General features: G+C 36.1%; 3 protein-coding genes across 3 annotated transcripts; 1 reads left to right on the top strand and 2 right to left on the bottom strand.

Annotated features, from left to right (window-relative positions):
* The first annotated feature begins 18,663 nt into the window (after positions 1-18,663).
* On the top strand, positions 18,664-20,667 carry LOC132294809 (pentatricopeptide repeat-containing protein At2g20540-like). Its single transcript, XM_059792811.1, has one exon. It carries the CDS (start codon positions 18,785-18,787, stop codon positions 20,378-20,380), a length of 1,596 nt encoding a protein of 531 aa, XP_059648794.1. The 5' UTR covers positions 18,664-18,784; the 3' UTR covers positions 20,381-20,667.
* A 455-nt stretch (positions 20,668-21,122) lies between these two features.
* On the bottom strand, positions 21,123-27,610 carry LOC132294808 (probable leucine-rich repeat receptor-like protein kinase At1g35710). The gene is made up of 11 exons (XM_059792810.1): positions 27,242-27,610; positions 25,970-26,117; positions 25,562-25,633; positions 25,079-25,150; positions 23,850-23,921; positions 23,601-23,744; positions 23,426-23,506; positions 22,972-23,043; positions 22,789-22,860; positions 21,637-21,708; positions 21,123-21,522 (listed from the first exon to the last, which is right to left on the bottom strand). The coding sequence occupies exons 1-11, from the start codon at positions 27,336-27,338 to the stop codon at positions 21,432-21,434; spliced, it is 993 nt and encodes a 330-aa protein (XP_059648793.1). The 5' UTR covers positions 27,339-27,610; the 3' UTR covers positions 21,123-21,431.
* A 17,788-nt stretch (positions 27,611-45,398) lies between these two features.
* Positions 45,399-50,896, bottom strand: LOC132294810 (putative SNAP25 homologous protein SNAP30). Its single transcript, XM_059792812.1, has 6 exons — positions 50,091-50,896; positions 47,610-48,055; positions 46,866-46,959; positions 46,597-46,715; positions 46,407-46,504; positions 45,399-45,673 (listed from the first exon to the last, which is right to left on the bottom strand). Exons 2-6 carry the CDS (start codon positions 47,985-47,987, stop codon positions 45,574-45,576), a joined length of 789 nt encoding a protein of 262 aa, XP_059648795.1. The 5' UTR covers positions 47,988-48,055; positions 50,091-50,896; the 3' UTR covers positions 45,399-45,573.
* Between the last annotated feature and the right edge of the window lie 21,193 nt (positions 50,897-72,089).

The raw sequence follows: 72,089 nt of genomic DNA, 5'->3' as shown, positions 1-72,089 counted from the left end.
TGCAAGACGCCGAGCTTTCTTCTTCCGAGATATTGTTCGAGGATTCGCTAGTTACAAAAGATGTGATTTAGCCATGGTTATCCGTGAGGAGGAGGCTTGATTCAGGGTGCATAGGAGAACCCATCCTACTGGAGCAGGGCGCCTCCATGACTAATCGAGCAGTGAAGCGAGGAAAGATAGCAACCCCCCCCCCCCCGATTTGTTACAAGTTCTCGCAGTATGAGTTCCACAATTCAGTGATGTCACGTGGTCATGCCATGTGAGGTCTTGACGTGGCTAGGCCACCAGTAGCCATGTGTGCTCATTGATAACGGATCCATAACAAGTGGGCCATGTCACGGATGACTATCAACAAATATAAATAAAGGCAGGCAGAAAAATCTTGTGAATTAAAGTGAATATAAGTGGAGAGATATATATATCCAGCATGTTCGATTAGCCGACCTTAGCTTGGCTTGGGAAAGTCGAACAAGTGGGATATGTTAGGGTGACTTAGCTTGGCTTGGGAAGGTCGGACAAATTAGATATGTATCATATGTTAGGGTGAACTAGAAAATTTTGGGTAGAGTTGTAGACCCCCATGGAGGTGGTGGAGGGCCCCGGTTGGTAGAAGAAAAAAAAAAAAAAGACTCACAACCCCTTGGGTTATACTGCACAAAAAGGAATTTATATTGATAATTTTTTTTTTTTTAAATATTGATAAATGATCACTATGAGTCAGACTCAATAGAATTTGATTAATCCTTTTTTCTGTCGTTAAGGTGGAGAACTAAACCAAGAATTCTCTTTCGATGCTTCTTATATTCTTTTTCCTGGGCAGTTGGGCCATCCTGTAAATTTATAATTGTAATTAAACTCAATAAGTCTGACCATTTAAAATGTATATAATAAGCTTTGTAACTTTGAATTTTTATTTTTTTATTTTTTTGATAAGTAAAAATGTATAGAAAACATTTAAGAGGGGAACGCGTCCCAGAGGCCGAAGCCAAAGCCAAAGCCAAAAGAAGGATACTAAAGACCCACTAATTCCTTTAGGACCCTGCTGTCAATACGCACAATAACATGCACAAGATCACAAGACAAAAATTATACGTGGTTCGCCCAACTTTGCCTACGTCCACGACGCGCACCAAAATTCACTATATTTGTTGAGTAATTACAAGATAGATGAGTTGATCCCACACACACATACATCATGTATCTCTCTCTTACTCCTGAAAAATACACTTTGTTTTCTTGGTCACTCTCTGAAAAATACACACTGTATTTCTGTCCTTTTTTTTCTTTACCTTATCTCTCACTTGCTCTGCTCTGATTTGAGCTACTGAGCTTCACTTGTGCTTTCTCTGCGCTCTCCACACATCTCTTCTCGATGGTGTGTTGTTGTGTCTTCTCCTTCCATTTACCCATCTATTTATTGGCAAGGCAATAGTTAGGTGAGAAACAAACTTTTGGCCTAACTTATTAGGTGAAAAGTTTAGGTAAGAAACAAACTTTTGGCCTAACTAATTAGGTGTAGCTTGATAAAATGAGCCATCAGTAACAATCTCCCACTTGGCAAACTTTGCACAAGTAACTCAACTCTAAGAGGATGAAGAAAAGCTTGTACGGTTTGAAACAAGCCCGAGGCAATGGTACAAGAAATTTGATGGGTTTATGCGAAAACATCGCTACAACAAGTGCAAACGCTGACCATTGCTGCTACTTCAAGAGGTTTGAGATGAGTTACATCATCCTCCTACTTTATGTTGAAGAAGCAATTATCGAGTGAGTTCGAGATGAAAGATCTTGGTGCAGTAAAGCAGATTCTTGCGATAAGATTTAACAGGAACAAGCAAAAAGGTACTTTGCAGTTGTCTCAGGCTGAATACGATGAACGGGTTCTGAAGAGGTTCAACATAAGTAATGCTAAGGTGCTAAGTTCACCCTTAGTTAATCACTTCCGATTGTCCGATGATTATTGTCCGAAGACAGATGATGAAATGAACTTCATGGCTAAGATTCCGCATGCCTCAGCCATTGGAAGTTTAATGTATTCCATGGTTTGCACGAGACCAGACATTGCATATGCAGTGGGAGCTGTAAGCTGATTCATGATGAATCCAGGAAAGCTACACTGGGAAGCAATGAAGTGGATATTGAGATATCTACGGGATACCATAGCCAGATGTCTATGTTTCAGAAAAGGCAAGGTGAAGCTACAGGGTTATGTAGATTCAGACTTTGCTGGTGAAGTGGATCACAGAAGTACTATCGGGTATGTTTTCATGGTAGGTATGATTGCAGTTAGTTGGGTTTCACAGATACAGAAGATTGTAGCATTATCTACTATAAAAGCAGCGTATGTTGCTATGACAGAGGCCAGCAAAGAGATGATCTAGTTGTAGAGTTTGCTGGCGGAGTTGGGATTCAAGAAGGTGAAGAATGTTTTGCACAATGATAGTCAGAGTGCTATACATCTGGGAAAGAATTCAGCATTTTATTCGAGCACCAAGTATATAGAGCTTCGGTATCATGTCATTAGATCTTTGTTGGAAGATGGGGTGTTGATACTTAAGAAGATACTTGGCACCAAGAATCTGGCCTACATGTTAACTAGACACTGATTAAAGAGAAACTGAAGTTATGCTCAACTTCAGCTAGTCTTCTAGCTTGAAGACAAAAATAAGCATACCGTTATCACCAGAGTTGAGTTACTTGTGCAAAGTACGCCAAGTGGGAGATTGTTACTGATGGCTCACTATATTAAGCTACACCTAATTAGTTAGGCCGAAAGTTTGTTTCTTACCTAACTTCTCACCTAATAAGTTAGGCCAAAAGTTTGTTTCTCACCTAAACTTCTCACCTAATAAGTTAGGCCCAAAATTTGTATCTCACCTAACTATTGCCTTGCCTATAAATAGATGGGCAAATGGAAGGAGAAGACACAATAACACATCATCGAGAAAAGGTGTGTGGAGAGCGCAGAGAAAAAGCAAAGCACAAGTGGAGCTACTGCATAACAAATTATCTAAGTTTTAATAACTTACTACTTTTTTAGTGAATGAAGGTCTGAGAAGCATGGACGCGGACATAAGATACGCCCACGATACGTGACGGATACGCTGCTCACATGTCTAATTCTTAAACAGTAGGACACAGAAATGGCACGGACACATCTAATATAAATATTAATTTTCATTTATATATATATTGATTAAAACAATTATAGAGCTTTAATTAATTTATACTTTCTGTAATAAAGTTACAGAAGTTAGATGGAACTTTTCAAATATATATATTTATATATATATTCATTAATATTTATTCGTAATCTTAAAAAAATTTCCTCATGGTAAGTGTTTCATTTTGTGAAATATTTATCTCTATCATTGATCTAAATGCTATGTTACATGGATTCGAGTACGGGTGTCGGACACGGGTATGTATCCATGCGTCGAATGTGTCAAATCTTCAAACAGAATGACACATGGACACGGCTAAATATTCATTTTATTACTTATTTTATTTTATTTTCTAGAGTAAAGTAATATTTTTATCTAATATAATGTTCAATATAGGCATTTAACTCATTTTAAAATTTAAAGTAATAATATAATGAAATTGAATAATTGGATATGCTTTTTTAAGTACATGTCCAACCAAAAGTGTTGGACACATATACCATACCCATGTTCGAGGGATATGTATCTGACATGGGTACTTACTTTTGAAGAGTCCATGTAGAGTCTAAATGACAAGTATATTATGCATTTGAAATATCCCTCATTAGTCTATTTTAAATCACAAGTAAATAAATTTATCACATTTTATTTTAAAATCACAAATATTAGTAATTTTATTAAACCACACTTTAAATTTACTCTCGCGCTCCAGGCTTCTTTTCCTTTCTTTCTTTTTTATTTATTTTTTAAATAGGGGTAATTATGTTATCTCCCAAAATTACTCACACGATACAACCACCTCAACCTTTTTTCCTAAACATTTTTTTAAATAGATAATTATTTTTATTTTTTATTTTTTAAAACAAAAAAATGAATTGGGAGAATACTTTTGTACCATGAAAGAGTAGTTATTTGATTTGCTAATATATCATCCCTTTTGTTTTTTTTTACCTTGACAAGAAACTCACGCTCCTACTAGGGACTAAAACCCTCGACCTTATACTTTGGAAGGCAAGGACGTACCACCAGGCTACAACAACCTCAACCTACTGATAGTTGTATAAAATTATATTGTTGGTTTTGATGCACTTGTACTATAAAATACTCTATGAATGAGCCATTATTGCTCCCGTAAAATCTTAAAATTTGTAGCTATCACCCAATCACACTCTAACCTCTCATGCTTTATGTGCCTTGAGTCATATAAAATCCTCTTTTAGGGGCTCGAACCCTCGACCTTCTACTTTCGAAGGCGAGGATGCAGCACTAAGTTATAACAACCTCGACCTTCTGATAGTTGTACAAATTATACTGTTGATTTTGATGCACTTGTACGATAAAAGTAAGCCATTATTGCTCCCGTAAAATCTTAAAATTTGTAACTATCACACAATCACACTCTGAATTCTCTTACTTTATGTGCCTTGGGTCACATTTGTCATCACTACAAGAAAAATGACTTTTTACCACGGTGGAAAAGCCTTTCTACCACGGTTTTGAACCGTGGTAGAAACAGCCGTGGTAGAAAGTATCGACTTTCTACCACGGTTTTACACCGTGGTAGAAAGTTGGCCTTCTACCACGGTTTTGCACCGTGGTAGAAAGTCTACATTCTACCATGGTTTTGTTGGTAAAATATATGCTTAATGTGACTTTTAAGATATAACAACCTTTATACTAATATGTCATGAGATAATTAACAATATGCTAATAAATCATTAATTAAATATGCAACTCTATATTTAATTAAATATACAAAATAAAGCAATAAAATAATAATAATATGCAAGGAATGAACCTGGACTGAGGCTAGTATTGGATACTATGTCCTTAAGACAGATCCGCCCCGCTATGGTGCTAACGGACTCAGTGGCGTCTATCTCCCAGGATACAACGGTCTACATCCACCAGTAGCAGCACTACAAACTCGTGGATACGGCGAACCTCCTCCGTGTAATACTCTCTCTGACTCAAAAATGCATCTATATACTATATAAATGCTGAATTGGGTGTAATCCGAACCAAATGGTTCGGACCAATCTTAATATAGCTCGATGAAATTGGATTAGGATCGAAGTGGCTCGGACCACTTAACCTAAGGTTTGAACCCACTTGGGTTGGGTTCTAGTCTAGAGAGGGAGATAGAAGAAAATGAAAATGAATAACTTGCAAATGATCCAAAGGGGGGTATTTATAGAAACAGAAATGCCTTTTCTGATTGGGTGCGTCTCTTCATCATTAGACACAACCATTACAATAGGTTGCAATGGTTCACATGGTGTCTATTCACCACTAGACACATCCATTCCAATAGGTTGCAATGGTTCACATGGTGTCTGTTCACCAATAGACACATCCATTCCAATAGGTTGCAATGGTTCACATGGTATCTGTTCACCAATAGACACATCCATTCCAATAGGTTGCAATGTGTCTTTTCGAATGGGTGCAACCATGGGTCATGATGGTTCGAAAAAAGGTGTAACCTTTTGAAAAAACTAAAAAGTGGTTTTTTAATTTAAAAGGTGTAACCCTTTAGAAAAACTAAAATATGGTTTTTTTAATTTAAAAGGTGTAACCTTTTAGAAAAACTAAAAAGTAGTTTTTTTAATTCAAAAAACCAACCACCCAAAAAAACCTACTCATTTGTAAAACCCATTTAAATAAGCCCAGCCCAAAATTAGGCCCAATCTAAAATTCCAAAAAAGAATAATCTGGACTTTACAATTAGGCCCAAGCCCAAGCCCAAATCCTAAACTCAGCTTATTTAAATTTCAATTTGTTTCAACATTTTTTCCATGTGGGACAAACACTTCCCACATTTTGCATACCTATTTAGGCTTATCAAAACACTACACTTTGGAGCTAATTTCTTATTCATCCAGAAACGGATTTCAGAAAGTAAATATACCACGTTCATCTCCTTGCGGAGAGAAACGTGCTTGTCTAGAGATCCGTAAAAAATTAGTAGCGGAATCTATTTCAAATCTCATCCAAAGTTTATGTTTTTAATGCCCCCGTTTCCAACAATCCCCCACATGAATGGAAATTTGCGTAAAATGCAAAAGATGATCATGCAGACACTAGAGAGAGTATAATCGAAAAGTTACTGCATCAGGATAGGTGGCTTTTGGCTTTGAACCTTCCCTAGTGTATTGCTATCGGATTTACTGGCTAACCAGTGAACGCGATGTCTTGAACTGTTCAGCCGTTTGTGTAAACCAAGACAATAACAAACACACAGTAGCTTTCCTCACAAAGTTGGTTCTCATTGTTGTGTTCATTTTGGCCCTGAACAAGTCCTGGTATTCAATGAATGCTCTAGAAAACTTAGCCTTTATAGTTCTCATAGAAGCGGCCTTACTTCATACTCATATAGGTGACTTCTTATTAAGAGTATCCTACCAAACCCCACTTGAATTTTCAAGGTATAAGAGTCATTAAAAGCGTAGCTTATCCTGATCATCGCTGTAGGCAGCACTGTCTCATCATAGAAATGGGTAGAAGATTTATATCTTCCCAGTGCTTCTGGTGAGTCACTCAGAATTTCTGTTGTCCCTTTGAACCTAGATCTTGGGATCTCCAATCAGCTAGGTTGGGTTTCCATTAAGGTGACTCGTTAGCTTTCGGCTTTAAACCCCATTCCCCTCGATGAACTGTATAATTGCTCTCTAGTACAACCTTCAATTTTATATGTGGCCACAAGGTTGTGTTTAGAAATATTACACTCTGCAGAGATTTCTCCAGGTGAGAGCAACTGTATACTTTGTGCCCTAAAATTGCTTATTGTTAGCAATATCATTTTCTTTAGTGGCACAGGTGTAGACTTACTTTGAATTTTCCTCTAAGTGAAGTCTATTGACTTCCCTATTTGATTTATTCAAAGTTTCTAACTTTGAGTTATATTAAGAACATAGAACTACACCTTTAATATAAAAGACATATCCACTATTGGATTTGAAGTCTTTAATATCCCATATCCAGATTGCATCACTGTTACACCTCCAATTTAGTTAGATACCTCGATCTATGCAATATTGGATTTAGGGTGTATCTCAACTACCCAATTTATTGTTTTTTAGTAATCCGATCCTGGATTGAAAATGTGCAATTAAACACAGTTATTAAGTTGCCTTGCAATCTCAACCAATGATATACTTTGGTTAGTATATATATTTGAGATTTACATCTACAAAAGTTAGCTAGGCTTTTGTTATCATAACTAGTATTATCTCAATCTCACTCTATTGAGAATATACTATATTATCAGATGTTAAATCTTTCATATCAAATATACCAATCAGTATATCATTTATATTTTAAGGCATACAATGACTTACGCATCATATTTATGTCATTGTCTCGGTAGTAGCTTTAATCCATTGAAGGACTTATAAGCTTACACACTTGACTTTTCAACTGGAACAAATAACTCAGCACTTCAACTGAAAAAAGAACTCTTTTAGTTGTTCCATAATATTTTCCTCGTAGAAAATAATATGCACGTACTATTGTTATAATAATATAAATGATTTTTGGTTCTATCCTAAAGCTCTTAGGACTTGGAACCCCCCACATTTATAAGTATTTCTGTTAAGATGAGTGACTCGTAACAAATTTCATCTATGGATAATATCTCCCCACAACTTTGGGATAATCCTGAAAATTTATCTCTAATGTATTTATTATGATTTTTCAACTATGAAAGTACCATATATTAAATACTTCACCTCATCTACCTTTTCAAGGTTCCATATTCGCTTCTCAACAAGCATATATAATAGTCTCTAGTGCATATGTACTCACTTTATCTTTAGCATATTCTTATAATAATTCACCGACATTACCGTGAATTAATGCTAAAGATATTAATTACAATGGGTTCTAATTAATATTTGCTTTTACTTCTTTTATATTTGTAAATTGAGTTATTCATGTTTAGGTTCATGTTAAGTCAGTCATATTAACATGTTATAACCTTTCATGTGTCACACATCACATAACTCAATCATTTAAGCAAATAATTATCTTATTATTTAAGCTTTGGATACAATCACCACAGAGTGAGCACTCACTTCTTAGCTATCATTACTAGTCAAAAGTGAGTTCTTAACTATCATTACTAGCTTAGATTAAGTACACTCTTCTCATATTTCACTACTAGGTTATGATGAGCACCCACTTTTTAGCTATTACCGCTAGCTTGAAGTTAAGTTTGTTTAGCTATCAATTCTAGTAGTTCATAGTTTTAGTGCATACTTATCTAAGTAGTCTACCTTGGTAGTAGAGTAATTTGTTTTAAAGAATATTCTTCAAAAACTACTACTTTATAAGTAGTATTATTCCCTCCTACATGAGCAGATATGATGAATAGCTCAAATAGCTTATGGCTAAAATAGCTACTCATCACCCTCGTGTTTTTTACTATCAAGTTGAGAGCTAGAACCAACTAACAGATTTTTCATCTTCCTCTTAGGTTATGTGCACCTCATTAATCATTTTAGCTTATAGCTAAGCTACCTTGTTTGCAACTCAGTAACATTTTAGCTTTTAGCTAAATTGTACATTAGAGTTAACTAGTTTGATTTAGCTTGTCTCAGTGTACTAGCTTAGTATATCCATAACATTAAACTCTTTAGAGTTATCGAAAAATCTTTTCTTATTTAGCCCATTCACAGCTATACGTGTCTTAGACACTAGTATAGATCTTTCTCCCTTGACTATTGGAAGAATTGACATACTTAGACTAATCAATTTTTGTCTGTTGTATTAAATACACAAACCAGTCATGAACTCATACAAAATTAATAATATCACACATTAAATAAGCTATATTGTAAAATTAAATTACTACGCACACTAAGTAATTCAACCACATATCTCAATATTATAATTTTAAATAATAAACTTTTGTAAAAATAATATTGAATTTGCATAACAATATAGTTTCATATTATATCACATGATTAATTATATCACATAATTAATTTAAGAAAAAAAGATTTGTGGCTCATTCTCTAATAAACATACTAGAAAATTAGGACCAAAAGATGTAGACGTTCTAGCCTACAAGAAAATGATATGCACTGATGTTATAACCTATCAAAGGTTTTATGTAACGATCCACTCCATCACATAGTATGATATTGTCCACTTTGGGATCAAGCCCGCACGATTTTATTATTGGATTTTATCTCAAAAAGCCTCGTACCAATTGGAGATAACACCACTACATAAAATCACTTTACCTTTCCCTTACGTAGGTGGTGTGGGACTGTGCACCTGTAACTTGCTCAATGTGATAACATGTCAGTGCCTCTTGCACCCGCCCACGGCACACCCACCCACAAGGTTGCCACATTATATGTCTCACTTTAACTTTCTTAGGAGAAAGTACAACCTTAGTTAGACACCCCCACATTTTTAAGAATTTATAAGAAGGTCTTCGAATTTTTTATAATTCATATGGTGTCACATTTCTAAGGTTTCATCTTTGCTTCGTGGCAAATACACATAACGGTATCTTGTGCAACCAATGATAAAAGTAACGAAGTATCTTTTTTTCACCTCTAGTTGATACATGTTTAAGGTAATGTCATATACTTCATAATATCATATTACAAAAGTAAATAATTCAACCAATATTGAATAATTCAATAATCCACTTATATAACATGCTTCAATTTCACATAATATTGAATGCATTAATATTTAACATATTATCATATAATAATGTATATAACATTATTCTATCATATCTCAACTATTAGTATAATATCTACTTGTTTATATCTTAAATAGAAACATATAATAAAATTTACGCAAGGAAGGAAACTGTCTTAAGATTGTTGGTAAAATATATGCTTAATGTGACTTTTAAGATATAACAACCTTTATACTAATATGTCATGAGATAATTAACAATATGCTAATAAATCATTAATTAAATATGCAACTCTATATTTAATTAAATATACAAAATAAAGCAATAAAATAATAATAATATGCAAGGAATGAACCTGGACCGAGGCTAGTATTGGATACTATGTCCTTAAGACAGATTCGCCCCGCTATGGTGCTAACGGACTCAGTGGCGTCTATCTCCCAGGATACAACGGTCTACATCCACCAGTAGCAGCACTACAAACTCGTGGATACGGCGAACCTCCTCCGTGTAATACTCTCTCTGACTCAAAAATGCATCTATATACAATATAAATGCTGAATTGGGTGTAATCCGAACCAAATGATTCGGACCAATCTTAATATAGCTCGATGAAATTGGATTAGGATCGAAGTGGCTCGGACCACTTAACCTAAGGTTTGAACCCACTTGGGTTGGGTTCTAGTCTAGAGAGGGAGATAGAAGAAAATGAAAATGAATAACTTGCAAATGATCCAAAGGGGGGTATTTATAGAAACAGAAATGCCTTTTCTGATTGGGTGCGTCTTTTCATCATTGGACACAACCAATACAATAGGTTGCAATGGTTCACATGGTGTCTATTCACCACTAGACACATCCATTCCAATAGGTTGCAATGGTTCACATGGTGTCTGTTCACCAATAGACACATCCATTCCAATAGGTTGCAATGGTTCACATGGTGTCTGTTCACCAATAGACACATCCATTCCAATAGGTTGCAATGTGTCTTTTCGAATGGGTGCAACCATGGGTCATGATGGTTCGAAAAAAGGTGTAACTTTTGAAAAAACTAAAAAGTGGTTTTTTAATTTAAAAGGTGTAACCCTTTAGAAAAACTAAAATATGGTTTTTTTAATTTAAAAGGTGTAACCTTTTAGAAAAACTAAAAAGTAGTTTTTTTAATTCAAAAAACCAACCACCCAAAAAAACCTACTCATTTGTAAAACCCATTTAAATAAGCCCAGCCCAAATTAGGCCCAATCTAAAATTCCAAAAAAGAATAATCTGGACTTTACAATTAGGCCCAAGCCCAAGCCCAAATCCTAAACTCAGCTTATTTAAATTTCAATTTGTTTCAACATTTTTTCCATGTGGGACAAACACTTCCCACATTTTGCATACCTATATAGGCTTATCAAAACACTACACTTCGGAGCTAATTTCTCATTCATCCAGAAACGGATTTCAGAAAGTAAATATACCACGTTCATCTCCTTGCGGAGAGAAACGTGCTTGTCTAGAGATCCGTAAAAAATTAGTAGCGGAATCTATTTCAAATCTCATCCAAAGTTTATGTTTTTAATGCCCCCGTTTCCAACAGGTTTTGCACCGTGCTAGAAAGTTCGACTTTCTACCACGGTTTTGCACCGTGCTAGAAAATAGACATTCTACCACGGTGCAAAACCATGGTAGAATGTCGACTTTCTACCACGGTTTTTACACCGTGGTAGAAAGTATTTTTTCTACCACAGTTCTTCACTGTGGTAAAAAGTCTATTCGCAGAAGAAAAATAGATTTTTTACCACGGTGCATAACCGTGGTAGAAAGTATTATATAATTTTTTTTTTTAAATAATACTTTAACCCTTGTGAAGGCTCTTTTAGTATTATTATTATTTTTTTAACTACTACTAACGTTACAGAACCCTAAATAAATAAAAAATAACATTATAACCAAAATAATTTACAATTCATATATATATATAACCAATTCCAAATCATTGTTTTATACAAAAATTAACCATATACAAATATAAAAATTAACCATGTACATGATCCACACCTTACATATTTACTTAACCAAAATAAAACAAAAATTCTTCATATCTTCTTGCAACTTCTTCTTCTTCATCAACCATCCAAAAAATATAGCGGCAACAAAAAAGGTAACTGCAACCCGCAATCCTAGCTTTGACCTACAAAGATAGTTGAAGTAAGAGAATAAATGTAAAGCATTATAAAGGTACTTTGAAAGACTCTTCGTCTTAACTCAAGCAAAGCAAGTATTAATATGGTCTTAACTCAAACAAAGCAAGTTCAGTGTATCATGGAAATAATCCCAAAGCAAGTATTAACATGTACAAGTACTTTTGAATCAAGTCCTATTGTCTTAACTCAAACAAAGCAAGTTCAGTGTATCATGGAAATAATCCCAAAGCAAGTATTAACATGTACAAGTACTTTTGAATCAAGTCCAAATTACGAAAGTTTAGTATGAAATTAGACTCGTACATTATTTGATAAAGCATTCAAAATCACAAGAGAAGATGATAGAATGAATTCCCAAAAGGAAATTGGGAAAGCAGTTGATCAAATACAATGAAAATGACACCTCAGGAAGGGAATTGCCGAAAAGCGTCTAAAACCCTCTTAGTATAATACAGTAGTCTGAAGTTCAAAAGAAAACACTTCAGTTTACTAAAAGGTGTTAGATGCAAAAAATCCATCCACGTAGTTGATGCAGCAAAGACTGGTAGGCTTATCCCATCAATTTTCTAGTAGTTTCAACCTAGCCTTTAATTAACAATTACAAACTAATTGTAATAATCATTTTGTTTATTTGCTTAAGAGAGACAATATCATGATCATAATGGTGATCATTTACCAGCTTGTTGCAATAAACAAATTGAATTTGTCGCCTATGTATTTACTTTAGGGCATGTAATAATTTTCATGCTCTAATCATGTCACTAGCCCTTCTTTTACAGAAAAAAGTAGGATACTAAACAGTTTCTTGACATGAGAGGAAACACAACAGAGACCAACGAGAAAGCAAAGCCAGTAAGTGCAGTATCAAAGTTGACTACGTTATACATATAAAAAAAGCATTCAATTTCAAATGAATATCATTTTGGCACTTAATCAATTGACATAAGGTCTCATTTACATGAGAAATATTATAAAATGAGATTAAAAAATAATAATAATATTTATATATATAAACTATTTTGAGGCATAAATTTGAAAGTGAGGCATGAAGGATATATATATATATATATACACACACACTTAGACATTGAGGTGTAGGATTGAAAAAAAAACTTTTTGACTCATATGCAATCAACTTTAAATCATGCATTTTGGGACTTAATCAATTGATGGACATAAGGTCTCCTTTAGATGATAAATTAAAAATTAGTTGGAAATTGTGTTGATGTATAAATTTGAAAGTGAGAAAGAATTATGAATAAGTAGGTAAGCTTTATTGTCACTATCAAAATTAAGACATTGAAAAAGTCAATTCGGACAGGCTTTGAAACAACAAAATCTAAATGGTGAGACACAAAATAGTGGGATTCTAGGCTTTATTAAATATTCAAACCCACTAAATATTCAAACCCACTAAACTACTAAAGTGTTGATTTTGATAGACACTAATTAAAAAAAATGGTCACTTAAGGCACGTGACCCCCTATACACCGCAAAATTGGTCACTTAAAGGCACGTGACCCCCTATACACCGCAAAATTGGTCACTTAAAGGTACGTGACCCCCTTGAGCATGAGTATAAAAAGCATTAAAAATGTGTAATCATAAAAAAATGCATCACTTACAAATTTTGATGTACTTGATAGGTCATGCAATTGAAAATCCTGTAACAAATGCGTCTTTCAAGTCAAAGCCACTAATTTAAATTTTGTAAGAGAAAAATAGGAAATTGTAAGTGTCACTAAGTTACGTAAAGGATTATTTTAAAAGGTAATCAATTTTCAAAAACTTGATTTTCATCACTTCATGGTTATTGTCCTTTCAATCATCATCATCATCATCATAATCATCTTTATCTTATTCTTCTTTTCCTTTCCGGTGTAATTACCCCTTTCTATTTCATTGCATTTCTGCTAGTTCCCTCGTTCTGCCTAGATTCCTTTCAAATTGAAATGGCTCTTTGGCCTGGATCTGAATCTCAACAGTGTTGTGTTTGAGTCATCTAAAACATTTTGGCCCATGATTGGTACAAAAAGCATCATATTTTGACTAACATGATTTCATAAGGTTAAGGTCAAGGGTGATTTTAAAAGATTTTAATAAACTGAAGGGAAATATAAAAGGAGTACTTACAAAAGCCCCTTGTTCTCCCTGATGGTCTAAATTTTATTTATTTATTTATTTATATTTATATATATATATATATATATATATATATATATATATATATATATATATATATATATTTTCACTCAGGTGCTGCAAATTTGATATACATGGACCCGAAGCAAATTTCTGGGATGACTTGGAATCCAAAATAGTGGAATGCATCAGGAACACACTTGACAGGCGTATTCAGTTTTATGAGGATGAGATTCGTAAGCTCAGTGAACAGCGTTTCATGCTCATTTGGAACTTTTGCAACTTTTTCATTCTAAAGGTAGTTGCAGTGGTAAAACTATCTTTATAGTGACTAAGAGATTGTTATGTACGGGCGCTTGGCTGTAAGGAGATATCTTACTTCAGTATTGTGGATTTTTTTTATTTTTTATTTTTTTTTCGGAAATTCGTATTGTGGATTTTCATGATCCCTACTCATGTAAACTTAGTTGAATTATATAGCACATCTGGAGAAGTTTTCAACAGAAAAGAAAGAATATGCCTCCCATTTAACATAGGTGGTGGCCGGCCAACTAACATTAACTCGTGTCCTCTCAGCCATGTGTTCATAATTACATAACATTCTTATTCAGAGTATTTTCTTTCTAGAATATTCCGAGTTATCTAGTGTTTTTTTCTCTATTTATAGTAAAGCTTGGCTTTCATGTTTGAGATGGCTCATCTTCATAAAGATTCATTACGTGAATATGACGAATTGGAACTCTGCTATTTGGAAACAGGTGCTTAATGTTTATGTTTCATCTCTTTCTGCCGTCAATGTTTATTATGGTTATTCTAATTATGTTTCCAATTCCAGTTGCTTCTGAAATGTAATAGATATCATTTACCTGTCAACTATTAATGGTGTCTCTAGAAATTTGACTGGTCTTAGCCTGTTTGTCTTTTATGCATATGACTTATGGTAGTTCTCTTAAGGGGAAGAAAATCCTTAATGACTAAATATGAAGATAAGAACATATTCATTTCTCTGTCATTTGAAAAGAAGGATAGAAGCTTTGGAAAGTAATTATGTGGGAAAAGGTTCATCTCAACAAATTAAGGACAATAACAATGTCGGGATACATTTGCTAAACAAAAAGACAGAGATAGGTGATTGGCCCAGAACTAAGAGATGCATTGTAAACTAGAATGACAAAAACCAAACCCTCTCTTTAGATTTATTATACAACTGAAGAAAGAGCAGAGATTCACTAAACCACCAATAAAAACCTTAAAGATTGGCTAATCAAACCAATAAAACCCCAAATTCCAAACCACATTCCCCAAAATCAGAGTCAAGAACGAGAATAGAGGTGATTGGGGAGGCTGAAATTAATGATTTGCCCTAAAAAAATTTATATTGAATAATTGAAGAATGACTTACCAGGGCCTTCAGCTTGTTTAAGACTCAAATTCAACCCAAATTTACCAATTAGTCTTTCAAACCCTGCAAAGGGAGATCCTGTTTCACCAAATAGGATTTAGTTTGCAAAACAAGAATTACAGACCTTATTAATTGATTTAGAAAAAAAAATTAATAAAACAAAACCCATTCATACAAGTTCGTAGCTGCAGAGAGATGGCTTGAGAGTTGAGAGACACCGGGACAGAGCCTGAAGCTTGCGAAAGGCGAACCCAATCGAACTGGAACAGCAGGATTTGGAAACTGAAGGATATGGGTTTTGATTTTGAACAATAATATATGATATGTCGATATGGGTTCTGATTCTTGTAGATTTTGTAGTTTACACTTGCAAAGACAGAGAGAGGGTAACTTCAGAGCAGAGAACGAGAATAGAGATGGAGGCGATTTGGGATGCTGAAGTAAGGAGAACGAGAATAGAGATAGAGGCGATTTGGGATGCTGAAGTGAGGAGAACGAGAATAGAGATGAGGCGATTTGGGATGCTGAAGTGAGGAGAACGAGAATAGCGATGGAGGCGATTTGGGAGTGAGGAGAACGAGAATAGAGATGGAGGCGATTTGGGATGCTGATCGAAGTGAGGAGAAGATGAGGCGATTTGGGATGCTGATCGAAGTGAGGAGAAGCTGAAATGATTTGCCCTAAATTATGTGGTCTGTGTACGTGCGAGGCTATATATATTTATGTATATCAAAAAAAAAAAAAAGATTAATTTTTTCTTTAAGAAACTAGCGGGAATAAAACCCGCCTTCTATATTCAATTTCTACCACGGTGCTCCACCGTGGTAGATTGAATTACTACCACGGTTTTCCATTAACCGTGGTAGAAAAAGCGGCACAAAGGACGCGACCTTATCCCGCTAAAATTTAGTGAAATAACCTCACTTTCTACCACGGTTAATGGAAAACCGTGGTGAAATAAATTAACTTTCTACCACGGTGCTTTTATAACCGTGGTAAAAAATATAATTACTACCACGGCTTTAAAATAACCGTGGTAGAATAAACTTTCTACGACGGTTTTGAAATAACCGTGGTAAAATATAAATTTTCTACCACGGTTATTTTATAACCGTGGTAGAAAGTGTTTTTTACCACGGTTATTTTAAAACCGTGGTAGAAAGGGCGTGGTAAAAAACTGTTTTTCTTATAGTGCATGTTGATCATGTAATATCTATTCTTGAACTCTTGTTTACATGCATTTTCATGTGTATAATATGATTTTATCTTTTAAATAGGCTACAGGGTTTTTCATAAATATTTGCAGTTGTAAGGAAATTGGATTTTAGGGTGTAACTGAATGATAGAATACATTTTCAAAGTTATATATACTAAATTTTGTGTCGTGCAACTTTGAAGCTGCAAAACTGAGATTAAAATTTATCTTTATATAAGTTCTATTTCAATTCTTGTTGGAGTTGTTTACTATTGTGTTATTGTATAAAACCTTGAACATTGCATCAAACCTTAATATTAATTACTATTTCGTTGGAGACGTGGTACTATCCTTTTCTTTCGTAGTAGTATTTATTAAATATACAAACTGGCCGGAACGTAATTTATAAAATTTAAAAATAATAATAGTAGTAGTAATAATAATAATCATAATAGTGAATCAAAGCTCAATTTATGATGATGGTATTATTATTATTTGTTACTATTTTAGTAAGACTACTCACTGAAAAAATTCAAAAATAATAATAATAATAATAATAATAATAATAAACTATACATCACTTCAAAATTGAAATTATTTTCAATACACCTTTACCTCGCAAAAAATTTAAAAAATTACAAATTGCTCGATATCAAGTTCAATATTATTAAGCCTGTCAACAGTTGAGTTTTGACTCAATATTATAAGTTTTGCACACATATTCCTGGAGCCTATTATTTGGAATTAAGGGGATCCGAAACAAACCTCCACCCAATACACTTACTCGAGTCTAGTTAACATATATTTATATATAGTTTTTAATAATTAATTAATTCATGTGTCAATCAACATTTCTCTTTTTCCTAATATTTTTTAATTAATATAAATCATGATAGCCTTTTCACTTTACCAGGTGTATTCATCCACATACTAAATATATATATATATATATATATCCTAAGCAATTTATATAGATATTTATAATGATACTTAATAACATATATTCATTTTAACGAGAACTAACCGCATATTTGTTTTATATATGAATCCTCTTCTTGAAGAAAAAAAAAATTACAAAATTCACTCTAGGCAAACAAATGTAAAGTAGCTACAAACGAACCTTTTCAATGGCAAGCTCAAAAATAAAACCGGGGTTCAAGCTTGAGATGTGTTCATATATTAGTATTCTAGCTCGGCTCGTTTATCTCATTTAATCAATTCTTAATAAACGAGTTTTGTTCACGAGCTTATTTTATCGAGTCTTTTCAAAACTACATATTTATAATCATTGCATGCCTAAAGTGGCAAGATAAGGTTTTCGGATTGAACTCGTTCCAATAACAAGTTTGATCTGAGTTTGCGGGCCTAACTAGAAGGGATATGATAGATGTGAAAGGGAGGAGTATTCCTTCTCCATATATTTCTTTTTCTTCTTCTCTACAATTTTTTCATTTATAAAAGTAACCTAATCTGAAATCAACATTATTTTTTTTCCCTAGTTAAATCAACATGATTTTTAGGTTGAAACTTGGCTCTGTTCATTTGCAGCCCTGCCTACAAATGGTTGAATTCTTTATTTATTTATTTTACTGACATGGGTGTCAACCTTGTGAGCTATAATATGTGAGGAAGGAAAGAAAGGGGTAACAGTTAATGAGTTCAATGCGAAAAAAATCTTCCAGTGACCCATAATCTCTCAGTGAACCTCCTGTAACTGGAATACTTGTGCACTAGAGATGATTTTGGTTCATTTAAGCAAGGCACATGTTGATTCAATTATGCGATGCATAAACGCTAAAGTGGCACTGAATCTGGGTTTTTCAACTCATGAGGGTATCTTTGTCTATTTATCGAAAATAAATATTACGTTGGATTAGACCACCTTAGCTTGGCATGGGAAACGAATAAAGAGCCATAATTGTTAAAAACATAAATTAAGCCTTGTAACTTCTAAAATTTGCAGAACGAGTGATCTTAATTTTAAAACTTACTGCTTTTCTAGCAGATGAAGGTGGAGGGGAGTCCATGTCAACAATAACCAAGAGATGCCTCTTATTGTTGGAAAAATGTAAGACCATGAATCAGCTGAAGCAATCTCATGCACAGTTAATCACGTGTGGCCTTGGAACCAATAGCTTTGCCCTCAGCAGGTTATTGGCCTTCTGCTCAGACCCATATCATGGTAGCCTATCCTATGGATGTAAAATCTTTGAACAGATTGAACAGCCCACCATTTGCATATGTAACACAATCATCAAATCTTTCCTCCTCAAGGGGGAACTAATCAAGACCATAGAAGTATATGCCCAAATGTTGAGAAATGAGATGTACCCTGATAATTACACTCTTCCCTATGTGTTGAGGGCTTGTGCAATAATGCGAAATTGTCATCTAGGTGAATCAATTCATGGGCACAGTTTGAAACTTGGCTTTTTGTTTGATGTTTTTGTGGGTAATACTTTGATTGCCATGTACTCTGCATTTGATAATATGGTTGCGGCCAGACATGTGTTTAATGAAATTCCTCGGCAAAATGTTATGTCATGGACGCTATTGATTTCTGGGTATGCAAAACAAGGGGATGTTGACTCAGCGAGATTGATGTTTGATGAAGCACCAGTGAAGGATAGAGGAATATGGGGTTCTATGATTTCTGGGTATGTGCAGAATAATTGTTTCAAGGAAGGATTACAATTGTTTCGCTTAATGCAAACGGCCGGCATTGAACCTGACGAGGCCATATTTGTGAGCATACTTAGTGCTTGTGCTCATTTAGGTGCTTTGGATATTGGGATTTGGATTCACAGATATTTGGATCAATATGGATTGCCATTGAGTGTTCGTTTGGGCACTGCTCTCATAGACATGTATGCTAAATGTGGGCACTTGGATTTAGCTGAGAAGGTATTTGACAAAATGCCTCAAAGAGATACTATTTGTTGGAATGCTATGCTTTCTGGATTGGCAATGCACGGAGATGGTGAACGCGCTCTCAAGTTGTTTTCTGAGATGGAGGCGTGTGGGATCCAACCTGATGACATTACATTCATAGCCATTTTCACGGCATGTAGTTATTCAGGCTTGGCATATGAAGGTCTAAGGGTGTTGAATCGTATGTGTAATGAACACACTATAGAACCCAAGAGTGAGCACTACGGTTGTATAGTTGACTTTCTTGGTCGAGCTGGGCTTCTTGAAGAAGCAAAGGATATAATCCAGAGGACACCCAATTTGAGGAGTCCCTCTGAAGAGGCTATAAGTTGGAGAGCGTTGTTAAGTGCTTGCTGTAGTCAAGGACAAATTCCACTGGCTGAGGTTGCAGCTGAGAGACTTTTGCAGTTAGAACGCCATAGTGGTGTCTATATTCTGCTCTCAAATGTATATTTTACTGCAGGCCAATTTGATAGGGCAAGAAGGATGAGGAAGATGATGAGAAGGGGAGGAATAGACAAGACACCAGGTTGCAGCTCAATTGAGATTAGTGGCACTGTTCATGAGTTTGTTGCAGGGGAGAAAACTCACCCGCAGATGGAAGAAGTGCATACACTTTTGGGGATGATGAACAAGCAACCGGATTATTCAGGGCGTAACCCAATTCTATTTCAAGTTGATGCTACGTGATTTGTCCAACTAAGATGATTAATTGTTGAAAATTTTCTACTATTCGATGTCATTGATTGTTTTTGAAGCGTCATGGTATGTATATAACAACAGATTTGCCATATTTTGTTGTTTAGTATATATGTATAATTAAAATCTCTTTGTTTAACTTGGAGTCTGGACAACCACCACTCCATTTCTAGATCAATCCAGCATTTTTCATTTGGGTTCTAATAAGAAACCAAGCAACTAATGCACAAACTGACTGGTCACACTATTTGTGCGTTACGTTTTGTAATTTCAATGTGGTATGATTCTATCTTATAGGTAGAGATTGTATGTTTTGTATCATGATTCTATCTTATAAGAAAGATTGTTGTAGTAATATCAAAACAAATGTTGGTATTTTTCTTTTAAAAAAGTATCAGAATGTAATATTATGATTGGTGTAGTAATATCAAAACAAATATTAGGGTATTTTTCTTTTTAAAATGTACAAGAATGCTTCGTTATTTATGTTTAAAGTACTTTTTGTTATAATTTTATTTTGAGCTTTGTTTTTTAAAAAATGAATGAAGTTTTATCAATTTCTAGCTATCAGTTTAAACAATTTTGATAATATCACATGCACTACTTATTTTTTGATCCAAAATCTTCAAACAAAATGTACAGCTAATTTTTTGATCCAAAATCTTCAAACAAATTAACCGCAAAACCATTGTACAGAGATTTCACGATCATTACTTAATGCGAGATCTTCCAGTGCAGTAAAAAATATATATATATTTGATTGCATTATGAAACCAGATACAGTACAAACTGATTATGGAGGTTGTCTTCATTAAGAATGGGTTGATGTCTTTGACTAACCCGATGTCTTGCAATATGAAACTATTTACAGTAAAGCAACACCTTACAGGCGAGAGGTGATAGAATCATAGAAAACTACCAACACAACTTCATTTGGAACATCAATTGAATTCTTATTTCCATTCAGAACATCATCCATTGAACCCTCATTTTTCCAAAAAATTGTAAACTTCTACAAATGAAGAATGGGTTGATATTTTGACTAAAACAAGAAGTCCGTATCAGAAACTTCAAGGACTTTGTGGACACCAATTGGGATCACGCCTTGCCGGAATGCATTTCCATCAATGTACCTGCAATAAATTCAATCATTTATTTTACCTAACAATTTAGTAAGATTATCTATCTAAAAAAGGGATATATATATATATTATCCATCTGAGATTGAGTTGAGACAAGAAACTCACATTTCTTTCAAGTTGGGGTGCTTATAGAAAGCGTCGGGAATTCTCCCAGTAAATTGGTTGTGATCCAGATACCTGAAATCAGTTAAACAAGCTTCATATATATTGATGAAATTTCCAACACATACAACGACAAAATGAATGCTGAAATATTGGCTGCATGCTAAACTTAGAAATTAAAAAATCAACGAGAGAAGAAAAGATGCCACTAACTATAACCAAATGCATAAAAGCTATCATAGAATAAACAAGTTTGTTGTAGTTAATCAGGCCAATGGAATTTTCCTTGAAGACCTAATACCAATAAACAACTTTAAAAAATGATACAATTAATACAAACACAGAGTATTACACCCTTGATCGTGAAATAGCGATTGCTTGTGAATCCTGTGAATTGCATGAATGTAGGATACTCCAAATTCGTGGGTCAAACTTATTAGGGAGCCGGGCTTCTTTATTGAGTTTTATAAAAAATGTTCTTGGTGAAAAAAAATTGTGAATGAAAAATATTCTTGGCCACAAGGATTAGGATGTCATCTGGACAATGGACATCAAACTTTTCAGTTTTTAGATTGCTAAATATGGGGGACAAAAAAAAACTAAAAAAGAAAGGAAAAAAAAAAAAAAAAAAGAAGAGGAGAAGAAAGAGAGATATTGATGGAAATAAGAGAGCATGTAAAACATTGATATTGCTTCAACTTTGGTGCCAATAAGAAACTTGTGCAAACAGATGTTCAGCATGCCCAAACTTATAAACATAGGAAGACAATCGAAGTTAAATGAGACACCAGAATTCTAAAGAAAATTTTATCATTTTGATGACAAACTAAAAGCATCAATTTCCTACATAGTCTAGTCTGTAAATGAATTTTGGGAAAAAGTTGGTTTCAATTTGTTTAGACAGACATTACATTGACAATTTGCCCTATCCTGCCTGTCTGTGAGAATGTGATATGTGGAAATTAAGACAAATTGGATTGGGTCAGGGAAAAGCTAGGTATGATCCAATGAACAATTTATCCGAACTGGAAAATTTATACATACTACTCTTGGAACAGAAACAACTCCTTCATACCGATGCATGTAGAAGCATTCTTATAAAGAAACCAAGCAGGCATGTAATAAAACAGGGAGAGGAGTTGGAAACAAACTTACAAGTAAGTCAACTTGGGAATATGGGCTACTCCAGATGGTATTATTCCAGTCATTTTGTTGTATGATAGATGCCTGTAACCAACATAGCAGTCAAATTTCAAATTTTAATGGAGTGGCAACCAACAGAAATCCGCTGAGAAAATAAATACCACACCACATTTTACATGAAAATGCAGTACTTACAAGATTTCCAAATTCGTCAAGTTCGCAAGCTGCGATGGGATGCCTCCGGTAAGATAATTATTGTTCAGATAACTGCGAATTAAGAGTAAAAAGAAAATGCTCTGAAATTAGCACTTCCTCTATACCCTTACCCTCTGTTTAAAAAGATCGGAAGGTAGGAGGGATGAAGAAGTAACCCTAGGGAAAGGAAGGACTGTGTGTGTGTGTGTGTGTGTGTGTGTGTGTGTGGATTCAGCATGAAGAGAGGAGGAAGGAAGGGGATATTGCATAATTGAAAGGCCCCCTCCTCTCTTCTTTCCCATCACTTCTCTCTCCTGAAAAACCATGTACACTTCAACAATCCCTCCCCTTTCTTTCCCTCTATTCCTTCCACTACTCTTCCCTCCTACAGCAATGACCACTAGTTGGAAAGCATCAATGAAATATTCAGGATTCATCAACTGGGATGACTTACAGGTTGCGAAGAGCTGGAAAACATCCCTCAATACGTATTAGTTCCCTTATGGTTCCCACCAAATGATTGTTTCCAACATCCCTAGAAAACCACAGTATCATTATTAGATCATATGTTGCAAGATACAAATTGCAAACCCTAAAAATACAGTGGTAAAGGTAATGTGGATTGTTACAAGTGCCGAAGGTTTTGCAGGGTTCCCAATTCTGGTGGAACTCGCCCAATAAAACGATTTTCATGTAGATAGAGATAGCGTAGCTCGGGAAGACTCGCAAGCTCCTTGGGAATTTCTCCTTTGAAATTATTGAAACTCAGGTATCTGCAGAAGTTTCAATCAATAATTTGTTAACTCAACATTGAATAAATTATATGAGAAATATTCCCAACAGAATAAAATACGCTCAAAGATGTTAAAATTACTTACAGATGTGTTAGTCCTTTTAGTTCTCCTATTTCAGGAGGAATGACATCTTGCAGCTTATTCCATCTCAAATTACTGAGTAAAAAAAAAAAGTGAACAGGAGAACAAGTAATTGTATACACGAAGTGCTGAAATTTTGGCCCAACACCACAATGCTGAAAGCAAATTATCAGAAAATTTTAGTGGAACCTAAATTTATGCATAAAGTACAAAATTTGTGCATAAATTTGAACTACGGAGAAGACATTACTGAAGGGCATACAAGTTATTTCAATCAATAACTTTACTGATCTATAAGTGGGAATGTGAATAACTTTACCGTTTGAGGATAAAAAATGAATCACTTTAGTGAAGTTGAAATCAGTGTTGAAGATGTTTTCTACTAAGGTTCAAAAAGTTGAAATCAGTGTCGAAGATGTTTACTGCTAAGGCTCAAAAATGCTGATAATAATGTTACCTGAAGTTGTATACAACTTCATCACTGAAGACCATAAATTTTTGCCATAATTTTTGCCTCATATAAACAGTGAACAAGACATTGTATATATAAGTACGAAATTTAAACCATTGAGCCCAGTATTTATTTTTATTTTTATAATTTTTGGCTTCCATGGGTCTCATTAAACATGAAACTAACAATCTGATGTGGTGATTAATAAAAACACCATTCTTTCCTCCTTACCGACACAAATGACACCTTTTGATCTCCTTGACCCAAAAACTCATATATGTTGATAAATGATAATCACAATCATCCTTGCCTTACCTCATATGAATGAGGTTGGCCACATAAATTCTCTGTTTTCATTCTTTTCTATTACAAGTCATCTATCCTATATATATATATATATATATATCATTTCCAATGATGTCGTCCCATGTTAAGTTCAGTTGCACTTTTTCCCTCCTACCAGCAACTATAGATCATCTTTAAATATGCCATTGCTACCTAAGTCTATTTTCTCTTTCTTATCAAACATGTGTATTGTTGCAACATAAGCACTGCAATTCATCATCACCGTCATTACAGTTGTTTACAAAATGTTGTTCCCGAGTCCTATCCTACGAGAGAGATTGTAGAATATCACAACCTTTTCATTACATAATTACACTACTAATAAAATGGATGGACACCTGAAAAAAGTAGGAATCAATATTTTGCCATGTGCACAAGTTGAATAACAAAAAGACAGGGAACCTAATATCAATCCACAGGAAAGTAAAGGACTTACAGTACTTTAAGACGCTTCAAACGACCAATTTGAGGTGGAATTGGCCCGGTTAACTTGTTGTTGTGGAGATCCCTGCCAAAGGGACACGTAAATATAGTTTCAGCAGTTCTTCTTATAAATTGCCAAACGGGGGAGAGGGAAGATTTGAGTAGTTCTGAAGAAAGAAGGACATTTTACAGTAATAAAGCAACAACAATTTATTATTCGCACAAATAAAAAGGTTAAAATTATATCTTTCCATTTCTATAGCAAACTGTGAGTTGGATTCAAAAACAATAACCACTTTTTCAGTTTTTCTATGCTGATGAGGGTTTCTGCTTACCATGTGGAGTCAACTTTGGCCATAATTGATTGTTCAAGAATGGTAATTAATAAATTACAGTAAAAGTGACAATACTCACAAAATGGATAACAGTAATAATAGTAAGCCAACAAAATAAAAAGGCAATTTCTTGAATTTAAAAAGAGATGGAAGAATCTTACAGCCTACTTAGATCCAACAAATTGGTTACAGCAGTAGGAAAAGGTCCAACTATTGACACTGCATAAACTTCCCTGCAAGTAAACAAATAAATTCAATGCAGATAAACAAGTCAAATCTAAATTGCCATATAATAATTTTTTTTTTTTTGATAAGTAAATTGCCATATAATATATTGTGTTCAATTAGCTAAGAAAGACATCCTTAAAACATGCTACCAACACACCACCACACACTCCATTTCACAACTTCTTTTCATTTCTTCAAATGAACATACTCAGAACTGGATAGCATTATAACACAAACAGATTAAATGGTAAACGAGTCAGTGAGAAAGAGCTGTGGTGTTTACAAGTAAATAAAATCTGTATAATAAAAAATACCGAGTGTAAAAGGGAGGTAATGCTTACAGTTCCGTAACCACTCTATAATCACCCTGAGTCGAGCACGTGACTCCAGACCACGGTGGTAAATCACCATCTCCACAAGGATCATCTCCTACCCATGCATAAACCACCCTCCATCCCAAAGAGGCCTTAATTTCATTCAAAGCTTTCACTACAAAATTATAATGTAGAACATCAAGTTAGACCACCCAAATAGGAAAAAATAAAAAGGAAAACGACCTACATATCTAGTCGGTCATAGAAAAAGAATAATCCACGTTAAAATTCAATTGTGTTCTCTTTTATTACCATATTATCTTCTCATCAACAGTGTCATCAATTTTATGGATTTAAACACCACAAACTCACCATTTTTAAAAATTTTAAAAATCTAAATGTATACTACTAGAAGATGATTCTCATAGGTGTAAAGATCCAAATTTCAGCTCCAATCTACCCAGTCACAATACTATATTTAACTAAAAAATACATCAAATTGTAACTTCAATACATTTCAGCATAATAAACTATAACTTCAAGCAATATTAATATAAATACACAAACATATTAACATATGGGGCTTAATAATGATTGTGGATTAAGAGATCAGATCGAAACGCAGTTCGAGTCCTCCATACGAATTACGAAAACTAGATGCAATACTCAAAGAGAGAGTACTAGTAGTTCGTCCAAATAGGCTAATCTACCGTTATTGCAGAATCATGAATGTATACTACTAGAACATGATTCTCAGAAATCTAAAGATCCAAATTTCAGCTCCAATCTACTCAATCAGAATACCATATCTAGCAAAAAAAATTTGCAAAATTCTAAAAAATGCATCAAATTGTAACTTCAATACATTTCAGCATAATAAACTATAGTGGATTAAGAGATCAGATCGAAACGCAGTTCGAGTCCTCCATACGAATTACGAAAACTAGATGCAATACTTAAAGAGGAGTGCTAGTAGTTCGTCCAAATAGGCTAATCTACCATTATTGCATGAATGTATACTACTAGAACATGATTCTCAGAAATCTAAAGATCCAAATTTCAGCTCCAATCTACCCAATCAGAATACCACACGATGGGGCTAAATGATGATTGTGGATTAAAAGATCAGATCAAAACGCAGTTCAAGTCCTCCACACGAGTTACTACAACTAACACAATGCTTAGAGAGAATATACTAGTAGACTAGTAGTTCGTCCAAATAGGGAAAATCTACGGCTATTGTAGAATTGGGGGAAAAATGTAATAATGGATGAAATTGAAGAGAAAAGTGAGAATTACCGTCTCTTTTGAGGGTTTTGCAGTGAACAGCGACGTTGAGAAGCAAGGGGAACAAGAGGATCAGAGGAAACGCAGAAGATGGAAAAGGACGCGCCATTGGAGACGTAGATCACTCCTCGTGTGTATGTATAGTGTGTTCCAATTGAGAATGCTTACTTGAAACTTCGAAATCTGAAGACCTCTTCAGTTCATATCCTTATTCATACATATTTGTGTATCTGTGAGTTTGTGTGTATATATATAGATAGAGAGAGATCCGAATCGAGCGTAAGGAGTTTTTTAGCTACAGAGAACGCGGAATATAGCCTCGTCGTCGGTCGAAGCAAGTACTAGTTTTTTTTCCTTTTCATATTGTTTCGAATGAAAAAAGAAAAATCATATAGTAAATGAGTAATATTGACTCTTATATTTATTTATTTTTTTCTTTTGAGCACGCCGTATACCATTCACAAATTATTTAAATTATGAGCGCAGTTCAGAAGCTAAATTTTAAAAACTTACTTCCTAAATTTCTATCAACACTACTAAATCGGAAACACTCTAATAATAAAACATTAAACCCACTAATAAAATAACTTATGATGTCAAAAAATATTTTTTCCTAATAATCAAAACACAAAGACTCTTGCCACAGTGTTTGGAGGTCAGTAATTGTCTTGAAAAAATCACATCAAAATAATTTAATCTAAATCAAGTTTTTTTGAACTAAAAAAAATTCACCTAAACTCCTTTTGGATGGATGAAAAATGATTGTCAAAAGTAAAAAAAATAATAATAAATAAAGAAATAAAGAAAAATAAATAAATATTATTTTATGATTTAAATTAAAAGAAAATGAAAGTTACCATAAAAAACTGAGCTCTAGAAATTAATTTTTTTTGTATTTTTATAAATAAAATTATAGAAAAATTAAGTGGTTATGGAAAGTAATTCCTCTCCCAAAAAAATTTATTCTCTTTTCATTTCTATCTAACCAAATAAATGCTTCAGTGAATTTTTTTGGAGATTTAACTCCAAAATGAATCCATGGGCATGACTCATATCAGATTCATATATATAATTTAAACAGGATCCCAACAAAAGGTAAAAATATTAATTGATGTATCAGTATAAAATCAATTTCTTTTCAGAACTATTGTGATAGATGGTTCAAGAAAGATTCATTGCGAGCCATTTTAATTTTGGATTCAAAATTTAAATCACATTTTATTAGGGTCAAGTGCAGAAAACACTCTTAAAATATGTTTACAGTGAATATCACACTCTTCACGAAAGTTGACCAACTTCGTGATCAATTGTGCAAAAAAATATCCTTAAAGTTTTAATTTGGTGTAAATAGGTCCCTTTGACAAATTTAAACCCTAAATTGACTAAATTACTCTTACTGAACCATTTTATAAAATATATAAAAATAAATAATTTTTTAAAATGGTCAAAAAAGACATTATTGGAGGATACTCCTCTTGTACAAAAAATACCCCTAAAGTTCCGGTGCAAATAGATTCCATAGACAAATTTAAACCTTAAGTTATCTAAATTACTCTTACTGAGCTATTTTATAAAATATATAAAAATAAATAATTTATAAAATGACACTATTGGAGGATGCCAGTAATGGACAAGTAAAGATAAAAATATAAAATAAAAATAAAAGTATATAAAATAAAAGTAAAGATAAAAATAGAAAACAAAAAACAAAAATAAAGTACAAACTCCGAAAACTAGTGCACACTGCTATTGGGATTTTCTTTTTTTTTTTAACAGTGATGGTACGTGAAGATGCAAGAAATTTCTCTCTTAATTTCAATAGAGTTTTATTACACTTCAATATTTTTCTTTCTCTTTTCCCTCTATTTTCAATCTATTTATAGACTGTTGCAATGGTCCTAGAGGTTTCCTAATTAATTCCTTGCATTGGGCCATGTTCCGGACTTCCTTTGACATGGACTCGATTATTTTTAGCAGGCCTTCAGCATCACTATTCAATCTTGGGCCTAGCTTGAGACTGGTTGGTTCGGATCAGGATCACCTACTTGACCCATTTTATGTCATATGGGCCGTATTCGATCCACGCCATACTTGGTGTCCTCAACTGCCCCCATAATCACTCCCTAATTAATTAGGGTGTGATTATTAATGGCAATCAATCATAACTCGGCGGCTCAAGATGATCACGTGTGGGAGTGAGTGGTCGGTTCAAGAATCAATGTTTTGAATTTCGAAAACCCTTCAGTCTCCTGACGTCTCGGCTTTCGGATCCACTTTCTCTTTATAAACCAAGGAGCCCGTACTCATACATCTTTCTATTGTCTCTATCACTCATCACTATCAATCAACTCTACTATTTGGCCATTCCAAGCAAATCAAATCCTCGTCGGTGAATTCTCGCACAAGATTTTCCCTTTTAGTTATCCTGTCGTGCTTTTGCGATCTTCAACTCTGTCGAGGTTAGTTTCACTTTCTTTCATCTTCTTCTTTCTCTTTTTTTTTTAAAAAAAAAAACAAAAACTTTACATACTTCCTTGTGATCTTTACTCGCTTTCGCCATACCCATCGATTTAGATGTTCTTCGCATGAAACTTCACCTTCCCAGTGACATTTATATTAGGGAGTGCCCTATTAATGTGGATATTAGGACCGGCACTGGCTTTCTTCCCGGCGAGATCTTGTTTTCCCTTCTTCATCTAAATGTTGTTAAATTCCCTCTACACCCATTCTTCAGTTTCGTTTTCAATAGGTTGGGGCTTTCCCCTCTTCAGGTGAATCCCAATTTTCTTATGGTTCTGTCCGTTCTGCTGCTTCTGAACCGTGACAGGGGTCTGGATCTGGATATTATAGATCTTCTCCTTTGTTACAAGGTCAATAAGATCAGGTTGAACGACATGTGTTATCATTTTTTCCCTATCAAAAAGAGGTCAATCTGTAAGGATAAACTTGACTCGGAGAAAGGTTGGAAGGACAACATAGTTGGGGTTAGAGGGGCCTGGTTTGCTCCAGCTGCTAGGGATTACCCTATCCTGACCGCCTTTAGTGAATGTTATATCTCCTCGTACCAAAATACAAAACCCACAAAAGTGATTGCCCTTGTGAAGTTTGCACTCCTCGTTTCTGCAATTTTCTATGCCGTTCCCTGGGCATTCCTTATAACGAATTAAGCTACAGTATTGCAAGGATAGGATCAACTACATGAAGAAGTACGTTTTGAACAACGTTCCTTCCTGTTCTGATCTTCTTGTGTCCGAGAACCTTGCGACATCTTACTCCTCGGTAGCACCATGAGTTAACTTCGGATTCCTTTCTTCAGCAAGAGGAAAGACCCTTCTAGAAATACTGCTGCTCCTGCCCCTGCTCCTTCTCTAGCCTCGATATCCTCTTCTGGCACTACATCTAACAGTACTCCGGATGTGGTGATTACCACTAATCCAATCTCTAATGCCTCGCCTGTCCATCTGAACATTGCCCCCCGGGCTAGTAATCCCTCGGCCATCACTGAATTTGCTCAACGAGGAAAAAGACCCCAACCTGACAGTGAACCTAATCTCGATGATTTTCCTCTCTCTAGGAGGGTTCGAACTTCTGGGCCGAGCAAGCCCACATCTTCCCAGAATAGGACAACCGTCCCTCCTGGGTCTGGTAGAGTTAACGCCTCTCCTTCAAGATCAGTTCCCTGGACCCCCGGATTTATTCGCTCGGATGGATCGATTGTCCAGTCAAATGACACGATGTTCAAGGAAAGTCAAACTGCTATGGCTTACTACAAGCATTTATGGTCCCCTAAAGATATTAAGGTGGCTAAGGCTTTAACTCAGAAAGAGGTGTTCAGCCGTTTTCCTCTAACTGCAATGGAGGTAATTCTCTTTCTTCACTTAGCTAATTTCAGAATACTTTCATACTTTAACTTATCTGAATATACGTTTAATTAGTATTCATACATCTGTCTGCAGACTCTGTTCAGCATGATGACGATGCAAAAAGACATTGAGTCGGCTAATGCTCAGGCACGCAGGCTTGCCAGTGGGCTTAAGGCGGCTAACAAAGAAAGCAAGATCATGCACCCAGAATGCCGAACTGATGGTGCAGCTACACAATGTTGAGAAAAGAGAGAGACGTTCTGAAAAAAGATGCGGACTCTCTTCAGGATGAGAAGAATACTCTCCAGCTCGAGAAAAACATCCTGCAGACTGAGCGGGAAGCTTTGAAAGCTGAAAAAGAAAATTTTCAGCGCTTGCTGGCTGATGAACAGACCGAACAAATGGCTTTTGAGAAGAGGGCTCTGGATGAATGTAACGCCCTGCTTGGTGTTATTGGCAAGGTTGATGGTGGGATAAGGGCTCTTCATACTCGTTTCTCTTGGACTAGAGCCCTCAGGTATGCTCAAAGGTACAGAGACGGCTATACCGACCGTTCTCCTCCTGAAGGTCAAACCAGCTCTTATGCAAGTCCTGATGACGTTGATAAGAAGCTGAATATTAGCCCTGCTGGAGTCTATGCTGACCCAAAGCCTACTCCTGCCGAACATATCTTTGATGAGTGCCAAGAAATTGTTGCTTCGGGGGTCGTTCCTATCCCCTCGGCTATCCAACCTCTAGACGTTCCCCCTTTGACCTCCGTGATTCCCGCTGCACCTGCTGCTGAGGGTGGCGTTCAACAGGATGGAACAATCATTCAACTTAACTCTCCTCCCCGCAAGGAGAATACAGTCAATGAAACTGAAGGGAACTCTGAGCGAGGTCAAGAGACCGAGGGACAGGCAGGACTGATTAGCATCCTGGAAGTATATCACTCTTTTTTTTGCATTGTACTCGTTTTGTCAAAACAGTACTTGTACATGTAAACTAATTACAAATTCAATGAAATGGATGTTTTTCAACCAGCTTTTGTCTTATAGTGCTTTTAACATCTCATTGTTGCCTCTTAATATCTTTTTTTAACCAAGTGTTTGGTGTTCGGCCAGAATGCCACTTGCCACTTGGCTTTTTTACTTTTAGCAAGTGTTTGGCGTTCGGCTCATTGTGCTAGCTGCCACTTACTTTGCTTAAGTGCCTGGTGCTCGGCCAGAATGCCACTTGCCACTTGGCTTTTTATTTTCAGCAAGTGTTTGGCGTTCAGCTCATTGTGCCAGTTGCCACTTACTTTGCTTAAGTGCTTGGCGCTCGGTGAGAATGCCACTTGCCACTTGATTTTTTATTTTTTGTAAGTGTTTGGCATTTGGCTCATTGTGCCAACTGCCACTTACTTTGCTTAAGTGCCTAGCGCTCGGCGAGAATGCCACTTGCCACTTGGCTTCTTATTTTTAGCAAGTGTTTGGCGTTCGGCTCATTGTGCGAGCTGCTACTTACTTTGCTTAAGTGCCTGGCGCTCAACGAGAATGCCACTTGCCACTTGGTTTTTTATTTTTAGCAAGTGTTTGGCGTTCGGCTCATTATGCCAGCTGCCACTTACTTTGCTTAAGTGTCTGGCGCTTGGCAAGAATGTCACTTGCTCAAGTGTTTGGTGTTTGGCTCATTGTGCCACCTGCCACTTACTTTGCTTAAGTGCCTGGCGCTTGACGAGAATGCCACTTGCCACTTGGCTTCTTATTTTTAGCAAGTGTTTGGCTTTCGGCTCATGGTGCCAGCTGCCACTTACATTGCTTAAATGTCTGGCGCTCGGCCAGAATGTCACTTGCCACTTGGCTTTTTATTTTTAGCAAGTATTTAGCGTTCGACTCATTGTGCCAGTTGCCACTTACTTTGCTTAAGTGTCTAGCGTTCGGTCACCTTTTTGGAAGAAAATAATTCTTTTTATAGATCTTTTGAGGTTTCATACATTTGCAAGCACACAATTGGAAATAAACACTGCCCAGACTGGAACTCAATACTCAATTTTTATTGGTAATACCTTTTCAAAGACGTGGCGTTACATGGCTTGTTTACCAGCCTTCTAGCTATGGTCTCTAGGACATATGCCCCCTTCCCTACGACTTCTGCAACTCTATACGGTCCTTCCCAAGGTAACACCATTTTCTTGACAATTCCAACCTTTTTTTTTAGAACCAAATCACCATGTGCAAAGCCCCTACGCCTCACCTTTCTGTTGTGACTGTTCATAAGCGTCTGTTGATATGATGCCAGCCTTACTGCCGCTACATCCCTCTTCTCTTTAAGCAAATCAAGGTTGAATTTCAATATGTGATCATTCTGCTCTTGATTCCATGCTAGGCTTCAAATGGTGGGAATTAGATGCTCGACCGGTATTACTGCCTCAGTACCATACGTCATGGCGAATGGGCTCTCTCCGATCTGTCGTCTCGGAGTTATTCTGTAGGCCCACAGGACATTCGGGAGCTCATCCAACCATTTCCCTTTTTCTTCTTCAAGCTTCTTCTTTATACAAGCAAAGATCGTTCTGTTCGTGATCTCAGTTTGACCATTTGCCTGTGGATGGCTGACCGCTGCTAACTTTTGGTTGATTCCGTATTCTTCCAATAACTCCCTCACTTGCTTGCTATCAAAATTAGTCCCATTATCCATAACAATCGACCTCCGCACACCAAATCGACAGATGATATTACTCCAAATGAAGCGCCTCACTTATGTCTGAGTTATGCTGGGATATGGTTTTGCCTCTACCCATTTGGTAAAGTAGTCTGTTGCAAGTAGAGCGAACTTATTCTGTGATCTGGCAGTCGGTAGCGATCCAACCACATCTATCCCCCATTGCGTGAAAAGCCATGGTTTGGCCATTACGTGCAAGTCTTTTGGTGGTTGGTGGATCAGTGGTCCGAACCTTTGGCACCTATAACACCTTTTTGAAAACTCCTCCGCATCTCGTTATATGTTCGGCAAAAAATACCCCTAGGTCATATATTTGTGCATTAAAGACCTCCCCCCTGAATGATTACCACAAACTCCTTCGTGGATGATTCGCAGTATCTGCCGAGCCTCTGTAGGGGTAACACATTTCAAGTAAGGTCCAAAGAAAGACCTTTTATATAACTGGTTGTGTACTATGGTATACTTTGCAGCATTTGATCTGACTTTCCTTATTTCATCCCTCTGTTCGGGCAAAACTCTATCTCGTATGTATATCATAATTGGATCTATCCAGCTCGGCTCATATGATATAACATTCACTTGCCAAGGATCTGAGCTTGATGGATCTTCAAAGATAAATGGCTAGCACAACACACCAACCGGAATCACCCTTGTCAGTGTTTCCGAGAACTCAACGCACTGCACGTCAACCGATCGGCGTCCTCGTTACGCTCTCTCGGCAATTGGATGAACTTGATCTGATCAAAACTTTCAGCCTCCTGCATAACGGCTGAACAGTATGCCTCCATTATTTTATCTTTGGTTCCATACTCCTCAGTCACTTGCCGAACGACCAGCTGCGAATCACTAAAAGCGACTGAGCTTTTGACATTTATCTCATTGGCCAACTTCAATCCAGCCAGTAGTGCTTCATATTCTGCTTCATTATTGGTCGCTCTGAACTCAAGTCTGATCGGCTGGCTTAGCATAGTGCCTTCTTGTGTCTGTAACTTGACCCCAATTCCTGCCCCCATCTGATTCGAAGAACCATCTACAAAAAGCTTCCATGAATAATCTTCAGGATTTTCCTCTGGCTCTGCCGCATCACATTCTAGTTGGAAATCAGCCACCGCTTGCCTTTTGATTGCCGTTCGGGGTTTATACGTTATGTCAAAGAAGCTCTACTCTATTGCCCATTTTGTCATTCGTCCGAACAAATCTAGCTTATGCAGGATCACCTTTATGGGAAATGTGGTCAGAATGACTATAGGATAGGATTCTAAGTAACGCCTAAGTTTCCTCTTTGTATTTACCAAAGATAAGATTATTCGTTCGGCCTTTGAGTACCTCCGTTTCGGTTCAGTCAGTGTTTTGCTAACATAGAAAATTGGGAACTGCTTAGCTTCTTCACATCGTATCAGAACGCCGCTAGTTGCAACGTTTGAAACCCCAAGGTATAGAAAAAGCTTCTCTCCTAGTTTTTAGTCAGTCAGGATTGGTGGGTTTCGCATATATTCTTTCAACCTGGTCAATGCTTGCCTTTGCTCATCCCCCCAGGATTGCTTTCCGTGATTTCTTATTGTATCAAAGAATGGCTTGCATCAGTCTGACAACTTAGAGATGAATCTACTCAGTGCCGCTATACGTCCGGTGAGAGCTTATACTTCCTTGATAATACTTGGTTCTGCATTTTTTAGTAGAACTTCTGCTTAGGTTGGGCTAACTTTAATCCCTCTGTTGTTGACTATATGGCCAATAAATTGCCCAGATCCTATGCCGAACGAGCACTTGGTTGGATTCAACCTCATTCTATATTTTCTCAATATTCCGAACACCTCTTGCAAATGTTGCAAGTGAAGGTCCTTCTGTTTTCTCTTTACTACCATGTCATCGATGTAAGCTTCCACAATCTTGCCCATTTGATTCTTAAAAATCCTGCTGACCAACCTCTGGTACGTAGCTCCGGCATTCTTCAAATCAAACGGCATGAACTTGTAACAATAGATCCCTCGTTCAGTGACAAAAGAGGTCTTTTCCTCATCGTTTAGATCCATTGGGATTTGATTGTAGCCTAAATAAGCATCCAGAAAGGTCAATTGTTCATATCCGGTCATAGCATCCACCATCTGATCAATCTTTGGAAGTAGAAAGCTATCCTTTGGGCAGGCTTTATTCAGATTGTGAAGTCAATGCAAACTCTCCACTTTCCATTCTTCTTTTGCACTACAACCACGTTCGACAGCCAGGATGGATATTGAACCTCTCTGATGAACCCGGTTTCCAGCAATCTATCAACTTCATCAGCGATGATCAGGTTACGCTCCGGAGCGAACCTCCTTTGCTTTTGCCGTACAGGCTTAACGCTCGGATCTACATTAAAGGAATGACAAGAGATAGAGGGGTCGATCCCCGGCATGTCCGAATGACTCCAAGTGAACACATCTGCATTATGGGAGAAGAAATCAACTAACTGGCACTTTTCTTCCTCTGCAAGCCTTGAGCCCACTTTCGTGGTTCGGTCTGGCCTCAAATGATCAATCTGGACATTAATTAAAGGCTCATCGGTCAACATCGGGGGCTACTCCTCCCCGTTCGTGCTGGGGGGAGGCTTCGGTAATTGCTCTGCTAGGCTAATAGAGTGGACGGGAGCTTTTCCCTTCCCTGCGGCTTTCAGAGTTACCGAGTAACATTCCTTGGCAGCAACTTGATCCCCATGGATATCAATCACCTTGCTTCCATTCGGGCTTAAACATCGCATTACCTGGTGCAGGGTCGATGGGACTCCCTGGACCCTATGAATCCACCCTCTTCCCATTAGCAGATTGTACGATGGATAGATTTCAACTACTACAAAGCTTTCAACAAGTTCCCTCTTGGCAGCTCGGACAAACAATTCTACTGCACCAATCTGTTCTACTCGTTTTCTATCAAACCCCAACAACGGATTTCCAGTGCATTTAAGCGCCTCCGGCTTAATCTCTAGCCGATCGAAAGTGACCCTTTGCATAACATTCGCACTGTCCCTGGATCAATTAGCACTCTTCGCACCAGGTATTCGGTGACCGTCAAGCTAACAACCAAAGGGTCTTCATGAGGAACCTGAACTCGCAGCAAATCCATTCTGTCGAACTTTATCTGTGTTGATACACGCTGCTGGTGCAGAGTATTTACGCTACCTATCCTCCTCTTCATCTGTGCTTGACAGAGACACGTTCGGAACAACTCTTCAGACTCTGCTGTCTGTTCAGGTCGGCCATGAATTGCATTTATAATCCGAACGGGCTGAGCGTTATGGTGATTCAGCTTCTGATTTTTTTTGACTTGCTCAGTTGGTCGGCTCTGCTTCTGTGCTGGCCCTTGAACATATCCTGCAAAGTCTCCCATTGCAATCAGCATCTCCACTTGCCTCCTTAAGTTCCTACATTTATTAGTTTGATGACCAAAGTCACTATGAAAAGCACAATGTTTAGATTGGTCCCTCTGTTCAAGAGGTTGTCTGATTGGTAATGGAGGATGAAACTTATCTTTGTTCTCTTGATACAATCGTGCTAGAGTGACTTTGAGGGGAGTAACCAGCTCTTCTTCTCTGGTCCTTTTTTCTGCCTTCCAAGAGGTCTGACGCTGTGGTGGAGCTTGTTTTTGCTGAATCTTAGCTTTAGACTTCTCTTCTGTTGAGATAATTGACGTTTTTTCTCGCATTAGCTGTTCCTCCTCTTCCAAACGCACGAAACCATCAAACCTTTCATTCAGCTCATCCATGGTCTTCGGTGTATCCACCACCAGGCTTGTGTGGAATGGTGTCCCTTAGTTCATGGCCAGTTTGAATGCTTGAACCGCTGTAGACGGGTGACATTCCATTACCATGCTCTTGACAAGATTGAACCTGGTGAGGAAAGCTTGAAATTGTTCATCTTCATGCTGCTTCATAATGAAAAGGCTTGAAACATCTTTTGCTGGGCGCTTATTCCCGTAGTACTGGCTGATAAACTTATCACACAAGTCTTGGAAGCTAGTGATTGAACCTTGAGTCAGATTCTTGAACCAGTTGAGGGCTGGCCCTACTAAGAATATAAGGAAGCATTTACACATCAAAGGGTCATTGTTTATACTCAAAGCCATTTTCAACTGAATGTGGTAAATGTGATTGATCGGGTCGGTCGTTCCATCGAACAGAATGAATACCGACATAGAAAACTTCCTTGGATTCGGAGCGTTCAGGATTTTGCTAGTGAACGGTGATGCAACCGTTCTTGCGGAGGAACGAAGTGCTTCATTCTCCCTTGAAAACCGTGGTGGAATCCTCGGATCTACAGATGTTCCTTCTGAACTCCTGTAATCATACGTCGCCATTGAAGGCCGGTAGGGTGGATCAAACAATCTGTCTTCTGTAAATCCCCTATGCCACGGCGATGGAGCTCCATGATGGCCAAACTCCATTGCTTCATCACGTCGTAACCTTCCCTGAGTTGGATCAAAAGCGGCGGCTTCTTCTCGCATGATCCGTTCGCGATGCGGATCTAAGTGGATAGATCATTCCCGCTCCTCCATCTGACGGACATTTGGAGGTAAATCGCTTGGCACAATCTCCTCGCGATGAAGATCCATACGGTTGTTTCTTTCCGGATCATCATGATGAGCAACACTGGATGACACAACTCCCTCTCCTACTAGAGGTAGCCTTGGAAGAGCAAGAGCCTCACGACGCTCCATTATAGCTCGCAATTCTGCATTCTCTCTTCTTAGTGCTTCGATTACACTCATCAACTTATCGAGCTTCGACTGCTGGCCATTATCCAATGGATTTGAGCTCTCACCTCCAATCATCATTCCTGACCGAAACAAAGTCATTAACTTCAAATTTCTAATCAGATCTGAGTTTCGCTAATGCGATCGCACTAGATCTAGACTCAAATCAGCTGAATTCCGATCTTGCTAGGCCAGATCCGAACTTCTTCCACCGTGAACTCGTCAGGTTTATTTCCGTCAAACAAAACACAATCGCGTTGATCGACTGAACTGGCATAGATCAGATCTGCATAAATCGAACGTAAATCTCTCACAAACAATCAGAATTTCAATTCTGCAAAACAGATAATGATTTTGTTGATCTTGATTCAGCTTCTTCCTTACGAATCACTCGCGATCAAATCACCCTTGATCGATCATCAATCAATCTTCATCGTTCCCACAGACAGCGCCAATTGAAAATACAAGAAATTTTTCTCTTAATTTCAACAGAGATTTATTACACTTCAATATTTTTCTCCCTCTTTTCCCTCTATTTTCAGTCTATTTATAGACTATTACAATGGTTCTAGACGTTTCCTAATTAATTCCTTGCACTGGGCCATGTTCCGGACTTCCCTTGATATGGACTCGATTATTTTTAGCAGGCCTTCAGCATCACTGTTCAATCTTAGGCCTAGCTTGAGACTGGTTGGTTCGGATCAGGATCACCTACTTGACCCATTTTGTGTCATGTGGGCCGTATCCGATCTGCGCCGTACTTGGTGTCCTCAGTACGAAAAAAAATAAAATAAAGAAAAAAAATTAGTAGAAAAGAGTAAATTGGAATCTCAAAAAATTCAAATCCTTATTCTACAAATTCTCAAAGTTTTTTTTTTTTTTTTTAAAAAAAAAGTTAATTTCAATGGCACCCCCTCGGGTTTGGCCAAATATCACCCTGAAATAACTTTCAAAAATTAATATCACTCATGTTGTAAAAGTTTGCTCCATTTTTCACTCACACCCCAACCGTTAACTCTAGACCTCTGACACCATGTAAAATGACTTAAATACCCTTTGACTTTGACAAAAAAATCTTTAACCTAAAAGACTAAATTGTCCCTAAATATTTTACAAATTTACAATTATATATATACATATGAGTATGTATATATTGTAGTATATATATATATATATATATATATATATATATATATATATTCGTATATATTTGAGACTTTACTCCCAGTGTTGGTAGCGGCAATAATCTCCACCACCAGATCTCCGTCAAACGCACACCATCAACCCATCAACGGCGCCGATTTGTTGAGAACAAGTGTTGTGATTTGTTGTTATTATAGATTGTTGTGATGGGAGGTGGAAAAAATTGTACTTAAGGAAAAGGTGAAAAGGAAACAGAAAGAAATTCAGGGTATCTCATTCTCTTTCTAATTGTTCCATAAAAATTTAAGGTTTGTGAATTCAATCGATGAAGGGAGTAAATTAGGGTTTGAACAAATTTGGGTTTGGTTAATAAACTTTGTGGTCGGAAAACTCAAAATTAGTGATGTCGTGTTCTTCATCAGGTGAAGCAATCCAAAGGAAATGACCGAAGTTGTGATGATGAAATCCAGAGACCGTTTGGTTTAGATTGAAATTTCTTGGAATTTTCATCAACAAATTGAATATGCAAATTGAATACACGATTTTATATATATAGTGAGAAAGTAGAGAGAGAATAGAACCATATATATATATATATATATATATATATATAGTGAGAAAGTAGAGAGAGAATAGAACCATATATATATATATATATATATATATATATATATATATGGTTCTATTCTCTCTCTACTTTCTCACTAATTTGTTGATACCTTCAACAAATATAGAAACTTCATGTATAACCTTCCGAGTTTTCTCAAAATTTCATTTTCTTTCCAAATCCTTTTAAGGAAAGAAAAAGAAACCAGAAGAACTATTTATGAAAGAAATAGTAATAATTAAAAAAAAAAAAAAAATTCATTTATGATTAAGAGCAATAACTAGTGAATTAGGTGGTGGAGATGAAAGAAGAGATATATTAGCAAAAAGGTCCATTCATCATAGTGGTGTGGTGGTGGGAGGTGGCCGGTGCCAGTAAAGAAAGTGTGTGAGTGACCTGTGAGGGGAATGGGGTAATTTCGTCCTTAAGTAATTATGATATTTTAAATTAAAAGGTATTAAAAAATGAGGGTAAAAATGTTATTTTACACACATTTTGACGGTGTCATTGATGAAAATGTGATTTGGGGTGCGAGTGATAGGATTTTTCGAAAGATATTTCAAGGTAATATTTGGCCAAACCTGAGGGGATGTCAGTGAAATTAACCTTAAAAAAAAAAGGTTTAGAGATATATATATAGAGAAAAAAGTTTCAAAATATATATATATATATATAAAATGTAATGTGCACACAACACCTATATATTATGAGATTAGTAGCATATATATATATCTCCTTGGATATTTTCAGAAGAGTAAAAGGACAAAACGAATATTACAACACTAATTTATGTCAAAGGGGTATTTTTACATAATGTGAAAAGATTAAGGAGGTTTTTTTATATACTTTTTAAAATAGAAAGTAAAAATATTAGACAAAATATATTTTAGGAATATTTCCTCCGCTTGTTCCCAATTTTTATTAAAATAAAACTCGCATCAAAATGAATCTTGAGTCAAATTTGCTCTATTCGAATCTTATACATAAAAATAATTGAAAAATATATCATACTTGAATACGGATATATCGCTCGGAAAGCTGAGCTATTCTGTAAAGCCCATCAACTATCATTTTTGACCCCTCCCATGTTGCTTCATTGTTTGTTAGCTTAGTATATTTTCTGTCCATTGACTGGTTTCCTTCCACGCCGATGTGCCCATGACTTTGGTTGGGAACTCGCCAAAGTGCCCTAAGGTCTGTCATAAGCAATTTTGACCAAAAAGTAAGACATGGAAGTCAGGAAATGTGGTTGTGTTGGATTTTGCTCAATTTGTGACATTAAATGTAGATCAGTGATTCAAGGCCACGTCACACCAAAATTAGGGAGGTGTCACATGCACAAGAAATTATACGATAACGGTTGCAACGTTGGCATCGTACAATTGAACACCATAAACAATTCACCAAAGTAACCATCCAGAAAATTATGACTAGTAACCTTTTGGCAACTGCTTTTAATTAGTGTTTTTTTACTCTTGTTAGTGGACCGTAGCAAAGCACGAAATATACTTTATAGTTTGCTATTTTTTTGAATAGTACAGAAATGCTTTCGAAAAAAGGGCCAAAATCGAAAGCATAATGTTTTTGGTTGCTTCAGCACTAAAAAAGTACTGTTAAAAAAAAATAATAAAAAAAAAATCATTTTTCAAACTTGTGACCTAGTGATGACCTTGAATTCACAATGTGAGTGTTTTGACTCCACAAACAAAAAGATAATTAAAAAAAATCTGATATATTATTTGATAATTAAATAAATGATTTGCAGCACATGTATTTATAAATAAAAACCGTAACAGTCATGAAAGAAATCCTAAAAACTTAAGAAAACTAGCAGCTTAAGGAAACGGCATAAAGAAAATTTTAAAAAAGTAAGGAAACTAACTGCTCAAAAACAAACTTACTCTAAATATTCGGTAAAAATAAGGAAAGAAACCTAATTACTAAAAACTACTAAATATAAAAAAAAAAAAGCAAATCTAATAGCAATCAGTTCTACATCAACTTGCAGCACTTTTTACCAAACATGTTTTCATGATTTTTCTTTTAAAAATCTTGTAACAAATTTATGTTACCAAATAAGTTTCGAAATAGTGTTGAACACACTTTAAAGCGAAAACACTGCTTCTGCGAGCAAAAGCAGTTGCTAATTCTCGTAAGAATGATGTGTATATATTTTATTGTAAACAAACACAAACAATTGCAAATTTTATTACTCCCTCCATCCCCATAATAGATATCTCTTTTGGGGAGTAGAACTTTTTAAGGGGACATGTAATTATTGTATTGTCCCCTTTAAAAATTACAAAGATACCCTTTCAAGTTTAAATATATATAATCAAGTTTGAAATTTTTTAAAATTTTGAAGGTATTTTATGGAAAGATGTGAAATATGTTGTTTAAATTTGGCAAGTGGATAAGTATTTTAGGACAACTCAAAAAAAAAAAAAAAAATAGACAATTATTATGATACCGATGGAGTATATATAAATACTTTTTTTTTCTTTCATTTTAATACCTAATGCTTACTACAAAATACTACGTAAAAAAGTAACTCTTCTTGCATTCACCAAAGAAATAAAAAGGCAATCTGGATCTAAAGAAGCGTGAACTCTGCAAAGACATTAATTGATATTCATTGATCACATCACAAGAGCTACTATACATGAATATGTTATTTATTATAGATGGACTACAAGTCTACAGGGCCAAAAAAAAAGGGGCGATTTTACTATTTTACCCTCACAACAAAACCAACCGCAAACCCAGTAGGCATCCCACCCCAAAATTAATGAAACTCATAGGCTTCTCTTGAACTCCACCTGCCCCACCCAAAATTGAACAAAACAAAGTACTCCACCTGCATTATACTATTTCCACGCTTGTTTTTGCTGCTTCCACACGTGACCCCATATTATCAGGATTTAGAAACACAGAGATTCAAACCCAAAAACAAGCGTGGAAATAGCAATATCAAGAAAACAAATGACGTTAGAACTTTCTGGTCGTAGTGGGATCATATATGACCATTAAAGAGATATATCAAGAAAAAAAAGGGTAAGATTTGGTTCATGAAAAGATGCCAAGAAATGGAACCAAATGATGAAAGGAAGAGAAGTTCTTGCCCCATGTTGATGAGAAAATTGGATGATAACAAATGGGTTTTCTTCAGTTATGAAGAGGGTTGGGCCCGGAGGGGACAAGTCTCTTCTCTACACCGTATCTTGGATCAATCTCGTCAGCCGGCGATGGCAGCGAGTGCAGCGGCGGAGGCGGCGGCGGGAGAGGTGTGCAGTGGCGGATTCTTTGAAGTTGAAAGCAAACAGGAGGTGGGTTTTGGAAGTGGTAGTGGTGGTGGTGGTGGTGCCGCCTTGGAGCGGCGGTTTCCGGCGACGTTGGATTAGGGAATTGGGTTGATGAAATGGTTATGAGGAGGAGAAAATTGGTTATGAGAAGCAGAAGGCGGTGGCTGGAGAGGGTGAACGAAGAGGGAGAGCTCTTCATGGTGTAGGTGTTTAGAGAGAGAGAGGAGAGGAGAGGAGAGAGAGAGAGGTGGATGATCAAGAAGGCAGCGGGGTTATGGTGGTGGTGAGTTTATAATAGGAGAGGTGGCAAGAGACACATGATGATGATCAAATATATGTTAGATTGTCAAGAAGACAGTGGTGACCACTCGGCAGTCGGCAATCACCATCTTCTCATCAAATGAAGTCACGCATAGTTACGCGTTATATATATGTGTATATGTATATATTTATATATATACGCACACAGTAGTACATGTCTTGTCATATATATAGTCAAATTCCACATATATAGTGTTTGTATGGGTTTATATAGCTACCTATGTGGGGCGGATAAGGAAACAAATATATGTATATGGTAACTCTATGTTAATTTTAATCCTACCATACAATGGTGAATAAGTAATCCTAATCCTATGGTAGCTTTATATAGTATTAATTCTAATCCTAATATACAACATATTCTAACAGCTCCTCAACTTAACTCAACTCAACTCAACTCAAGTGGGTATATGATATGAAGTCATAACATATGCTAATGCAACGGTAAGAATTTATGGTTGAGAACAGTGTCACTAGCTCTATGGGATAATTCAGACTTAAAATTAATATCATAGCCTTTATATATGCTTTCATATATATATATATAGGTGAAATTCAAGTAAAGTGCAAAACAGAAAATGCCACCTACGCTAATGTGGAAATCCCATATGAGAGTATTGGATACCACTCCACTTGCAAATTATTTTTCATTATTTATTTATTTATTTCCACACTTGAGCGCTCTAGGCTAATGAACAATGACCAATATTTATTATTGATTGTGAGTCGTGACGCATGTGGTTCGGTTAAATTCCATTTTTGAGGGTCATGTTTTGTGTTTTCACATTAACAGTGTTGAATTTTTTTTTTTTTTTTTTTTTTATCGTAATTTCAGAGATGGGGCCAAATTGGCACGTTTATGAGGATTCCATTGCCTATATAACTGGTAGATTACATATAGAATTCAACAATCTGTTTCCTTCCTTCTGGCAGATCTTGTGAATTTAAAATTATTATTATTTTTTTAAACCTTCATAACTTTCGCACTGTCATGTAGTAAGGTGTTCTTTGATAAGGTAGAAAATCAAGTACTAAATTTTTAAGAACCAAAATTTTTAGGTGGTAATTAAAAAATAAATTTATTTTAGGAGTAATATTTTTTTGAATTTTTAGCGAGAACTAAGTGCTAGGTACTGCAGGTTGGAATATAAAAGGGCCCTAACCATGGCATTTGTACAAGTAACTTGTAGATTTGTAATGATCTAAAACCTAGGGTGAAATTTATCACCATCAATGATAACTCTAGTTATTATAATGATATAAAATTCACTTCAGAAGCAAATGGTAACAAATTTTAAATTTCACCCATTTCACACAATAATAGTAACGTAAAGTTATCATTGATAGTGATGAATTTCACCTTTGGAATAGAACCGCTAGTTTCTCTCACAGCAGAAGTAAATGAGGAAGAGTATAGAGCTCAAAAATGGAGCTATTTTAGCAGTTACCAAGTCCTTTTAGATGTTCACGAGTGAGTGAGTGAGTGAGTGAGAGAGAGAAGAAAAAAAATTGACATCACATCATTAGGATAACAATTTTTTTTTTTATTGTAGCATGTAAAACAATCAAAGGATAAATATACCATATGAAAATACTGATAAATTTTACATGGAAAAAAGAAAATTTGAAACGAACAAACGGGTTTGAAGTTGAATGCAGAGTCAGAAGTTCAGCAAGTTGGTATTCTGAAACAAGGCTTCACTTCGCAACCAATTTACGTGCACGTCGATCGGCACCTTTCACTCGTTCGTTGAGCTCCTCCACATCATCATGTAGATGATCAAGAGATTTATTTTGCCTGCATTTTGCATCTTTCTTAGAACAATATATAAACACAAAAGTAATGAAAACAAAAAAAAAAAAAAAACAAAACAAGGCAAAAACAAAATAGAGAAGGAACATTAAAATTGGAATGAGTCGTTCAGCATAAGGAACATAAATCCTTCCCATTACTCTCATAACAAAAAAAAGTCAGTAAATTGCACATTTGAATCTTCATCACTGTCAAAATAACTTGATATACAAAAAAGGAGGGATGGGATAATGTAACAGAAGTATTTTTGGTGATTTTTAAAGAGAAACCTAGATTTGCTGCATAAATCTTATTACTTTTATACCTTAACATAATACATTTAATATCAACCGTACTTAAAATGGCAGGACATATATATGTATATATGTTAGATAATAGCTTTAGATATTACATTCAAAAGTTCATTTTGTTTATCTGAAAACAGAGGCCTATTAATTCAGGGGGGAAAAAAACACAGGTGCCTATAACATTTGGTTTGAATACCGTGCAATGCCCTATGCGGATATACCAAAAGGAAGGTCACTTCCATTCATGGCCAACCAAGCTAAAAACCAAACATATTTTTGGAAAAAAAAAATGAATAAATAAAAATAATAAATAAATAACTGATGAGAAACTACTTTATCCTCCAATTCTAAAGCTAATCAGAAAGTGAAAAAAGAAATAAAAAAAAGAAAAAAATTATGCGCTGCAAGTGATAAATACAAGCACAACCGACCTATCAAGTTCAGATCCCATGTCTACAGCCATGCCCTTTAAATCACCCAAGATGTTGCTAAGATCTGAAAGTGAATCATCTTGCTTTGACTTCTCCATCTGATTTTGGAAAACCCCAGATAATTAGCAATGAGATATATGTTTGTAAAGATTGACATGATTTGCTCTGTCATTTGATCATAACCACATACCTCAACTTTCTGTAAGGCATTTGTTGGTTCAGGAGGAGGGGTACGCGATTTTCCCTTGTGTACTGGAGCTAAACCCAACTTCTCCCTATCCTCATAATTGTGCCTTCTGGTATGATTATCTGTCAAACAAACCAAAGAAATCAAATATGAGTAATCACCAAGTTATAAGGCTCAATAGTGACATATAATTGTCATATTTTTATATTCAAGTTCATATATAAATATTACATTGTCAATAATATTAAGGAGAGAAAGGGGTGTATGGAAACCTGTTGTGGCTGCAGGCCCTTTAATCTCACGTGTCTTCTTTGCCTTCCACGGCTTAGAGAACATGCCACCAAGATTTCCCAACAGCTTTTCACCCTGATATTCAACAATATATGATTCTGAAGACTGTTTCGATCACTACTAAAAGCCACAATAAATAAATGAAAAAGAAGAAGAAGAGAGACTGAGAGAACAAGAACAATCAGAAAAATGGATACAGAGCAAGTAAAAACACAATGAACCGAACATTAGATGGACATACCATTATTTGATCACTACTAAAAGCCACACACACACACACACACACACAAAAAGAAGAGAGACTGAGAGAACAAGAACAAAAATCAGAATAATGGACACACGGTAAGTAAAAACACAATGAACTGCACATTAGATGGACACACCATTAAATGACAGTCCAGTTAAGGTAAATACCACATTAGATGGACCTCCTATTCTTTTTAATTTATTTTTGGAGCATGGATTGAGAGCCGAGGCTTTCTATATTGAGGAACAATCCACAAGTCAGATCAGAAGAATGAAAATGAGTTTTCTTCAATTGAAAGCTCCTCATTCAAGGCATCCAATTTACTAGATAAAAGGATGCAGTAGGACAAAGAATCCAAATGTCATGCAAGTTTAATGGATGCAGTGGTAGAGTCAACTGGAAATAATCAACTTTGACCTATATTTTCTTTTTGCAAAAATTAAAGAAAAAATGGAAGAGAGAAAATGAGAAAACAAACCTTGCTCAAATCCTGGTCAATATCAACAGCCTTCTGGTGAGTCCTGTGGATTTGATCTCCCTGCTCATGCAAAGTGTCAAGGGTCCTTGTAGCATCCTCTCTGATGTTCTCGGCAATCTTCAGACAGTTATTGACGGACTTCGTAGTATCCTCAGCCCTGTCCACAGCATAGCCCTCCAATTCTTGCTGAGACATCATGTCCAGTTCTTCTTTGTTGCGGAAACCATTCCTGGTTTTGTTTCTAGCTGCTGACGTATCGTCATTGAAATCTGGCTTAATGAGCACAGGTTCAGAAGAAGTTCTCGTGGGTTTAGAGGTTCGCTTTTTATCTGATTCGTCATCTGAATGTTTGGCAGGTGATTTCCTAAACCATGACATTTTTTGGTCTAAAGTACAAATTCAGATAGGAATATATCCGAATAGCTGTGTAGAGTTGACAATGGTACCTGAAAATGCAAACAAGTTTGATAAATGGAAATGGTCTAGTTATTGCATAATTTCAACTGCATGTTTATTTATAGAAGCAACAGATCTCTGATACACAGCTTTATTGTATCTCAATTCTAAGCAAACAAAATGGTGTCACACCCAAAAACTAAGAACAATCAGTTGCCTCCAAGCTAACGAAGATTTATTGTAGGACCAAAACTTTACATTTAATTACAGAAACAGGATTAATCTGAGCGTGTCACAACATGCACACCTATTTCCATGCAAATATACACACTCAAAACACTTATATTCACACAAGCATAGAATACATGTACAATATGCACAAAAATCTAACATAATGGAAACCAATAACTATTGATAAAAATGAGAAACAAATTATGAGACTCAGCCTAATAAATGAATATTTCTTTTGAGCCAACAACAGAGAGTCTATGAAAGTCAGTAAAGCCTTTCCCAACTACTTGGAGTTAGCTCGATGAATCCTATTTTTTCTTTCTTCTCTATTTAAGGCCATAGATTCTGTTGAATCAAATGTTACCATATCTTTGCTAACAAATTCTATCCATGTTGCTTTTAAGCTTTCCATTTCCCTAATATTACTGTCAATACAGCCCCTGTCACTCTTCTTTAACTGGTGTACTTAGTGGCCAACTTTGCACGTGTCCAAACCATCTTAAAAGAAATTCTATGTAGGTGTATATATATTCGTAATTTGACTATTTGCTATATCTCTCAAACTATAAAATTTGGACCATAATGCAAAGTAACTATAATGAATTTGAGAAATTCCAAGGCAAGGGTAGCAATACATAAATATATATTTTTACAAGATGTATATACATATAAAAGTCTGGACTTCAGCCATTACTTGTTAGAACGATAAAAACTCCAACAAACAAGCTCTAAATAGCAGCCACTTCATACAAAATAATATATTAAGTTAGGGTTAAAGTACAGACATATCCTGAGGTTTGTCTCAATTACAAGTAGATTAAACTTTTGGCTTGTGATATTCACACCCAGTGCCATTAGCACCCCTGCCGTTAAGTGTGAGTGTGAGTAACACCTTGTGCAATTACATATATGCCCTTTAACATTGTAAAAATGCCTCTTTAACATTAACACGTGATTTGAAATGACATAAGTATCCTACTAAAAGTTTTGTTAAGACAAAATTACTCTTCCACTCAAATGAACAATATGTATTTTCTAACTAATATTTTATATAATTTTTATGCTACACATACATATTTAAATTTGTAAATTATTTATTTTCACAGTTTTGTTAGGACAAAATTACTCTTCCACTCAAATGAACTATATGTATTATCTAATATTTTATATAGTTTTGTTAGGACAAATGACTCTTCCACTCAAATGAACTATATGTATTATCTAACAAATATTTTAAAATTTACAAACTATATGTATTATCTAACTAATATTTTATATAGTTAATTAGATACTACACATACATATTAAATATAAATTTAATTTGTAAATTATTTAGTTTCATATAAAAAATTAATATCAAAGCAATGTAAATAAATATTTAGTATATTTTAAAATAAGTAAAATAATTAATAGATCAACTATATTAAACATGCATTTAATAGTAGTATATTACGAATTACATGTGCATAGATATACACACAGAGACATGCACAAACACAAGAACACAGTAACCCATATAAGAAAGTAAATTCATATAACCAAAGCACAATAATCTGATGAACAATTCAAAACAAGATAGTGGCAAATATGCTAATGGTAAGCCTCAAATTCACCCTAAAGTTCATATTTTAACCAATTTAAAAGTTAGTGAACGCTAAATTGTCAAGGGATATACATGCTAATTACATATTCTTCGACGGAATCAAAAGGGAAAAAGAAGAAAAAAACTCAATTTATATACAAACAAATCGAAATTCAAATCGAATTACATAATAAAAAATCAAGCAGCAGGGTCTCTAATGAGAGAATGAGGGGGAAGGGGAAGGGAAGATTGGGGAGTATGAGGAAACGGACCCGCCTCGGAGACGGCAATGGTGCTTCGTGGAATAGATGCTCCACCACCACCCTCGCCAGCAGCACCGTGTACTCCTCCAACAGCTCCGCCACTATCGCCACCGATATCATCTCACTCTATCTTTTCCTTCCAAAACCAACCAATTCAAACCGACTTGCCTAGATATCACCAGCACACATATATACGTATAGACACATATATAGATATAGAGAGAGTGAGAGGCATATATAGGCATAATCTGTGACTCGAGTGGCCTAAGTTTCTGACCACCAATATGAAGGGAATCAAGATTTGAAAATTCCCAATGTTCCAATATCCATAAAGTTACTGTAATTGAAAATTTGATGCGAATTGTAGTGGCGAGGACTTTACCCATCCAGTCGACGAGATTCCCATACCAAAATCCATCATTATCATGAAATGGAAACCCTAATATGAGCAAAAAAACCAATTTGATTGAACCCCAATTTTATAATTTCATTACAAAGCCAAATTGGAACCATAAAATCCCTAGTAGGCTAGTATTCGGAATATATACATATATATCTCAAATTGAGAGAGTAGAATGGAACAGTCATGAAGAATTGAGGGATTGTAGGAGGTGGTTTGGTGGATGAGAAGCCATGAGATGGCTTTGCCGACCACAGCAGTCCAGACCCAGATTCCTCCGACGACGGTGGGGCTGTCGGAGTATCTGAAGTTTGAGAACAGTGCGGTGGCCATAGAGAGAGAGCTACAGACGTGTGTGCGTGTTTTTTGAGAGAGAGAGGGGTCGTTGCACACTTTTATTTTTTGTTAGATAAATAAAATACAATAAAAAAAAACATTGCTACCGAGTATAAAATAAGGGTAAGCATGGCATTTCACACAATAGAATGCATTCCAAATATTCAGATGAGTCATTTAAAAAAAAAAACGACCATGGTTAGCGCATAGTTTACCGTACTATAATTTCTGGTTCCACGTGTACCGAATAATTATTCTTAAAGTTTTGTAATAGTAGTCTTAAGGAGATTAAACAAATGTAATTTACCCTTAAAAGTAAAATCTATCTCTAATTTTTTCTCCTAAGCATCCGGTTAGAAACACTAAATAATGAAAAGAATCATGACCATCTCTTATATTTTTTCATCCGTTCTTTATTATACGTATTTACATCATCAATATGATAATTTTAATTATTAATGTAACAATTTTAAATTTTAAATATTAATTTAATAATTTCGTTACATGGTAACACAATATAATGTATTGCCGAAGATATAAATTATTTTCTTAGGATGATAGTGTTTTGCATTGTGATGCAGTGAGTTGCATGGGTAATTTACTAGTTCACATGGTGAGGATGGGTCCATCATAATGACCAATAATGAGGATACACTCAAATATGTAGAAATAAGTAACCACAATTGGTAATGCATCTAGCTCCAAATATGAATAGGGTTCAATAAATAGATGATAAAGATGACAAAGATACAAACCATGATTGAAACCAGCATAAAATACATACATTTATTCAGAGTCAGACACACACATATATTTATACAAGCATAAATCTACATTAAAAGAACATAAATGAAACTAATTTAGAAAGACAAGATAAGAGATGGGTACCTGAGAATTAGAAAAATAATTTAGAAAATAAGGAAAATGATTTGGTGTATAAAACTTTGGAAATGTTTGAGAAATTTTTTTGTTGTTGTTGTTGCAGACAAACAAGATTCAGGCGTAGGAGATGGAGTTGTAATCTCTTCTCTCCCACGCGCAGTGTAAAAGAGAGACAGATAGAGACTCAAAAGACTCTTATTAAAAGACAATGCAGAGAGCTTATTTTGGGACTTTGGTGTTTTGAATGGATCAAATTGATGAGAGGCCCCGCGAAAAAACAGGTAGACCTTCAACTCCACTGTTAGACAATTTTAGACCGTTGGGTTCCTAACCGACAAAAAGACAGGATTCAACTACCAAACTGCTTCATCAAGTGGTATTTTATCGTTATACAAAATAAATAAATAATAATATAAATAAATAAATGGGTTAATTGTACTTACACATGATGTTTTGATCAATGTCATTTAGATGCAAGTCAGTGTTTTGTTTTTGTTTACAATGACACCCATTAGGGTTTTAAAATCTTGCATCCATACCCCCTTCTGACCTGTAAAAAGGCTTAATCTTCCTTTGGCTAGTCAACATTTACTTTTGATCATGAAATGATCAGAATGCCCTTTTCTGACTAATTTTAATGGACCAAATTGACCCATTATTTACCACTTCATGCAATCATCCATAATCAGTATCAAGCTTGGCTTGGCCTTGCCTTTCCATCAATTCGATTGTGTTCGATTGAGATCGTCATGGGTGGAGATGATGGTGGTAAAAATGGTGAGGGTGGCAGTGATATATATATATATATATATAAGGTTTTAGATTGGGATTTAAGAGGTAATGTATGTATATGTATGTGTATACGAATTGAGTTCGAGTTAGGGTGCCTCGTGGTGGGGGTGGCAGTAGACTCGAATCTTGGCCTCTGCGGTGGCGGAGCAATAAATGCTCAACAGCGGCGACTCTGGTGGTGGTGCTGCCGCAACCTGTTTATGGTTCTCAACTGCTAGGGCTTTCTGGGTCTCAATTCCTTGTCTGAACCCAAAATGGTTCCACTAGAACGCATCGAATCGGGTGGGGAATTTGGACGCATCGAATAGGTCGATGGATGTGATACCCCTATAGTCGGAGAGGAGCTTATCGTAGTAGGCATCAGCATTGCTGTTGAAGACGGACATGGTTCTTCAAATTCTTCTCACGCTTGGGGCGGGAGGCTATGTTGGTGTTGGGTTGGCCATATCTTTTTTTTTTTCTTCATAATTAGTGTTTGTATAAATAAAAGATAAAATATTATAGGCGCACAGAGGGCATTCCCTCATAACAATACTGGAAATGTAACAAACAATAAAATAAAAGGGCCATTTCCAATACTGAAGAAAACACAAAAATCCAGTCTAAACAATATCTTGAATAGAGACATGATAAATATCTAGGACTTCAAACAAAATGTGTCGAGCCACTTCTGCAGAAGTGCTAGATGTAGAACCATGCAATCGTCTATTTCTTTCTTGCCAAATATCCCATAAGCCCGCAATAAAAAGAGTGTGCATCAGTTTACTTGACTGATATAAAAACCAGTGCAATAAACTATCCACTGTGGTAATGTTTGGAAAAACCATTCTCCATCCTACAGAATCATCCAACCACATCCAGAAATTCCTTGAAAAGATACAATCCACAAATACATGATCTCTAATATCTATAGCTTGAAAACAGAGTGAACACCTTGAAGCCAAACTCACATTTCTCTTCTGTAAATTATGCATAGATGGCAACCTGTCTTGAAATAAAAATACTCCATGGACAGACCAGCGTGGTCTCGCTTTTCCCTAACAAACTTTATACCAATCAACCTCTGGATGTACTTCTCTACAACTCTGCCAAGCAATCTTAAAGCTAAAATTGCCTCCATCCCAAGTTAATCTGTCTGGCCTATCAGATATAGGCTGTGATTGTAAAAAATCACATATAGGTTTAAAAATGTCATCTTGCACCAAATTAAAATTCCAATGTCCATTAACTATAAGACAATCCACTAGAGAATCCCAGGAAAGCCCCAGCCTGCGAACCACTCTATGACCAAATTTCTGCAACATTGATTCACCCTCACACCAAGGATCAGTTAATATTTTGAAAAGATGACCAGTGCCAACTGAAAATTTGACCTTATTCTTCATTAAATCTCTAACACTAAGCAAGTTCTTCTACAAAATTAAATGAGTAATCTTAGGAATTGCATTCCAGAAGGTGGAATGTAAAGTATACCTGGAGTGAAACCAAGATACCCAAAGCCTGTCCTTGCTTAACAAGAAGTCCCAAGCCAAAACGCATTGAGATGTAACCTGTAAATCCTTCAATTTTTGAATTCACAGACCTCCTTCAGCTTTTGGTCTACACATTAAATCCCAGCTCATGAGATGCATCTTCTTTAAATTATCCCTGCTGCCCCAGATAAAGTCTCTACACAGCTTTTGAATTTGATTAATGACAACAATTGGTAATTGAAAAACACTGCTCCAATACAAGCAAATAGGAGTTAAAAGCAGTCTTGACCAATTTAACTTTACCTGTTAGTGATAACAGACGAGTACTCCAATCATTAAGTTTTCTGGAAATTTTATCCAGAAGAACATTACAGTGGGATCTCTTAAGCCCAGAGAAACATAAAGGAATTCCCAGGTATTTTAAAGGAAACATTTCTTCTTTACATTGAAGTAAATCCAAGACAGCTCTTTTCCTTCTAACAGATTTAGAGAAGATGACACTACTCTTACTATAATTGATTTGAAGTTCAGAGGTAGCTCCAAAAATCTGAAATATCTCTTGAATAGATCTTGCATTTGAAATTGAGGCTTTGCAAGTAATCAACAGATCGTTTGCAAAAAAAGTGTGACAGATTATAGAACGAGCCTTTAGAGCAGTATAAGATAACTTAATTTTCCCATTGCACACTATTGTGTTGAGTAGTTGAGAAAATTAATCAGCTACCAAAGTAAAAAGAAGGAGAGAGAGAGGACAACCCTGTCTCAATCCTTTAAAAGGCTGTATGAAACCTGAAGGAGAACCATTCAGCAAAATTGAGTACCTTGTGGAATGTAACAAAATTGAAATCCAAGATAATCAATCTATATTTTTTCCGATGGTTGTAGTGATGGTGTTTGGGGTTGTTTCTATTTCTTTTTTCTATTGAGGTGGTGTCTGGTTGTGGTGGTGCTTGGTGTATTTTTTTTTTTTTTTTGGTGGTGGTAGTATCTGATTATGGTGGTGGTGGGGGTAGTGTATGGCTATGTTTGGGCTTGTTTTGATTTTTGATTTTTGATTTTTCTATTGTGGTGGTGGTGGCGATGGTTGCCAAGGTGTCTGGGAGTGGTGGTGGTTATGATGGTGTTTGGGGATGACAAAGAGATGGATTACAGAAGGGGAGTTGGCCATTTAACATACCTGGTATTTTTTTGAATCAATTGAATAAAATATTAAGGGGCAAATATGTCATTTGAAACTCAGGTTGTCATTGTCCAAAATCGTGTTGACCAGCCATTGAGTGAAATTGATTGAAACCTTAAAGGTATTTTCTCATAAATTAAAAAATAATAATAATAAGAGTTTGAGTTGGAGTGAGACAAATTTGTATGCGTGAAACAGATATAAGAAAGAGTAATTCTACCATGAGGTCTATCTGATGACAATTTTCATGAGTACTCGGGTCATTTTTTCATGGTTTTGTAGAAATACTGAAGAGCAAATTTAACCATTTGAAAGAGGATTGTATGAAGATTATAAAGTCAAAATTTTGTATAAAAAATCATTTACAGTGTGGCTCTCTCGAAACAAATGAAGCCTTACTATAAATGATTTTTCATACAAAATTTTAACTTTATAAATTTTTTTTTTTTTCAGGTAAAATATATATATATTTTATTTTTTAGTGTTTGGCAAAGATTTAAGTCAAGGTTGAGGTCGAGTTCCTCAGTCAAGGAGTGTAAAATAACTTGTTCAAAATTGATGGGTAAGATATTTTCGTTAGATTTTAATATTTTTCTTCATAAACATATATATATATATATATATAGATAAAAGGTAAGATTGTATATAAAAGGAGCAGAATATACAAGAGGCCAACACAAATGCCAACACAGCCACCAGGAAACTCCATCAGAGAGATGGACCTGCAACCAAGAAGATACAGATGGCTCCATATTCTTCTTCTTCTTCTTTGAAGCTCTAGAGAGAGAGAGAGAGTAGATCTAGAGATGGATCTTGAGATGTGCCTTCACTTCCCTCTTTTTTTCTAACCCTAATCTCTAACTTTCTAGAGAGAGAAACTAAAGAGAATATAGAAATTACAATCTAAAATATGAATCTCTCAACAAAAAATGGTTGAATCCCTCTTATATACAAGGCTTTGAGAGCCTTAGGATCGGCCCTAGGATCAGAGTTCGATCGATCTCACTTGGCAGCTTTCAGCATCAGCTTTCTTTTTGCTCCAAATCAGCCTCATTTTGCTCTAAATTCTTACTAACACTTAGTTTGACTCCAAAAAGGCCTTAAGAAACTATTTTTAGCTCGTTTTAACATTATTGACTTGAAATAGACAAAAAAACACAAATAAGTACTAAAACGGATAAATTAAGATAGATGAATGGACTAAAATACCCTCGCTTAAGGGGTTTAAATGCACACTTTTTAGCGCTCTGATAAGCGCCGAATAATGTACATTCAAGCGCCCTAAATTACATTAACAAAGTCCAGTTATTAATTATTTTATGTAGATTAACTCCAATTCTATGTTTTTATGCATTTTCAGGTTCATTGGCCAAAATGGAACAAGAATAAGGCCTTGTGGAATCCTGAGCAACAAAAGGTGCCAATGCTGAATTCTGGCAGCAGTAGAGCCTGGACTTTGCTTGCCATTTTGACCTTCCAAACTCGAGAACTGGACTTCCCTCATAACATGAAAGATTTAGAGCTCTGAATCAGCTTTCCAAATCTTCAAGTGGTTCATCATTCGGAGTTCGGAGCAGAGAGTTATGATCTTCACAACAGAGGTGCGCAGAACTGCCTAGCAGCACTGATGTACTGCCTTTCTCCCCATTTTCGACCAACCAGACTTGAGAATTGGGTCTTCATCAAAACATGAAGTTTTTAAAGCACTGAATCAGCTCTCCAAAGCTTCAAACAGATCGTCATTCGGAGTTCGGGGCACAAAGTTATAGCAGTTTTCCCAAAATAGGTCAGCACTGAGCAAGAGGAGCATGTTGCACATTGCACTAAGTTAGAGTGCTCGAAGTCACCAAGCGTGTGCTCGAAAATCAGGCAGAATGCCCTTCGGAAATGGCTCATTTCAGCCCACTTGCACATTGGTTTCCCCAATGCCATCTCCCTTCTTTATGAAGTGGTTGGAGGTGTTCCTTGGAGGAGAGAGGGTATTGTTGGAGCATAAAAGGTTACCCAAAGGCCACATATATCATTAAGCTTTATCTTGAGCAAGAGAAAGGAGAGAGAAGAGAGCAAGGAGAAGGGTGTTCTTGAGTGCTACAGTAGGAGCTCGAAAATGGAGATGAGGATGATGCTTCTTCCTTCTTCTAGTTCACCAATGGGTAACTAAACCTCATCTAGGGAGGTGATGAAACCCCTCCCTTGTAAGCATGTGTTAGTATAGTTTATTTTTGGGGATTACAATGTATTTTTGATAGTCTTTCCATGGTCAAGAGCCTCATTTTTGTTGTAATGAATGTTGAATGTTTTAAATGATTATTGTGAGTTATTCATCTTGTCTTGGATGGTTGCTTTTCTTAATCATATTGCTTGCACTTCCATGGTGACAATGGAAGTTAGATCATGGAATGGTTTTAATGGCATGGAGTTGGAGAACCTAGATAGTTCATGGCTTAGGGTTTCCCTTTGATGGGCTATACTTGATTCTTAGCTTTATGTGCATTCACCATTTAAATTAGGGCTTGATAATCCTTGGCTTAGTAAGCATGTCCTAAGCTACATTTTAGTTTAGGTAGTTGATCATGTGAACCTTTGATGGTTTATTCTTGCCTTTCTAATTAAATGAACTTCTTAAGGATATTATAGCAACCTAGTATTGTTATGTATCATGACTATCATATATGTTGTTTTCCCCTTAAATTAATCTTAACCTAGCATGTGTATAGGGATGGAGGTGGATTCATTTCCCTAGCCTTCTTTACTTGTACTCACTCCCTTGAATTCTTGCAATTTATTGTTTTATGCACTTTTAATTTCCTAGCTTAAGTGACATCCAACAAAACCTCTATACACCCTTCATCATTCTAAGAATGATTCTAGACATTTAGGTTGTATTAGACTAGCGTAGTCCCTGTGGTTCGACTTACCCGACCAATAGCCCTATTTTACAATGATTCGTGCTATTGCGAAGGTTGATGTTAATTGACCAACCGATCACGCTCATCATACCCCCAAACTTAAATATTGTTAGTCCCTAGCAATGAACTATAAAGTAAAGGAATTAAATGAACAACTAAACAACTACGAACTAGAAAGTAATAAATGGATAACGCCACTTTCGTAGGGAACACGATTGCATTTAGCGCATGCAACAAGCCTTTTAAACCCCTAGGTTACCCCTAGTGGACGAGTGAAGTCTCGTGAGGGTTTCCAGAAATGATACCCACAAACACTAAGTTTATTCTCACAAAAGAGGCACCAGTATTGCAAACAAGTATTGGGAGAAAACTATTTTAAGTATGCAATTTTTCAACTCTTTCTAAGCAATCTTCCAAAATCTCAACACCAAGCAAACAAGTATGGTCCTCCATACATCAAGAAAATGATCATGCAAATCAAAACAACTCTAGAATCCTTTTTGAGTGAACCGGCATTAAATATGTTGCTATCTTAGCCAACTAAAGAAATGATCACATCCTTACCCTCAAATTAGTACACAAATCTAATACTGATCACCAATACAAAGAGTGGACCTTTTATTAAAGTTTTATTGATCTAGGTGCGCTTGTTCTTTTCATTCGATTTTTTTTTTTTTACTAATCCTAAGGATTAAAGATGGAAGCATAGTGCAATGTGTTGATTTATTAAGTTTTCTAGCGATTCATGAGGTCGAGCGTTAGGTCAATGACTCCTAAACCGGACGGCTTTAGGGCACTAGGTGTTCAAACACCCCTAAGAACTTACAAGCTCAAATTAACTAGGCTACAAATCAAAACAACCTCCATCTAATCATTTCCCACTTCTCACCTTTTGGGAGAAGTCCTTACTTTTTTATTTGCTTTTGCAACAACCTTTTTTTTTTTTTTTTTTTTTGAGTTCAATTTATTAACCTAGAGTTTGGGCCCTCCACCTTTCGGCGCGAGAAAATCAGTGCTTGATGAGGCTAAAATCCCGGCTATTCAATGAAAAGGGTTTGTTATCCACTTTTATCAAGATGAAAGCTTTCAATGCACTGCTAGCCCAATTGGGATATAACCAATTCAATAATCAACAAAGCATGTACCCCACAAATGAATGATAGTGTGTGCCTGTGCTAATGTAGAATCCTATAGTGAATCTCAAAACAATCACAACATCAGGATGATGTGGACCACAAATGCAAGCAAGATATCAATCTTTCAAAAAATTTACTCCAAAATGGCATCCACAAGGTATACAAGGAGTATTGGACTCTTAAGTCAAGTAATTTTTAAATTTTAAGCAATATAGTCCTCAAAAGATCAAAATCATAGCTAACATAGATCTCAAATCTCAATCATGCATTTAAAGTTCAACTTTAAGTATAATGCAACAAAGTCACCTTGCCCCCAAACTTAAACCGCACATTGTCCTTAATGTGCAATGAGAACAATGAAAAAAATGGAAAGAGTATACCGTGGTGGCGAAAGCATGAAGCCCGGCAATGAGCCAATATGAAAAGGGTCTCCCCCAAACTTGGAATTAACAACCTATTTGAATAACTACACTAGCAAACTCACATTAAATATTAAATGGGATAAAATAAGTAAATCAAGCATTCTAAGGCAATATAACACAAGATGAAAGAGAGATATGAGATCAAACCTAAGATAAATCATAAAGTATGCATGACTACACATAAGGACATAATGGTGATATATATATATATATATATATATATATATATATATATATATATATATTGTTCATTTTTATGATACAACTATATACAAAATGTAAGAAAATATGAACAATGATTGTTAAGTTTAACGTCTCTAGCTAGACGGAATGCCGTTTTGAAAGATTGAAAATATTATTTTTTTTTAGAAAGTTTCAGATCGATCGAACTTTGATCGATCTAATTTTTGATCGATCGAAATGGTGAAATCATGCAGACAAGTACGAACGATGCACAAAGAGGTAAAATATGTAGGGATTCAAAAATTTTCTAAGTATGGAACTGAGATCGATCGAAGGGAAAGTTCGATCGATCTTGAATGACTTAGATCGATCTAGGATGATATTCGATCGATACATAGAGAATTGATTTATGCAGGAAATTTCAGATCGATGGAACAGAGCAATGAGAATATGCAGAGATGGTGTTCGATCGATCGAATGTATCTTGTGATCGATCGAACTGGCACTAAATGCCTAATTTTGAGATGAAAGTGCAAAAAATCCTATGCTAAGCCCTAATGATGGTAACAAGAATGGAGATTTAAAAATGGATAGAAGAATGTACACAAGAACGAAAAATAAAAATAAATGAGGAAGGAATAGAGTTTTAAAACTCTACGAAAAACTAGTGTTTATGTCTAACATGCATAAAATCTTCAATGAAGCTCAATGGAACATATCTAGACGCCGCAAGAAGTGAAAAATAAAAAGAAATGGGAGAGGAATATAGTTGAAAACTCTACGAATGCTAGTGTTTAACGTTTTTAGCAAGACGTTGGTTCGACTCACTAGTTGAACGTATCAAAAACCGGATATGAGACATCCTTATTGACCCTCTTTTCCATTTTCTTATTTAATGTCCCACTTATAACAATGAAATCATCCTCCAAAAGAATGACTTGAAAAGAAATGAAAGAGATGATATTGTTCCTTTCATCACGGTCTTGAAAACAAAATCAATTATGGTTGGTCTTGCCTCTTTGTTGTGTTTTTAAAACACATTCAAAGGATCATTCACTTTAATAATTGGTGAGGCATTGTCTTTCAAAGACTCATTTGGAATATCAAGAAACACCTTCTCTTTATCCCTCTTCTCTTCCTAAAAAATAATTATCTCCTCACCTTCCAAATTAGCTAAGGAGTCTATTAGATAGTTCACTTCATTCTTGGAGCTTTCAAGGTCAAAACCACAATTTTTATACATTTCAAAAAGGCATGTCTCAATAGGGTCATTGGAGATAATAGAAGGTAGGCTCTCTTTTACGAGTTCCTCCTCCTTTTCTCCTACCTCAAGTGTGGTCAACATCTCCTCACTCTCTAAAGTAGCAATGGTTGAGATAAAATCATGATCAAAACAAGGAAAGTCCTCATTAATCATGTTGTGCTCTATTGGATTAGCCACTAACTCACTTCCCACTCCCTCCTCTATACAAGATAGGGTGCTAGGCATTAGCTCACTTGCTACTTTTTCTTCTTCACTCTCATCATCCTCATCTATATAAATTAAAGTTCTTGCCATTTTTTTATTTGCCTCTTTCTCATCCTCTTGATGAGAAAGAGTACTTGCAATTTGCTCAACTTGAGCTTCAAGCTTGGCTAAAATTTGAGAATGTGAATTAATAAGTGGAGTTTGTGAAATATGCACATCAAGTAAAACTAACACTTTTTCTTCAAATCTGGGTGAATACCTAGAAGGTGATGGAGTTGGTTCATCATAAAATTATGGGGGAAGGTAATAGTCACAAGGAGGATAATGAGAATAGTCAAGTCCATAATAAGATGATGCATGTTGAAACGAATTGGACTCAACCTCATAAGGATCAAAATATGGTGGAGGGACATAAGGTGAGGGAAAGTAATTTTCCCCCAAACTTGGATCAAACAATGGCTCCATCCACATTCAAAATCCAAATGCAACAAATAATGGCCTCCACACTGGCCGATGCTTGGACAAAAATTAAAGTAATGAAATTAGCCTCAACAAGGGCTATCACAAACATGCAAAGAAGTGAAACAATTAAACTATGAGATTTTCAAGAAATGCTCACAAAGGTCCTTAAGCAACTTCAAACTCCAATGCTAGCTTTAAGCTCCAATGATTGCTTTAAAATCCAATGTTTGCCTTTCTTTTAGTCAAGTACCTAATTGAACAAATAATATCAAGAATAAGAAAAGAATATACAATGAGAAAATAAAATAAAAATAGAAGCAATCAAATGAACACTATTGTCTAGTCTAATTCCAACAAAACCGTTCGATCCCCGACAACGACGCCAAAATTTGACGAGCCCCTTTCCAAGTGTTTAGAAAACGAACTTTTTAATGCGAGAGGTCGCTTCGCAAGGTCAAAATATGAATGTGGTTTCGGAAGCCTTTCTAGTCAAATTTACATTTATAAAAACCACTACTACAACTAATGAAGAGATTAGACGTGTTGGAATTTAACTTCAACTCTAATGTATCAATTGATTGCAAAAGATAGAGATTGGTTGATTGCACTAAGATGCAAGAAAACTAAAATGCAATTAAGGTAAACTAGTGAGAGATAGGGATTTAAGAGATATGAAAAGAAGTCTTAGGATGTTGGATTTACCACTAAGCTCATGTAATTAACCACTTACTTTCCATTAATAGGGAATCAATTGTTGTGAACAAAATGCGACTACCAATTGCAATATTAAGCATGGACCATCAAATTCATGTATGAATCGTCTACATAACCAACAAATAAACTAAGTGTAGAACAACCCATCAAATCTAAGTATGACCCATCAAATTAGTAACAATTATAGCACACATCAATCTAGAGAATCATGAAATTTGCAATAATAAGCTATGAAATATCAAACCAAGTATAGATTGTCTACTTACTTACAAGCATGAATTAAATTGTAGAACAACCCATCAAGCATAAGAATGATCCATCAAATTAATCTACAAACCCATTCAATGAAAACCCATGCTTAGCCATCACTAAATCCTTAATTAATCACACATAGACATGCAGCTAACATAGAGAATTTAGTGTAGAGATCAATTCCCCAAATAATCACATATAATACAACATGTAATCAAATAGAGAATCAATAGAAAGAATTAATCCATATGAATCATATAAGAAATAATTCCTAATTTAATCACACATAGACATGTAAATAAACTAGAGAATTAATAGGAAGAATTAAACCATAGAAATCATAGAAATATACCAAGATTCATTAAATTCACAAGGCTAGAACACTAATCACAATAATATATATAAATCCCCAAAAATAGAAATACAAGGGTTTAGATTACACAAGACTTAGGGCTCATCAGAGCCCTAAGTGTAGATTTAGCCAATCATAGAGGAGGTAGATGTGGTCATGAAACCCTCAAGGGTAAGCTCCAAACATGGCTCCGTCTTCTTCTTCTTCTTCTTTGAAGCTCTAAAGAGAGAGAGAGTGGATCTTGAGATGTGCCTCCACTTCCCTCTTTTCTTCTAACCCTAATCTCTAACTTTCTAGAGAAAGAAACTAAAGAGAATATAGAAATTACAATCTAAAATATGAATCTCTCAACAAAAATGGTTGAATCCCTCTTATATACAAGGCTTTGAGAGCCCAAAAATGTGAGAACTCAGCCCTAGGATCGTCCTTTACAAGCTCTGCCCGAGTTGGTGTGAAATGAGATTCAGATCTGCTTTTTAATAACTTTTGCGAACAGTTCGATCGATCTCAAAAAAGTTTAATCGATTTCAGAAAAGTTCGATCGATCAGAGTTCGATCGATCTCACTTTTCTTTGATCGATCTCACTTGGCAGCTTTCAGCATCAGCCTTCTTTTTGCTCCAAATCAGCCTCCTTTTGCTCCAAATTCTTATTAACACTTAGTTTGACTCCAAAAAGGCCTTAAGAAACCATTTTTAGCTCATTTTAACATTATTAACATGAAATAGACAAAAACACAAATAAGTAGTAAAACGGGTAAATTAAGATAGATAAATGGACTAAAATACCCTCGCTTAAGGGGTTTAAATGAGCACTTTTCAGCGCTCATCACAGACCTACACTACAACCAAGAGGGGAACATTCCCCCATCAGAGAGACCATAACAGCCACCAGAATTACAGTGGAAGTAATTTTCAACCAATTATAAACAAAAGTGACCACAACCACGGGTAAAGAGATCATGAAACTCCTCAAGACTTTTCATTCGCTTAAGATCGGCATTACATCTGAGCATGGTGGATGCCAGTCTGCATCTTGTAGAGTTCTTGATGAGCCCAATGATGTGGTGTGGTGTGGAGGATTTGTTCCGAAATCCTCTTGAGTTCATTTCAAGCCAAATGAAGTAAATTATTGTAGAAAATAGTAGCTTATGGACTAGGAATTTCTTGTCATTCCAGTGTGAAGAGGTCCATTGAATGAGTGCAGCCCAAGCTGAAGGAAGGATATAGAATCCTGTAACATCCTAGATGAATTTCCAAATAACTGAGGAAGCCACATCTGAAGAACATATGATCAACAAATTCTTCTCCAGCTAGGCAAAGGTAACAAACATTAATATAATGCTTATTTCATATTGTTTTGCTAGTGAGTGTTTTCAATTTTCCTCTAACTGCTAGCTAGGTGATAAAACTATGTTTTGGTACATAGTGTTTGAACCAAATGAGGTTGTACCAAGCAAAAAGAAGGGAAAGTGGAGCATAGAATTCTAGAGTGTGGGCAAGAGAAAAATCATTTGTTGAAGATGGCGTCCAAGTAATGATGTCATGATTATGTGTTGGAGCAGGCAAAACATGGCGTTTTGAGAGGAACCTTTGACTTTAGAAGAAGGGGATTGGATGTGTGAGAGTAGGTAGTACCCATTGATTGTTAGAAATTAGTCTATCAACTGTGGCAAATCTGCCCAGTTGAAGAATTTCCACATCAGTTAAGTAAGCTTAGTTGATAATGGAAACATTTAGCAACCAATAGTCCATCCACATCATGGTATCATTGTCTGTACCCACCCTGTGTTTGATTAAGTTCCTAGCCACGCCTCGAATTTTGATCAACCCCTCCCAAGAACCTGAACTGAGGGAAGAACTCTTAATTGTCCAAAAGCTCCTACCTTTCAACAAAAAGTAATAAACCCAGTCCACCCATAAGCTTTCATTCTTTTTTGCAAACAACCTCCAAATGTGTTTTAAATTAGCAGCAAGGTTAGAAATTTCTAGATTTGGGAAGCTGAGACCCCCATACTTCTTATGCCTGCAAACCGTATCCCATGCCACCTTTAATTTTGTATGCTTCATTTCCACACCCGACCATAGGAAACTTTTAATAATCTGATTGATATGGTTCAACACCTTCTTGGGTAAAACAAATGCTTGGGACCAATAGGATTGGATAGAGCACAAAATGGACTTGATGAGGACTGATCCTCTTGCAAATGAGAGGAATCTAGAGGTCCATCTTGAAATTCTAGCAATTATCTTTTCTACCAAGGTTTGACAATCCCTAACATTGATGGTTTTTTAGGACAATGGTAGTCCAAGGTAGGTGACAGGGAGAGAGCCAGCATCAAACTGTAACAATGAGAGGATGTCTATTTTTGTTGAATTATATACACCAGCAAATAATATATGACTCTTAACGTTGTTAATGTTCAATCCAGAAAATGATAAGAATTGATGTAATGTCTCCGTAAGTGTTTGAACAGAGTCCAAGTTTCTATGAGAGAATAGGATAATATCATCAATAAATGTTAAGTGTGTGACGGAAAACTTACTACATTTCCAATGGAATTTAAAACAAGGATTGAGGTGGATTGATTTTACAATTATTAATGAGAGAACCCCCATGGCAATCATAAATAACAATGAGGAAATAGGGTCACCTTGCCTAATGCCCCTTTTGCCTTTAAAAAAACCACACAGTTCTCCATTGAGGGAGATTGAATAGGATGGTGTTGTGATGCATTGTGCAATCCAATGGACAAAGCATGGAGGAAAACCAAAGAAGTGGAGAGCATCGATTATAAACTACCAATGTCAGGTGTCAAAATCCTTTTTGAAGTCAACTTTAATGGCATAATTTGGGGGATGGGATGGTTTGTGGTAGCCATTGAGCAATTCATGTGCCAACAGAACATTGTCTGTGATTAGTCTACCCTTCACAAAAGTAGTTTGTAAGGGACTAATGATGAAGGGAAGTATGACATCTAATTTAATTGTAAGGAGCCTAGAAATGCATTTATAAATTAATTTACAGCAAGATATAGGCCTGAAGTCAAGGACAGATGAAGGGTTAGGTACTTTAGGAATCAATGCAATGTAAGAGCAATTAATTTTAGTTAGCATTCTCCCTGAAATGAAGAAGTCTTTAATGGCAACAGTGACTTTATTTCCTATAATAGGCCAAAAGTGTTTGAAAAAACAGGAGTTAAAATCATTTAGGCCGGGGCTTTTGAAGGGGTGGAAGGAAATGAGGCAGTTGTAAATCTCCAAGTCTATTGGGATGGTTGTGAGAGAGGGTGGTAAATGGGAAGGTACAGACTTGGAGATGAAGCTTGAGAAAGCATTCATACCTGGATAGTTGGAGTAGCTTTAACCAAGGGTGGTTTTGAAGTAGTTGAGGATCTCCTGCTGCAAATCAGAATCATATATATAATCACCATTATGATCCAAGATGGAGATGATCTTCCTTCTATTGGTCTTGGCAGAGAAATTCTTCATGAAAAATGATGTGTTGTGGTCAACCTCTCTCAACGAGTGGACTTGAGCTTTTTGTTTAAAGAACAATTCTTTAGTAAGGCTTAATTCAGTAAACTTGGAAGCAAGGCCTTTCTTATAAACCCTAAGGTGTTCATCCATCAGCTTTAGATCAAGTCCAGCCTGACAATTGTAAAGCTCAGTTCTACAAGCATCAGCTGTAGTAGAGATATTGTTGTAATCCTTATTGTTAAGCTACTCCAAAGGATGTTTGAGTGCCCTAAGCTTCTCAACTACCTTGAACATCTTGGAACCATAAACCTCCATCTGCTATCCATTAGAGACAATGGAAAGAAAACTATTGTTAAGGGCCCAAAAGTTGAAGAACATGAAGGGAATGTTCCTTCTAGGGAAAGGTATGCCAATATTCACCACCATTGGTGAATGATCAGATATATCATGTGCCAAGAAGTTGCATTCAGCCTGTGAAAACCTTAACATCCATGGATGGTTAACAAGAACCCTATCCAACTTCCTTGAGCTGTTAGCATACCCAAAACTTTTGTTTGACCATGAGTAGAAAAAACCATTATACCTCAAATCCTCAAGCTCATTCCGATACAAAAAATCTTTGAAATCCTACATGCCATCAGTCCATCTTAAAGCTCCCCCAAATGATTCATTAACATGTAGGAGGACATTGAAGTCTCCTAGTAGTATCCATGGTTTATTACACTGCAATGTTGATTTAAGCTTCTCCACAAGCTTTTTCTTTCAATTGTTGTATTGGCGGCATAGACAATAGAGGCAAGACAGCTCATATTTTAATCAATAATGGTAATTGAGCAGCTAATGACTTGGTATGTCTCATGAAAATTCTGAATGGTAAACCTATTCGGGTTCTATAGTATCCACGCCCTACCCATGACATTGGATGAGTAATTACATCTGATATACCAAGTAGGAGCAATAAATTGATGGATAACATCCATGTTATCCTCACACACCTTAGTCTCCAATATAGCAATTAGAGATAATCTGAAGTCTCTGATGAGATTCCTCACCTCAATTTGCTTCAGGGGGAAGTTGAGACCCCTTATGTTCTATGCTGTCCAGTTCATTAAGATGAATGAGAGAGGCAACACATCCCTCTATACCTTTTAAGAGTAACTATCTTTGCTTTGCTTGATTTCATCATACCCTTATAATGCTTCAACTTTTGTTTTCGAGGCTTAGGAGTTTTGTCCAGAGTAGGAAAGGAAGATGGGTCACTACAGTCACTATCATCTTCTTTGAAATGTGGGAAATCAACAGGGTCAGAGTCATGAACATGAACACTTTGACCTAAACAATTTGAGAGAGCCTCAAATGGATTAACAAGGGTAAGAGGTGGGGAAATAGGGGTGAGTCCAGCTATGGATGTTGATATAACAGGGGTAAGATCCACATAAAAATATATGTCTTTACCCTTGTTTCTTCGTAAATATTTTACGACAACCAAACACCAGAAAATTAAAAATATTTTACATCCAAACAAATGGAGCCTAAATCGCAACGTGCACCGTGTCATGTAATTTTAATTTTATATTTTTTGGTCTAAAATATACTAATTTAAATGAGTGCTTATGAGAAATTTCACTAGGTAATTAAACCTTGGAGCAACATTACTTATAATTAATAAATCTCATCAACAAATTAATTGAGATAAAATTGTGCCTAAATGACAACAATGATGACATGGAGTGCTCCCAAAATTGTAGGATTAGAACTTGTAAAAATTTGGAAAAGATTTATTTTCAATATTATTATAGCATAACAATTAACAAGAAGGTGATGGCTTGGATTTCATGGATATATATTATATCTAAATTTCTTTTTTCTGTTTATTAATTACTTCTTTAATTTGAATAATTTGATACGTAAAAGAATAATTTTAAGTGGCTTACTCTCTACATCGCTCAAGCTAATTGCAGCTATCTTATCTTCCTATACAACGTATTTTCTAAGCTAAAACAACCTGTTAAACAAAAAGTATAACCCCTACCACCACTTGGATCACCATTTGTCTTTTCTGCTTATCTTCTCTTACGATCTTCTCATTATTCAATTCCTAAGTTTCTCTTGATGATGGTAGTGACACTGATCAAATCATACACGATATGGAGGAGCCATTGTCAACAAAAAACAATCTGAAAAAGATGAGCTGATAAGTTTTGGTACATGGACGAAAACCATTCTAAGGTTGTGGACTCCACTGTCCCTATATTAAAGCCTATCAACTCATCCACTCTGGAATAGTTTAACCCTAGCTTCGATCCAATTAAGGCATATGGTATATTTATCCTTTGGTTATTTTACTGTTCATTCTATTGTGTTGTATATTCTATGAAGTTGCATATATGATTATATGAATTAAAATGGGGAGATTGAATATTTTATGTTTTTTTTAGTTAAAGGGTAAACATATATTGAAGAAGAAAAGAATGTACAGGGAGACCCCAAATGAGGGGGGAACAGAATATGGAACCAAACCACTACAACACCAAGTGCAACCCAGAAAGCCTTCCTACAAAGCCTTGCCAACTTACAGGAAAAAACCAAAGGCACAAGCCTTATACAATAGAAGAAAGTGTTAGAGTATGGTAAATAATCCTAACCCATAAACTCCCTCAAACAGCATCCAAATTCACAAGTCATTCCTAGAGAAGCCAGGTGTGGCACCCAGCAAAAGCACAGCCATTTAAGAACATCTTCTGAAGATCCTCAATTAAAACTTTTTTATTAATCTCAGCTCCACCCTTCAATAACAGTGCTGTAAGTCTTGCTCTAATGCAACTTTTGATGAGGTTGATGGGTGCTGAACATTTGAGGATTTATTTCTGAAGGCCCTAGTGTGACGTTCCTGGATTTTACAAACCTATTGCGTCCTGTGATGACCCGAGACAACGAAAAATCAACAAAGTTAGATTCAAAAATCGCTTGATTCGGAGTCCGGATGACAAAGATATGAAAATAGGACAAAGCGGCTTCCTCCGATTTAAAGGCACCACAACCCTCTCTCACTAAAACCATCATAACTCTTACTACAATTGGATTTTCAGTGTGTGGTTGGTACCATTCGAAAGCTGAATTCAAAATCTTGAATTTAGACTCAAGAATTACCTAATTTGGACCTAAAATGAGCAAATTATGACCATTTGAAGACATGTTATCATGGCAGCCAAACTGAGTCGCCTCAGTTAGCAACTGAGTCAACTCCTTTAGGCCAAGAGCACCAAAAATGACTAAAATGAGGCATGAATAAACCCAATCGGTTCCTTCAAGAACTGAGTTAGCTTGGTTGGGCTGAGAGCAACCCAGTCGACTCTTTTAAGAACCAAGTCGGCTTTTTTGGGCCGAGAGCATGCAAAATGAAGAAAATGATGCCCAGATGAACCAAGTCGACTCCCTTGTGAACTGAGTCGGCTCGGTTGAAGAAAGAGTCGGCTCCATTGAGACGAGAGCATGCTGCAATAGCTTTTCTTGGAAAAAAATGCAGAAAATAGAAAACTGAAATGGATTCATGGTTTTCGAGGCCAAGACGACATTTTCTGGGAAAATGTTGTGAAGAAACTACTCCTAAAATCACATTTTCTATGTCACGAAGTTAAGACCAGAATTTATTTCCTGAAAGAAAACCCCAAAATGCCCTTAAACTGGAATATGCAAGAAAAATGTAAAATGAGTCCATAGGAGGCTTATTTCACCAAGGAAAGGGTTTTGCCCTGAAACGATCATGCACATAGACGTAACTTACCTATTAGAACCTGCTACAATGATCCATGAGTCACATCACATCACCCAATTATCCTCAAATTGCGATTCACGACACATTTCCTAGCCATCACCGCTAGTACAAATAACGGAAACACAATCCCTAATCGGTAACCCGTGCCTCATATCCTACCAGTCAAAACCATTCTCAAAACAAGCACTACAAAGCTAACGGCTATACCTCTCTCCGTGGAAGTAAGTCGACATTCTTCAATCAGAACCTCAATCATTAAATTCTAACAGCGCAACACCTACTCACAAATCCGTCCGTCCACGGACGCGCACAACTCCTAAGCATAGACAAGACCCACAACAACGACGTCCTTGCCAAGACAAGAACAAACGGAAGGGTAATAAACCCCGCTCTAACAAGAGACCAACAACTCGTACTTTAATGAACCAGACATCCTATCACACACTACTCACCAGTCGTCCAACCATGAACACCCAATCTCACCTGAGATGAACTAAACTCCTTATACCCAAGGAGAAAAACCAACTCGGAACGCATACGGAACAACGAGCACTGATCTAAGCTACTTCGCCCATTACCGGACCGTCCTACACAATTAACACAAAAACCTCGTACACACTTCTCTGTAATACTATGTTAACCAAAACTAATTAGATAAAAGCACCAACGCCCTTAACATACTAACACTAGGAACCATCACTGTACATTGGACACCGCATCCGCTCCCATCGAAAAACTATTACCCCAAATGACAACCTTTAAGTCGAAAAAAATAACACTTTACCACCCATTCCACCTTCGTTCTCCTAGACGTCACTACCTCGAATACCATACACTCAAGACTCGTAACCTCAATCACGACTGTCCACTAACTCCTCAAAAGAAAAAAGATGCCTATCCTGCAACACCGCTCTCGTTGGCTCTAAAGACTAAGCCATTCACAATCACTTCAACTGGCACACACTTCCCATCACTTACCTAACAACATACAACAACACTCATGATCTCTAATCCATCCTCGAATCATACCAGAAAAATCGTTCTCATCAGCACTAAACATCACACCATGACATCATAACACTTCCATTGTCACTCATTCCAACAACTGTTCAAACCTATTATCCTATCAGACCATCAAGTCACTTCTAAATGATCTTTCCTCGAACATCCTTAAGATAATATCATCGTAACTAAAGAACAAGCATAGCTCTCACTGCTCCCCATAACAACCATTATTTACCACTAGAAAAGAACATTCACACGGCAATGCCTTGCCAACAAATCCTCAAACAAAAATGAACATAAGAATCCAAAATGCTCAACACCCAACTATCTCCTCAAAACTATCAATAATGCTATCAATCACTGCTGTCTTCCTGAATACTGGGATCACCCCTAAACTGACTTATTCTCCAATATAGGAACCTTAAGTACTAGCACCCCCATGAACATCCTTCCCAAAACAATTACACCACTCTAATCCCTTGGCATCAACAAGCCTCTACTAACCAACCGCTCATTCAAGAGTGATACCAACCCAACATGAAACACACATTACTCGTGATACCCAACACCATAGGCAACAACCTGTCACAAGAAAAGAATCATACATGGCACACTACAGAAACAGTCCCTAAGAGGAAAACAAACACTACACTATATGGTTAATCACATAAACTATAGCAGACGACGACTACAAAACAATGGTCTCTCATTAGTATCCAATTGGACCTTCAAGTCACACCTACAACTAACCTATCCCACCAAACAAAAGGGTATACTACTCTTACACCCC

This window comes from Cornus florida, unplaced genomic scaffold, assembly GCF_030987335.1.
Source record: "Cornus florida cultivar Cherokee Brave unplaced genomic scaffold, ASM3098733v1 CherokeeBrave_3.0.0_Hap2_Chr02, whole genome shotgun sequence".
Classification (NCBI taxonomy): domain Eukaryota; kingdom Viridiplantae; phylum Streptophyta; class Magnoliopsida; order Cornales; family Cornaceae; genus Cornus; species Cornus florida.
Note: the sequence above shows the minus strand (reverse complement) of the source record. Positions and strands in the feature narration are given on the sequence as shown.

Coding starts and splice junctions, on each gene's coding strand:
- LOC132294809 (XM_059792811.1), top strand. CDS start 18,785: ATGTCAACAATAACCAAGAGATGCCTCTTATTGTTGGAAAAATGTAAG.
- LOC132294810 (XM_059792812.1), bottom strand. CDS start 47,987: ATGTCATGGTTTAGGAAATCACCTGCCAAACATTCAGATGACGAATCA. Junction 46,505..46,596: donor ATGCCTTACAGAAAGTTGAG/GTATGTGGTTAT, acceptor TTCCAAAATCAG/ATGGAGAAGTCAAAGCAAGA. Junction 45,674..46,406: donor ATGGGATCTGAACTTGATAG/GTCGGTTGTGCT, acceptor TGCAAAATGCAG/GCAAAATAAATCTCTTGATC.
- LOC132294808 (XM_059792810.1), bottom strand. CDS start 27,338: ATGGCGCGTCCTTTTCCATCTTCTGCGTTTCCTCTGATCCTCTTGTTC. Junction 23,507..23,600: donor CTGCAAAACCTTCGGCACTT/GTAACAATCCAC, acceptor GTGGTTTTCTAG/GGATGTTGGAAACAATCATT. Junction 23,044..23,425: donor TTTCCAGCTCTTCGCAACCT/GTAAGTCATCCC, acceptor CTTAATTCGCAG/TTATCTGAACAATAATTATC.